This window comes from Colossoma macropomum, unplaced genomic scaffold, assembly GCF_904425465.1.
Source record: "Colossoma macropomum unplaced genomic scaffold, Colossoma_macropomum, whole genome shotgun sequence".
Taxonomy (NCBI): Eukaryota; Metazoa; Chordata; class Actinopteri; order Characiformes; family Serrasalmidae; genus Colossoma; species Colossoma macropomum.
The window spans coordinates 839,315-900,262 of NW_023496043.1; the positions used below are offsets into that span (position 1 = coordinate 839,315).

The window sequence follows — 60,948 nt, forward strand, 5'->3', positions numbered from 1 at the left end:
ATGATGGTATAGGGGAGCATTAGTGCACATGACATGGGTGACATGCACATCTGTGAAGGCACCATTAATGTTGAACAATATACACATTTTGGCAAAATATGCTGCCATCCAGACGACGTCTTTTTTAGGGAAGGCCTTGATTATTTCAGCAATATAATGTCAAACCACATTCTGCATGTATTACAACAGCATGGCTCTGTATTAAAAGAGTCCGGGTGCTTAACTAACCTGCCTGCAGTCCAGACCTGTCACCACTGAAAAACATTTGCCACATTATAAAATGAAAAATACGATGAAGGAGACCCCGAACTGTTGAGCAGCTGAAATCCTATATCAAACAAGAATGGGAAAACATTTCACTTTAAAAACCATAGCAGTTGGTTTCCTCAGTTCCCAAACACTTACAGTGTGTTGTTAAAAGAAGAGGTGATGAAACACAGTGGTAAATATGCCCCCGTCCCAACTTTTTTGGAACGTGTTGTTGTCACCAAATTCAACATGGGCATATATTTTTCATAAAACAACAAAATTTCTCAGTTTCAATATTTGACATGTTGTCTTTGTACTTTTACAATGAAATATAGGGTTTAAATTATATGTACATCATTGAATTTTGTGTTTATTTACATTTTGCACAGCATCACAACTTTTTTGGAAATGGGGTTGTAAATGTATTGGTAGTAAATGGGTTCACAGTAGTTTCCATATACGGACTGTGGGAACTGGGGATGTGAACGGTAAGTTTTGAAACTTTAACAGCTTTTACATACAACTCTCAAAGAAAAGTGAGGCAAATTTGGTTGACCTTGTTACTTGAAGTGAACATGGAAAACAAAGCATGTCCTTCTATGGATGAGGCAGAGCAAATTATTTAAGGGGCCCATAGCTTACATTTTTATGTATTTTATTTTTCCCTTGATGTCAACCTTTAATGCCTGTAAGATTTTATGTACATAATTTCGTGTCATAATTCATTTTTACATGACAAGTTTCTAACCTGTTTTTGTCGCTTTGAATTAAACAACCTCTTTTGGCTACTGTGCCTTTAAGACGGATATATCTCGGTTCTGACTGGCTGCCCTGTATTACACCTCATTCAGTAGTAGTCCGGGCTGTAACACTCCTTATAACTGAAGTGTGAGTGGGGGGCTAAATTGCTGCAAGCTGAATAGACTATATGTAACTATCTTGGTTTTTGTGACATCACAACAATAAGGGTTTCAAAACGGTCTTTTTTGCAGGTTAATTCACATATAGAGACTGTATGGTCTGGGTATGTAACAGTGTTTACACACAACATTTATTTATTTATTTTAAACTGTGGAAAATTCAGTTTTCCATTATATGAGCCCTTTAAAAATGCAGAAGACACGTTTGTTTGGACACTACAAAAGGTTTTTATTCAAATAGCGCTCTTTCTGCGTATTACACATACAAACACATCTCTCACACAGTTCTGACACGCTCTTATTCAGGCTTAGACACACACAGACTTGCTCCTCGACCACAGTCAAGCTTCGTCTGGCAGTTTGGTCAGAATCTCCACGCCATCGGAGGTGATAACAACCGTGTGCTCAAACTGGGCTGACCTGGAAATCACACAAACACCGAGGAGTGACTCATACTTAAACAGATACAGTGATTCATGATTAAGGTGGAGCCAAATACTAACATTTATCTGCTTACAATACCTCTCACCCCAGTCCACCTTAAAAAAGTCAGCCCATCTTAACTGCTGACCAAGCAGTGGTGCAGACTGTTCACACCTGCCAGTGGAGCCATCCGGCTATTAGCAATTAGCTTGAGGGCGCTCTCCACAGGAGCCTGCACCATTTAAGCTAAGCTAAGCAAAGCACTTAGCTCCTATGCCATCCTGCTGGACCGCATCTTCAAAAGAGCCTCACCAGAGCCTCACCAGGTCAACAGCCAATAGAAAAGCGGCTGTCCTGCCTTCTCAGTGATAAACGGCCACTCGAGCTCATTAGCAGCAATAGACGATTAATAGGGGCTGGAGTTCGAGGGCTGATATGAGCACCTGAATGTGTGAGAGAGTCTGTAGTGCAGCAGAACAGAAGGGAACTCGGAACCTTTTGTCGTCCATAGAAACCGCAGTCCAGTTGTCGCTAAGGATACGGAATTCCGAGGTTCCTTCCATTAGAATGGGCTCTGCAATGGATTGGAGTTCAGAGAGGGAGAGAGTAAGTATACAAGAAGGAAACAGCAATTATGGAAAGATAGAAATGACCACTCACTCTCTCTCTCTCTCTCTCTCTCTCTCTGAGATACATATGCAGCTGCATGCAAAAGTATTGGCATCCCAGGTAAAATGATGTTTTGTTGATAAGGTAACACATCCTCTATAGCAGGGGTGTCAAACTCAACCACTAAAAGGGCCACATTAAAAAATCTCAACAAATCCGTGGGCCAGAGGACATCTACGTTTTATTTCATTTTTAATTAACGTTTTGCTATAAACCGAACTGACCACTGTTTATTCAAAATACACAAAAACCTCAACAGTAAAATATATCGTTGTAGACTGTGAAATATTACATGAATACTTGAAATATTCAAAATGTAAATGTCCCCAGGAGCTTTTAAACCTACCTATTTGCTTGAACTAGACACCTGGCATCTTTTCTTTGCTGCAAGTTCATTAAGACTTGGGCTCAGTTCCTGAGCTGCTGAGCTGATGTTAAGTGTTTATATTGGCTGAACTGCTGTTAGTTGTTTGGTGATACGACTGGTGTGGAACTGTGCAGAATTGTGTAGAACTTGGGTGTAACTGCTGTCCCACAGATTGTTGTTGGAGTCGGAGCGCACATTATGTTACAGTGCATGCTGGGGATTGTATGGCAGTGCATTGCGAAACATGCTAGTATTAACAGAAAAGTAAAACACTTTTGCAGGCCGGATAGGACTGTGTTGTGGGCCCGATCTGGCCCGCAGGCCTTGTGTTTGACACATGGGCTCTACAGAGAACACACTTCTGCACATTTTAATGCACAACTACTGTTTTAACATTTTGGAAAATAAAAATAAAACATAAAATGCAGTCTGTGCAAAAGTTACGGCAAATTTATATTTTTCTGTATTTATTTTTCCCAGTATTTAAGTTGCACTAAAAAATTACTACAATAGGATACAGCAGTTAGAAGAGCGCAGTTTTAGCTCCTGATTTCTGACTGCACTCCAGCCATTGTATAGATTTGATAAATTCCGTCAGCAGCACAGAACTGAGCTGAACTAGCTGCGTTGCACTGTTAATGTGCCATCTACATTCACCTTTTCAACAAAACAGAAATAAAATTATCTCCATTTGTTCCACAATCTCCTCTTGTTCTAAGATGTTGTCCTCAAACTCAGCCTTTTTCATTCTCCATAATTTCAACACTGAAAATAGCTAGCACGCTAACCCTGTTAACTGTCCTGCTGGTTTGTGCTGTTGTGAGTGAACAGCTAGACTTCTTCTCCAATGTAAAAGTTAAGCACCACTAGCTAATGTACTGACGTAGCAACTGTTAAAGGCTTTGCTACTAATTCCCAAATGAGGAACAGAAAGGTATAATTTATCCAAAAAACCCTAAAAACATATTGATATCACAGATTTTAATAATTATTTGATAATTATTGTTTTGTTATATTACTAAGGATGCCATGCACGCACCTATGGTGAAGGCCATGCCCTCCTCCATTTGCAAGTCATTGTCATTGGCTGTAAAAAAGACAAAACAATACAGAAAAAATGATCAGAATGTGGACAATAACTTTTCCAATCCAGCTTTTTTTTAGACATTACATATCTACAAATGTTTTGTTTTTTTTTGGTGTTTGTTCAGAAAAAAAACTGACTCTGCCATCATTCAAAAAAGGCCAGACTGATATAAATATTTTATAAACAAAATATGAATACTAATTTAAAGAACTTAAATTTCCAATAACAAATAACACTGGGACGATATAACGTAATATGGTCAAAAATTAAAACTGCGCTTTGCTGAATGATATCATTGTAAGTTATGGACTGTGAACTGTCAAATATGATTGTCAGTCCTCAAACAGCAGAAATCAACAAAGTCTTAAATACTACTAATATAGTAGAGTGGAAAGCCACTAAGGATCAGTGCTTTATCAGCAGGATTTTCACTGATACTGGTAAATCAGGCATCGAGTGATATTACTGGCCAGTGTATTTATCAGTCAGGCTCTAATTATAAACACTTATGGTCATTTCTTAGTTTCCATGACATCCCTGAACAGAGAAAACAGCACTAGTAAAACTGGTTAATAGCTTTGGTCCCACATGATGATAAAATAAGAGTGAATTAACAGTAAAAGCTCATTTCTTACCATGATGCCATATCTCTGGGTGACCGTGGAAATAGGACCCGATGCCATGACCGATGAAGTACGGACACACGCAAAAGCCGCTCGAGTTGGCGATTTCACTGCAATTCACAAACACACGGATTACAGCACTATATTAAAGATTCAAAATGACAACAGAAAGAACAAAAACACGCAAGTACAGGAGCACAGGCTACGGGGAGCGTGCTATGGGTCACTTTATCGATTTATCTGCTTAACCAGGATGACCTCTTGGTTGCTATAGCAGCACAGGTCAGGCTGCCATTGTGTAAAATTACTTTAAAAGGCAGCAATTTGCCCACTAGTGAGAAGTTACCCCCAAACAGAAGCTGAGAGAGAGGAAAGTGGAGCAATTTACTGCACCCGCAATGGCCTTTCAGTCTATCGGTTTCTAATAGAGAGATTGATTCAGTATGACTCAAGAAAATGATGGGGAAATGACCAAAAAAAAAGAGAGAGAGAGAGAGAGAGAGAGAGAGAGAGAGAGACAGGAAGAAAGAGAGAGCAAAAAGAGAAAAGAAAAACAGAGAAGACACAAAACAGAAAGAGAAAAGGAGAGCAAAAAAGAAAGAGAGAGAAAGATAGAGGGGGAGAGAGAGAGGTAAGTAGGGAGAGAGAAGAGAAGGAGGGAGAGAGGGAGAAAAAGAGGGTAAGAGAGAGAAAAGTCAGAAAGAGAAAGAACAAAGAGAGAGCAAGAAAAAGAAACAGAAAGAGCAAAAAAAGAACATGTGTGAGAGATGAAGAAGGCGAGAGAAAGAGAGAGAGAAAAATAAATAGACAGTGAGAGTAAAAAGAGAGAGCGAGAAAGAGGGGAAGAGAGGAAAAAAGAGACAGAGAGAGAGAAAATGAGAGATGGAAACAAAAAAACAGAAAGAGAAAAAGAGAGCAAAAAGAAACTGAGAAAGAAGGAGAGAAAGATAAAGGGGATAGAGAGAGAAGGAGGAAAAGAGAGAGAGAGCGAGAGAGAAAAGTCAGACAGAGAGGGGACAAAGACAGAGAACAAGAAAAAGAAACAGAAAAAGAGCAAAAAGAGAAAGAGAGAGAGAGAGAGACAGAGAGAAATAAAGCCAGTGAGAGTAAAAAGAGAGCGCGAAAGAGAGATAGAGAGGGAAAGAATGAGAGGTAGAGAGAGAAACAAAGGAAAAGAGATAAAAGGCAGAGAGGAGTAAGTGCTCTTTCCTGAGGAGAGGTAATGGGTTCCTGTGTGTGTGTAATGACAGTGTTGGTCTCTGCAGACTCTCTGAACTCTGAACATAGAGAGAGAACAAGAGAAAAAAAAAGACAAGGAGGGAGAGAGAGAGGGTGAGAGAGAGAATGGAGAGAGAAAAAGAGAGGGAATAGAAGAAGGAAGAGAGAGAAGGAGGGAGGGTGAAAGAGAGAGAAAGAGAGTAAGAGAGAGGAAGACAATAACAAAAACAGCTTCCTCACACACAGACGCACATCTGGGGCTGCATGAAAACACATACAATCAAACAGTGTGGAAATCTCAGTGTTAACACACAGAAGGTTTATTAAACAAGACTGAAAAACAGCAACAGATCAAAAAATATCCAAAGAACTAATGACGTTAGAATTCTATTGGTATCAGCAGACAACTGCTTGAAGTGTCCATATCACACACACATCATCTAAACTGCTTATCCTTCTGGGTCATGGTGGGCCACTGGAGCCTATCCCAGCTGTCATTGGGCGGAAGGCAGGATACACCCTGGACAGGTCGCCAGTCCATCGCAGGGCAGACAGACAGACATACACATGCACACACACACTCACACCTAGGGGCAATTTTAGCGTGTCCAATCAGCCTGACTGCATGTCTTTGGACTGTGGGAGGAAACCGGAGAACCTGGAGGAAACCCACGCAGACACGGGGAGAACATGCAAACTCCACACAGAAAGGACCCTGGTCTCCCGGCCGGGAATCGAACCCAGGCCCTTCTTGCTGTGAGGCGACAGCGCTACCCACTGAGCCACTGTTTTTTTGTTACAAGATTACAAGAATCTGTAATCACTGAATAATGTATGGCAGTTACTGAATATGGTGCAGTCCATCCAGTCTATACACAGAAACTAACCTGCATCTGTGATGTCACAAAATCTAACTCATTTATAAATATCCAGCTATTCAGCCTACAGCAGTTTAGCTCCACTCATTCACATTGAAACTATAAGGAGTGTTTCAGCCTTCTCTGCTTTTTGAACTAGGAAGAATACAGAGCAGCCAATCAGAAAAGAGCTCATTTACAAATTGGTCTTAAAGGCATTGTAATGAAAACTGTTTGTTTTATTCTGAAGGGACAAAGAGAGGGTGGAAAATGCTCATGTAAAAATGAATGACAACAGTTTTGGTACATAAAACCAGTCAAATGTTACAAATGTACTTTTGTGCAGGGAGAACAATAAAATACTAGAAAAATTAAGATATAGACCCTTTAAAAAAACAAATGATCTGCAACAGACACATGGTTAGATTTGACAGATCTTTCAAACCAATATTCGGTGTAACTGTCTAAACACTGGCCCTAACTTCAGGTATCGATGGGTGGAAGTCTGGCCTCCGTTCCTCTGGGTGGAAAAGGCTGGCCCTTCATAGTAACTACTAATGTATAGTTACTGAATAATGTATACCATTGCTGAATAATTCATAGTAATTATTGAATAATTCATAATAGCTGCTGAATAATTCATAGTAGCTACGGAATACTGTATAGTAGTTAGTGAATAATTAAAAGTAGCTACAGAATAATTCACAGTTGTTACAGAATAATTCATAGTAGCTACTGAATAATTCATAATAGTTACAAAATAATTTGCACTGGTTAATTCATAATTAATAGTAGTTAATAATAACTAAGAAATCCTTAAACATTCACAGACTTCATCGTTCTAAGGCTTATTATTCAGCAAAAACATGGAAAACAATGCAAAACGATTTAGTGATTATTAATTTAAAAGAATTGGGAAATAACTGGAAGTCGGTACATTAAAAAAACTCTAAAACCTGTGCAATCTTTTCTCTTTTAATAGAGTAATGTTTCAGTGCTGCTGTATCATTTATGTGATATGTAAAACACATGACACAGAAAGCCCTAAATCCACATGCTGATCCATTTTACTATCACCAATGTGGACATGCACACTGCCTGACTACACTGGAGAAAGATTTTAATTAATTAAGGGAAACAAAGACCAAGACTCTGAATATACTGCTGATATGTTATTTTGAAATATATTTACCCATACATGAAGAAATATCCCTAAAAATATAAGTGTTGACAGATACAGAATTGGAAATGATCGCTATTGCCTGTAAATTTTCATATTGGCACATAACTCCATAAAGCCTGCAGTCTGAGTGCTTAATGAGCCTAAATACAAAACTATCCTGAAAAACATCACAATCGACAAACAAGAACTGAAAATATCAATTTTCATACTGACATAACTCCATTAAAGCCATATTATACTGCAGGTTGAGTGCTTTGTGAGACAGTATACAAGGAACTTGGCCAAATAGCCTTATCCTTAAAAATATCAGTACTGACTGACAGAGAATTGGGAATATCAATAATCGGTATGGTCTGTAAATTTTCAGTAGTAGTTGTAAAGTATGTACAGAGCTTTAGAACTTAAATATAAACATATTTTTAATATCAACATAAAACTCAATAAAAGTGGTTTCACTTTAAATTTTTTTTAGGGTATTATTTTTGTCAATACTGTTATACCGGTAGGCAAATAAACATAGATAACATGCTGATTCCCTCACCTCTCATGTAGTGAGTTGCAGCCTGAGGTAAGTTAGTCAAGGTTAATGTCAAAGGAGCAGACAGCAGATTGTAATGAGTTAATGGGTAGAGAGAATGGAAGGAAAAGCCAGTCTCTTGGGGTTAGCATGGAGACTAGCTGGCTTTCCATGTGCACTGCGTACAGCGCTCCTCATTCAGCCAGCTACTTCAGGCAATACCGCGGTCTCAGGCTACAAACTGAGTGGCTCTGCAGCTTCTCAGCTAAAACTGATAATGAAAACAGCTCACAATATTTATATTAATATACAAATTCCAGCAACGTCTAACGGTCCTAGATTAAAACTTGAGTGTAAGAGATGCATACATGAAACAAGTGACTTTCGGACGTAAAGTAACATTCAGCACTGTTTCTGCAAGGCCGAGAGATACACTCTTTACATACACTCGCCTTCATCTCATTAGAGTTCGAAAACATCTGAGACATCTGTCTATATCGTTTCTTTTTTTCTGTTTTTACTATTTCGTCCAATAAAAATATTTTAGATTTACTTCAGTTAATGTTTCTTATTAAAAGAGAAGGAACATCCAGAATAATATGTTATTGTTAATCCACAAAAAAGGTTAACTTAAGCATCCAAATGAGTTTCATTTGAAAAAAAAATATACATAAATACACCATACTGTGACCATCATCATCTTAATTATACAGAGATATTAATCTTTGCCCATACTGCCACTACTACTGCTTAGTGATACAGCATGGAAGGAGCTTTATAGTCTAAATATAGAAAAATAAATCCTTAAAAATATCAGTATCAACAGATGCAGAATTCAAAATATCAATAACTGGTATTGCATGTCAACTTTTATATTGACGTAACTTCTTTAAAGCCATATTGTCGTGCAGCTTGAGTGCTTAGTCAGATAGCATTGAGGGAGTTTAATGGCCTAAATACAGAAAGTCAGTATCGACAGACACAGAATTCGAAATAACAATAATCAGCATTGTCTGTAAACCTTTTGTAGGTATTGGTCCATCTCTAATCAGTAAGGCTGAACTAACTCTATAAAAGCTGTATTGTTCTACAGTCTGAGTGCTTAGTGAGACAGTATGGAAGGAGCTTTATATGTATGTGTACTTCAGCGTGCCCTCTTTTCTCCCTCTTTTCTCCAAAGCCTCCTGTGGCTTTCAGTGCGTCTCTCGGCGGGGAGCTGGACCCTGCTTGGCAGACACTGCATTTCTCCAAGACAGCAGCAGCTAGCCTGTAATTTACATCTCACACACACACACACGCACACGCACACGAACACACGTACACACAGCGAGACGAGCTAACCTGTAATTTACACCCCATTGCAGGGAGAGAACCCCGGTGCACTCTGGGTAATTGCTCGTTCCACGCTAGCCCAGAAATACATTAACTCTATGTAGTGCCGCTCCATGTGCTGCACTAGCAAATGGAGGGTTCACAGCCTGTGCCCTCTTTTCATTCTCTTCTTTTCTCTCTCTCTCTCTTTTGCTCTCTCTCGCTTTCTCCCTCTTTTTTTATGTGGTGACAGTTTTCCCACAGGCAGGTTTTGGAGGTGACATCCTCATATTTCGTGTACGTGTTTGAGTGTGAAATTAATGCTCAGGCTGCTAATATAACAGTATAGAAAGCACAGGTTCAATTCTTTACCAAAAACAAAAGCCCTATGGAGGAGTGCTGGAACATTTGACCAGGGTGGGAGTGGTAGAGTTAATTATAGTTAATTGTACTGCGCGTATTTCTGAGGAAGGGCTTCTCGCTTTTTAACTCAGAACGGAAGAGGAACTGCACATAGTGCCTTTTCATACATATATGTTTCTGTGTTTCTTCCTCTGGTTCTAACTCATGATTTATATCTCAAACAAGTGTACCTGATCGTGTTACCAATAACACATAGTGGCTGTCCTGGTCCACACGCAGCGATGGCCTGGTCTCTGCACTGCCTCGCCACATCCACCAACTTCCTGCCTCGCTCGTCCACCGAACCAATCAAAAATGTCTCCGATGTGTCTCCATGGTAACCCTCCAGGTAAACCTACAGGGCACGAAAGCTCAAGAAACATCCAAACAACTGTAGTGGGCCAACTACTAGTCCACTTCATTTTCTAATTTTTTTTTAACTTAGAATTAAACAGTCTGTTTTTGCTACTGTGACATTAGAGCCCAATCCCATTTCTTATTTTTAACCCCTACCCCTTGTTTTCGAGTGTCAGCTTGCCCCTTGGGACTGAGTTACAAGGGTTAGTGGTTGAAATCTTCCCCTAACAAATGGGACAAGCCTTAAATAAAAAAAGAGCATTACTTCATTATCAGGCTACTAGCGCTGCTCTGTAGGCGACCCTGCCAGTCTGCAGTGACAGCAGAGGAGGGTAAAGTTCAGCAACCTCACTGCTGGGCTTTAGTTACATTTAGGGCATCATATGCCTTCAGAGGGGGGTTAAGACGATTATTTATTATCGCCCACCGCTAATTCTTTGGTGATATGAACCTGAAGTCAGCTATTCGCCAGCTTCTTGTTCGAAAAGGCAGAACAGGAAAATTAGCTAGCTAGCTAGCAACCGAGACATCAGCATACAACTAGCGTTTTATTATGCTTGTTATGACAAAAGGACCATAAAACATTGAAACAACATTAAACTAAGATAATGCAGTGATTTTCGTAATTTTTTTAACAGAGAATATTCTCACATTTGTGTGTTTCTTTAGCCATCTTGCTGGTTTTTCTTCTTTCTCAGAGTGTGCCTCTAAAAAACCCTCAGTTTAGAGGGCCATGTAGCCCTAACACTTCGCCCTACCCATCTATCTCAACAAAAATCGGGACACCCTACCCCTAGGCGTGAACGCACAAAATGGAGGGGTAAGGACAAAGTGGTAGGGGCAAGGCTAGAGATGGGATTGAGCCTAAGACTGATATGTGTCATTCAAAAAGCAGACTCCATTAACTTCAATGATGTGGGTGGAGCTGAACTACTTTAGGCTAAATAGGCCGATAGACGTAAATGAATTTTTAAATGAATTCAATAATGAAAACAATGAAAATATAATCCTTCATGGTTTCCCACAGCCATCTATTACTTATTTATTTGTTTATTTACAGAGTACCTCAGCCATAATGATGATGTCTTACTTTTTCTGGAGGTGAAGCAGCTCATGGAGTTGCGTTATAACTCACACATTCACTCACTCTTGTTTGGAGGGATTAAGAGCTGCCACAAGGGGGCGAGATTACCACTGAGGAATCTTCTGTTTGCATCACTGAAAGGTGGGAAACTGGCAGGAACCCACACAGTAGTGATGTAATCAGTGCTGTCAGTACTATTTTAAGCAGGAATATATTGTGATGATTTTAGACACTGACAAGCTGTAATCTACAAGTAAACAATAAACAACAGTAAAGAATTTTGGATGTCTGTGTGTGTGAGAGAGAGTGTTGGCACGTGTATGCACTCACAGTAACGTCTACGTTAATGATATCACCGTCTTGAAGCTGTCGACTGAAAAGGGAAAGTAAAATTAAACAAAATACAGTGCTCTGCAAAGTATTGAACACGCTTGATAGATATCAACATATTCTGGTTTTGAGTATTCAAAGTTGAGGTTAAATACTTATGCAACTAGCAAATTTTCATTTTCTTTAAAATATCTGGAGATAAAATTTATTATTAGGAGTATAGAAGTTTATAATAAAAATATTGCCTGGAAAAATATGTACCAGTATAAAAAAATATGTTTTGTGCTTATCTAATATCTCATCCAAGGGTATTAATAGGGAGTTTGTCCTCCTTTGCTGCAATAACTGCCTCCACTCTTCAGAGAACGCTTTACAATAGATGTCGGAGCATTGCTGTGAGGATTTGATTGCATTCAGCCACAAGAGCATTAGTGAGGTCAGGTACTGATGTTGGATGATCAGTTCTGAATCACTCCAGCTCATCCTAAAGGTACTGGATGGAGCTCCATCACTCCAGAGAACACAGTTCCACTGCGCCACAGCCGAAGGCTGATGGGTTTTACATCCCTCTAGCTGATGCTCTTCTGCAGCTGCTCCAGAGCATCCTGTTCTTTTGGTCAGTGCTTTTCTATCAAGATCATACAAGCTGTGTGCACCCAACTGAACACCTGGATTAATGAGTGACCTTAAAGTAGCAAAAGTCACTAATTCGAAGGTGTGTCTGGATTCGTTTGCACATAGAATGTATGTAAGTACCACTCTAAGTATGTAAGTAAACCAGAAAATGATAACTTTCAAAGGGGTATAATGTTAGCAAGGCACTTGATATATCTCAAAATCAGATAAACACATAAATGAAAGCTGTGCCAGTGTAGTATGTACCTGTCTGGTATGCCGTGACACACCACGTTGTTTACAGAGGTGCAGACTGATTTGGGGAATCCACCGTAGAGCAGAGGAGAGGGGTAGGCGTTGTGTCTGATCGCCTCCTGGTGCACAATGAAGTCTATTTCGTCTGTCGTCATGCCAACCTGGGATCAAAACAAGTGAAATATTAGCGGACAAACAACACAAACATACAGAGCCGGTGTCCACAGTCTGACCTCTTACTGGACTAATAAGGAGTTATGGAGCTTCTGCTATCAAGCCGAACCCACATTAAATCTATTCTTGAACTTGAAAACAGAGTATGAAGTAACTGCTGAGAGATTACACTGCAGTACCAGATAAAACATAATGTGAGTCGCAAAAACTCTTCTGTTCTCCATCTTATTCTGACAGCATTGGGCTCAAAAGAGCAAATATTTGGGTGAATTTATGGGATGTTGGGTTACCTAAAATTTAGTTTCCTTAGCTGGAGGGATGCTATCAGTCATTCCAAAGCACAATGAATAATGATTCCAGTATGAATCCGCAGTGTGTGTAGTATTTACAGTCTGACTGATGTAACTGTAGCGTGATTTGAGTCCAGTATTAGTCTGAAGTGTATGATGTTTTCCAATCTGACAGCAATATTTGTGATGTGATTTAAATCCAGTATGAATCCTCAGTGTGTGTAGTTTTTACAGCCTGATAATAACAATTGTGGTATTAATGGTCTTCTGTAGCTGACTGACCCCAAAGCCTGTTAATAGACACAGCTGTGTGCTGTGTTGTTATTGTCATTGAGTGTGGTGACTGAGCCGTAAGGCGGAACATTCAGGCTTTCGATTAAGACTATCGGTGATTAAATTGGGTAAATCCCATATGAATCGGCCAGTCAAATCACAGCAACATTAAAGAAGTAATTTGAATCCAGTATGAATCTGCAGTCCGTAATTTCTACAGTCTGACAGTTATGACTGTGGTGTGATAATGAATCCAGTATGAATCTGCAGTGTGTGTAGTTATTACAGTGTGACTGTAGTAACTGTAGTGTGATCTGAACCCAGTATGAATTTTTAGTCTGTAGTTTATAAGGTCTGACAATAATAACTTACGACTGTGGTGTGATCATGAATCCAGTATGAATTTGCAGTGCGTGTAGTTTTCACAGTTTCATAACAATAATCATGGAATGATGCTCTTTGGCAGCTGATTTAACCCAAAATCTGCTATTAGGCATGGCCGAGTGCTGTGTTGTTACTGTCATTGAGTGTGGTGACAGGAGCATAAGGCTGAACATCCAGGCTATGACCTTTTAATCTAGATTACTGGTGATAAATTTGGTTGAATCCTGTATGAATCGGCCAGTCAAATCACTTACAAATATTACAGAACCCTCCCTGTTAAAATGAATCTAGCTCAAACAGGCCTTAGCATATATAAATATATTTTTTACTAAAATTAGTCAAATGAGCACACCCTGGGCTCACCCAGCTCCAAAGTCAGGAAAACCATATTCTGGAATGGTTAGAAATGTCGTAGAACATTCTGGATGTTTGTGGTGTAATGTTATGGAATGTTCTGGAAGCAGTCAAATGTACCTTGAGGCTGTTTCCAGCGAGCAGGAGAATGTGTCTGGCGAGCTGGCAGGCTCTCCTCAAACCCTGAATCTGCTCTTCATCTTTAATCTCAATGTAATCAGGCCACTCAGGCACTGTGCTCGACGAGACATAGTCCGGCTTCTGGATGTGCTGAGAAACAGAGAGATACATAATAATAATATTAATAATAATAATAATTATAATAATAATAATAATATCCCTACTACTGATAATAATACTGCATTTTCACTGCTATAATAAAACTTTTAATCTCTGGAAGCTTTACAGAAAAAGGGAAAATGTTCTTTACTTTAAAATATATTCATGTTGCAACTACTAATTTTCAGTACAAATTCTATTAGTACTACTAATAATTACTAATTATTAATGTTGGACCATTTACATTGGCCAGTTTCTAATTCTAGTAACTGTCATTTGATTTATAATCCATCCTGTTCGGAGACGTGAATGGCAGAGACCGCAGCACGCTCCACAGGAACACATCAGACGCCACGGCCACTCATTTCAAAGTCTTATCAAACAGTCTGCATCAGACTTCAAGCTAGACAGTAAAGAGACGACTAAGCCAAGTTCATGTTTTGTCACTGGATTTGTAGTTCCTCTCATGTAGACACGATATTTAAAATTCATATTCATGTGTGTGAGTGTATGCGCATGTGTGGCATAAGACTTTACCGGCAAGTCATCATGGTTAAAAATGAAAAAAATCAAAGTTCCTTTAAAAATGTCTTTCTCTCATGGTCTTGATAATGTTTTCAGATTAGGAGTACTGCTCTAAGTTAATAGCTGCAGGCAGAGAAAAGTTCTGGTTCTAGACTAGCACTAACGTTAAACTGCTAACCTGTGACAGAAGCGCTAATCCAGAATTAATATCACACCATTGTGCTGGCATAACAGTTTGCCAAAGTCAAAGTCTAGACTTAACATAAAATCCTACAACTACTACATCTACTACATCTGTATTCAATGAAAGACTAGAAGTAAACAAAACCCTTGACTAACCATGCTAACATGGCTAACAATGAATGGAAATTTAATTCCATCTGCATAATGCTATCTGTTAGCTGTTTTCAATGTTAGCTAGAATTTTAAACTCATATTTCATATTATAACTTAATGTTAGAAGTCTACAGTTATTGTCATTTTGTTATAAGTTGAATTTACATTACATAATAATCTCTGTTACTGCTTATTTAATAAAATAGTAATAATGATTTACCTCAAAATGTCATTGTTTACATTCTACATCAACAGGTTTAAGTCTGCACTTGTGACTTTTTCTGAAGTGTATTTCTTTCTGATTAATTTTGAATCACAATATCTACTCTACTCACAAATGTGATATGGGTTGAAAGTTAGATCTGCACTTCACACAAAGTTCTTTGCTTGTTTGAAAAAATAATTGCTATGAAATGCCAAATTAGAAAATCTGTTGTTACCTTTGGTACAGCATAAGGAGGGCGCACCACAGCCGGCCTAACTACACTGTGTGAACTCGTCCACTTCCTCCAGAAGAAGCATCGGTGTGGCTGGCACTGGGCTCCAGATGGGCACTGCCGGCGTCCAGGCAATCGTGCTGCTCTCTGCAACAGCCCCGAGCCTGCTGACCACAAACCCAACCAAAAAACAACCATGACAAAAATGTTTCATGGAAATTTAATGGCTCATATTCTGTATTTGTCTTGTATTGTGGTTTTATGTACCAAAACAATAGCATTTTTATGATCATTTTCCAATCTGTCTTTATCCCTTAGAAATAGACAGGCTGCAAGTTACTGCCTTTCAACTGATATATGCAAATTACATTTTTCTGAAGTTCACAGTGAAATCCTCAGGACATCTGAAATAATAAACTTCAGCCGCTCCTTTTAGATGTGTGGATCCTCTGGAAGGCTGTAATGATCCATTTCCTTCCCGACAGACATGAACAGCACAGCGTTTAATCATTTTCACCACATCTTCTACTCTAATACCTCTGATACAGACTGTCTGCAGTAACAACACTCTACATCACTTTGCTGAATGTGTGGTCATATGTAAATGTGTGACATCACAACCATAAATAAAAGAGTGTAAACACACATAAAACTTCAAGGCATACACCTTTACAGGCCATGCAGTCCATATATGGAAATTAAGCTGTAAACAAAGCATGTTTTGAATTGGTTTTGTGATGTCACAACCACTTCATTTACATACATCTGCCTATACAGCAGTGTAGCCCAGCCCATTCACTCTGAAGTTATACGGAGTGTTTCAGTACAACCTATTTTTTTTACCAAGGCACAGTACAGGGCAGCCAATCAAAACAGAGCTTATTTACATATATCAGTCTTAATGGCACAGTACCAAAAATAGCCAGTTTAATTTTAAGGGACAAAGACAGGTTAGAGAATGAATTACGACTGTTTTGCACATAAAACCACACAAGCAGGAAAAAATAAAATACAAGAAAATGTAGAATATGGGCCCTTTAATAAAAGCATGATTCAGCCATAGAACAACCAAAATACCGAAACGGCACATCCCAGCCAGACTGCATAGGCTACTGTGAAAACAAGAAGTGATGCATAGAACGCGGACCACAAAGTTAGAATATATTCGGAGCAGAACTCGGAGGCCACAGACCCAGAATAGATCTCCCGTTCTACACAAGAGAGAGAGAGGCTGGGTGGGGAGAAAAGCCACGGACTGTGGCCTTCTCTGATGAAGAGACCAGTGGCAAAGGAAGTGTGGTGGTGAAGGAGGGGGTGGGGGAGAGGAAAGAGACAGAGAAAGAAGAGAGGGAGAGAGAGAGAGAGAGAGAGCGAGAGAGAGGAAAAAAGAAAAAGAAAAGAAAGGGGCTCATGGGTGGATAAAGGCACAGCAATGTGGGTGGTGCAATCAAAAGAAAGGATATGGCTGAGGATGTGGAGTGAAGCGAGCCTCCTCTGAAGTGTGTGTGTGGTGCTCAGGGTTCATTTCAACAGGGTGATAATTCACAATCCCTTTGCAGCCGACAACAACTAGCCTAAACGGAGGTCTAAAGGCGAGAGACGCACTGCCACCAACACACTCATGTTCACAGTTGTTTAGAAAAAGAGCTAATAAGCCCAATGAGCCAGGGTTAACAGGAGGAGAACGTTCTAATACAGCATAGATGGAGGGACCACTCTAGAGCTGCGTGAAGGAGGGGACAACACACTTAAACAGTGTGAACGTGGAGAACATTCAGAACAGCATGAATAGGGAAAAGCACTGTAGAACATTGTGCATGGGGAGGACATTCTAGAAAAGTATGAAAAAGAAAGAACAATCTAGAAAAGCACAAAGAGGAAAGAACAATCTAGAATAGCATGAAAAGGAAAGAACAATCTAGAATAGCATGAAGAGGAAAGAACAATCTAGAATAGTATGAAAAGGAAAGAACAATCTAGAATAGCATGAAGAGGAAAGAACAATCTAGAATAGCATGAAAAGGAAAGAACAATCTAGAATAGCATGAAAAGGAAAGAACAATCTAGAATAGTATGAAGAGGAAAGAACAATCTAGAATAGTATGAAGAGGAAAGAACAATCTAGAATAGCATGAAAGGAAAGAACAATCTAGAATAGCATAAATGAATGAATATTCTATGACAGTATGAATAGAGGGAGAGCATTCTAGAACAGCATGAAGGGGTGAACATTCTAGAACAGCATGAATAGAAGTGTGAATGGGAAGAACATTGTACAACAGCATGAATAAGAGAGACCATTCAAATACAGTATGAACAGGGGGACATTCTAAAAGAGTGTTAATGGGGTGAATATTCTAGAACAGGGTGAATGGGGAGAAAATTCTAGAACAGCATGAACAGAGGAGCACAATGTAGAACAGTGTACACTGGGAGAAAATTCTAGAACAACATGAATGGAGAGAACATTGCAGAGCAGTGTGAATGGATACTGTGTTAGAATGTTCTCGCTCCCATTCATACTGTTCTAGAATATTATCTCACCATTCACGCTGTTCTAGAATGTTCTCTTACCTATTCATACTGTCCTAGAATACTCTCTTCTCTATTCATAATGTTCTAGAACATTCTTTCCCTCTGTTCATACTGTTCTAGAATGTCCTCTCCCTATATTCATAATGTTCTAGAATGTTCTCCACGTTCATGTTGTTATAGAACGGTCCCTCCTTTTATTCATTCTGTTCTAGAATGTTCATTTATTCATGCTGTTCTAGATTGTTCAGTATGAATAGGAAAGAGAACATTATAGAACAGTATGAAAAAGGGGAGAGAACCTTCTAAAACACTGTGAATGGGGGTCTGTTTTGACCCAGTTCAGGGTCAGGCCATGACACAAAATGAGAGTGGGCTCTCTCCACAGTCCTGCTGCCAGACCAAACAACGGTCACTCTTCCAACAGTAAACCAGCTCAGGGTTATTTACGTTTTCTTGAAAGTCTCAATGGCAGGATTTTAACCGCTGCGAGGAAAAGTTGCTTTGGGGACGATCATACGCCTAAAATAATAAACAAAAACAACTAACGACTACAGATCTAGAACAGTGTCAATAAGGGGAAACATTCTAGAACACTATGAATAGGTGAGAACATCTGATAGGTTATTTGTCATGTCATGCAGTGTACTGTAGTGCAGCACTACATCCCTCAGCCTCATCGGTCTCAATATCCAGAAAGCATCGTGCAAATACGTCACACAACCATTACGAATCCCCCCTACTGCGATAAAGACGTGCGCTGACAGAGGCTACTAAAACAGGCATCGTATTAATCTAGCAGTAACATCAGCTTTTTAGGCTTTCTTCTGCATTAGGCAGCTAATAAAAAAAACATTTCAAACAGCCCATCCTCATGTATCCCCCCACCAAAGCACTTGTAGTTCCTCCCACCTTCAAGATCCTTCATCAAAAGGGGCTTTTCTAGTCTTTAAACCAGAAAATCTCACTCAGGATCTTGCAGCACCACTGTAGGAGGCAAGTAGGCATGTTTACAACAGATGTAGTGATGGTTAAACTTTTCATACTGGCGGGACTGCTACATGTGCAGCACTATCAGAAATAACCATAGAGAAAGAGTGACCCTATACTGGGAAGTTGTGCCTTTTAAAGGGGCTGCATTCTATATTTTTCTTGAGGTTTTTTTTTTCCCTTGAGGTTGACTTTATTATATTTCTGCGGCTTTAGGTACCAAAAACAGTAATTTTCACATGAACACTTTCCAAACTCTCTTTATCCTTCAGAATAAAAACATCTGTTCAATCACTGTGCTTTTAAGATGCATGCAAGTATGTAAATGACCCCTGCTCTGATAGGCTGTCCTCATTCAAAAAGTAGTGGAAAAACTAGGCCGAAAAATGTAAATGGGCAGGGTTGAACCACAGTAGGCATGTTACAGATATCAGTAGGCCGTGGTCAGAGATCTGTAAAATGAGTTTTAGTAAAAACAAAGAATTCTATCTTTCCATCGTGGGCTTTTTTTAGCATATCTTCCATATATGGACAGTATAGACTAGAGAGTGAATAGCATAGAAACTGTGCATTCTACATTAAAGGTTTTAACTTTAAAGAAAGCAAATGTTTTTTCATGATATGGACCTTTTAAAACACAATTACAAGAGCAAAACCCCTGGAATAACATGTTAAGGATACAATAAATCACTGGTAAACGAATGCCACAATTAAACTAACAAAACAGTCAATGATCCTGACAACATTGTGTGCATCCATACACAAAATGGACGGCAAGTAAAAAATGCCCTTTAAAAATAGTTTCCCACCCTTGTATGCAGTGGCAGTGAAGTATATACACTCACTGACCACTTTATTAGGTACATCTACCTAGTATTTACACTCATTGACCATTTTTTCACCTCCACATACCACAGAGGTCCACTTTATAGTTCTACAGTTACAGACTGTAGTCCATCTGTTTCTCCACGTAATTTGATATCCCATCTTTACCCTGTTCAGCAATGGTCAGGACCCCCATAGGACCACCACAGAGCAGGTATTATTTGGGTAGTGGATCATTCTCAGCACTGCAGTGACACTGATGGTGGTGGTGTGTTAGTGTGTGTTGTGCTGGCAGGAGTGGATCAGACACTGCAGCGCTGCTGGAGTTTTTAAACACCTCATTGTCACTGCTGGACTGAGAATAGTCCACAAATCAAAACATCCAGCCAGCAGAGCCATTTGGGCAGAGCCCTGTTGCCACTGATGAAGGACTAGAGGATGACCAACACAAACTGTGCAACAACAGATGAGCTACTGTCTCTAACTTTACATCTACAAGGTACTAACAAGGTATAATAGAGTGGACAGTGAGTGGACACAGTGTTTAAAAATCCAGCAGCACTGCTGTGTCTGATCCACTCAGACCAGCACAACACATACTAACACACCACCACCACGTCAGTGTTACTGCAGTGCTGAGAATGATCCACCACCCAAATAGTACCTGCTCTGTGAGGGTCCATGGGGGTCCTGACCACTGAAGAACAGGGTAAAAGGGGGCTAACAAAGTATGCAGAGAAACAGATGGACTACAGTCTGTAACTGTAGAACTACAAAGTGCACCTATATAGTAAGTGGAACTGATAAAATGGACAATGAGCGTAGAAACAAGGAGGTGCCCAGTGAGTTTATATCATGGTATCATGACATCAGACAAGAAGTTAGCATTAATAAAGTTATTAAAGTTACAGTTATAAGATATTATTTCTTCCTGAACACTTCTACTCTACAATAAAAGAATGTCTGACTAAGCTGACATAGCTTGCTTTGCCCTTTACTGTACCCACACAGAAAGCACATTTCCAGAAAGGAAGATATATATATATAGAGAGAGCGAGATAGAGAGAGAGAGAGATAGATATAGATATATCTTCCTTTCTGGAAATGTGCTTTCTTATATTTTAATATAAACAACATTATCTGGTCTTTAATGGGCCAAACTGGCATTTCAAAATTGTTCAATTTTAAAACACTTGCCCATTTAAATAACATGAATCAAATAAAGTGATACATGGAAAGTAAGAAGCAACTGGCTGTTTGGAACAGTGAATCATGCATAATTATACCACAACATTTTGGTACAGGTGTAGTAGCAGCATTCAAACACAGTGCGAGTGTGCTTACCTGCCTCATGTTATTTACCTCATAAAGCTGCCAAAATAAAATAATAAATCGGCCAAGTGCTGATTTCATGATCTGAGCACAAATATCTACCGGTTCCATCTTTGCTGCTTCCAACTGTGCATCACTAGATTATATCCACCTGGATTAGCATTACAGAGGTATCTAACATTTATTTCTATCCAGGTACAATTGCAGTATAATTATTATTAATTATTTTTAAAATGCAAAAAATTTAGCGCAGTAGTCCAGCATCACCTGAACTTTCTGTTCATCCGGAATCCAATAAATACATCAACAGACATTAGAAATATCAGTTAAATCCATCCAAACCTGTGAAAGACACTGATACTCGATACGATCCCAATCATCTCTAATATTTAATTGTACCGTTGCTGTCACTGAAAAACCTTGCATCTCAATTTTTATTGTTTTTTACTTAACTGGATTAGTTAAAAACTCCAGTTACTCTTTGCATTGTGTTCAAATTTCATGATCAATGGATCAAAAGAAATGATCAAAAATTATTTGCTCCATTAACTTCCATTATAGGTCAAGAAGGATTTTGTTTCTTCTGTAAAATTACCATTTTGGAGATATGAGATTTTGTTCCGACAGCAGTGATTTACATATTTCAACTGTTCTTTTAAAACAATCTGAAGCATCCAGTAAATGCCTTTCTTAACTGTCAGGTCCTGGACACCAGGCAAAGAGCCAAATATAGAATAAAAAACTTAAAACAATCCACATGGCAAGACTGACACTACTTTAGTGGCTATTTTACTGATGGTACACCATGGATCTGCCCACGTGCCAGATACTCTGGGGTCCCATCCCCACAAACCAACTGATAACAATAATGCTGAGCAGGTCTTAGGATGGTTTCGCTGAAGTTTAGGTGGTTCTGAAGGTCCAGAGGTCATCAGCAAAGATATACAGAAATATGTATGACTAGAGAAAGTGCTAGTGAAACATGGAGCAATCTTTTGGTGACCCTGGGCAGTCACTCAGGTCACTCATACGGTAGGTCCGGCCATGGGCCTGCCAAATATATTGCTAAAACTGATAAGCACTATCACGGTGTGGTATAACTGTACCAGAACATGGCTTCAATTCTCGTATCCAGGAAAACTTTACAAGCCATTCTTCTTGAGCAGTATCAAAGCCTAGTAGTTCATCTGACCAAAATAAAAACATGTTAAACTTTGAATATTAACAAAGAAAAAAAGGAATTATTTCATGAGACCTGCAGTTTTCTTATTTATTTTTCCATTTCTATTTTGATTATTGTATTATTGCATACTGATGCACAATTTCATATCATACAGGCCTTTTTTTCTTCTTTTCTTGTTCTACCTGTATTCCTCTACCTACTTCACAATCTGTACTCTCTATGCTTTGTTTTATGTTATGAAAAATGCCCAATAAAAACACTTACTCAAGGATTTACTAGCTGACTGACTGAGCCACTGACCATCAAAACACATAGTTCAGCCAAAAGCTAATACTAACGATATTAAAGCAACAGGGCAGCAGTTACCATGACGCAAATATGACCAAGCTAACCGATGCCGACTACTTTCCATTCGCTGTTAGCCACGTTAGCATTTGGTCCAGCTATTCCTTTAACAGCTGTGGCGTCAGAAAACCACAACAATGTCAAACTGCAGCAGTTCCCTGAACTTACTATCGGGCTCTTACAGGAATCCTGCAGAACCTCCAGCACGGTCACCGCACATCTCTTACTTCTGAGCTGATTTGCGAGCAGTTTAAAAACACACATCACCGCCAAGTCAGAGGAAACGCGTTTCCGGTACATGACACGTTTTAATGCTGGTGGGGGGAAAAATCGGGGTCTTAGTAAGTTGCGCTGCAGGTTAAATAAAACTAAAACTCTTCTTACCAGAGACAAACACGCCCCTTACGGCACAGGGCGCTGCCATGTTTTCTGCACAGCGACAGTCACGTGACCCACGCATGGCAAACGGTGCCTTCTCAACATACAGTAGTGTAGACTTCAGTGTGTGTGTGTGGTTCATAATGTACAGCAGTGTAGACTTCAGTGTGTGTGTGTGGTTCATAATGTACAGCAGTGTAGACTTTAGTGTGTGTGTGTGTGTGTGTGGTTCATAATCTACAGCAGTGTAGACTTCAGTGTGTGTGTGTGGTTCATAATGTACAGTAGTGTAGACTTCAGTGTGTGTGTGTGGTTCATAATGTACAGCAGTGTAGACTTCAGTGTGTGTGTGTGGTTCATAATCTACAGCAGTGTAGACTTTAGTGTGTGTGTGTGTGTGTGTGGTTCATAATCTACAGCAGTGTAGACTTCAGTGTGTGTGTGGTTCATAATGTACAGCAGTGTAGACTTCAGTGTGTGTGTGTGGTTCATAATGTACAGTAGTGTAGACTTCAGTGTGTGTGTGTGGTTCATAATGTACAGTAGTGTAGACTTCAGTGTGTGTGTGTGGTTCATAATGTACAGTAGTGTAGACTTCAGTGTGTGTGTGTGGTTCATAATGTACAGCAGTGTAGACTTTAGTGTGTGTGTGTGTGTGTGGTTCATAATCTACAGCAGTGTAGACTTTAGTGTGTGTGTGTGTGTGGTTCATAATCTACAGCAGTGTAGACTTCAGTGTGTGTGTGTGTGTGGTTCATAATCTACAGCAGTGTAGACTTTAGTGTGTGTGTGTGTGTGTGGTTCATAATGTACAGCAGTGTAGACTTCAGTGTGTGTGTGTGTGTGGTTCATAATCTACAGCAGTGTAGACTTTAGTGTGTGTGTGTGTGTGTGGTTCATAATCTACAGCAGTGTAGACTTTAGTGTGTGTGTGTGGTTCATAATGTACAGCAGTGTAGACTTCAGTGTGTGTGTGTGTGTGTGGTTCATAATGTACAGCAGTGTAGACTTCAGCGTGTGTGTGTGTGTGTGGTTCATAATGTACAGCAGTGTAGACTTCAGCGTGTGTGTGTGGTTCATAATGTACAGCAGTGTAGACTTTAGTGTGTGTGTGTGTGGTTCATAATGTACAGCAGTGTAGACTTTAGTGTGTGTGTGTGGTTCATAATCTACAGCAGTGTAGACTTTAGTGTGTGTGCTTCATAATGTACACCAGTCTAGAGCTTTTAAAAGATTATAAATTTGTTATTTAAACATCTTAATGTTTTTATTTATTTATTTATTTGTGTTTACATTAGTTTCCACTCAAAATCTAAATCTGCAACATTTGACTGAGTTTAAATTATAATGTACATACTTAAAAAGATGGTTCTTCAAGAGTTCTTTAATAAAGCAGTTGCTTTGTGCAATAGAACTGATCTACACCACACACTTCCTTTTTCATTCAAGTCTATGTTTTGTCAAACCTAGAATTCAGACTTTAGTCATGGCTCTTTATTCACACATTGATGTTAATTCTCGTATGAGCAATTATTCATAGAAGCTTCTTACCTCACTGAAAATCTGATCGTCTCATCTTTTTCGTGTACAATGACGATAAACAACAAAGACTTTTTTTTTGCTTATCTTTACCAGTGGTGCCTTTAGTCCCTGTAGGTGATAAATCTGCACTCTCAGCTTTATCATCAGGTTCCAAAACAAGCCGGCAAAGACAGGTCTTAACTACTACTGTGCTTTTTTTTCCTCAGCATCGTTCTCAGTTTAACTCTTTAAACTCTTAGCTTATTTTTAGAATTATTATTTTAAAAAATCATCAAATCAAAATGAATCATGGTGCAGTTTGTGATTTCATCATGATTTGAGCCATTTAATAAAAATCATAAACAAATCATTGTGAGGTCAGAAATGTATACTCCTATATTTATTCATTTATTAATCTTTAGACTTATTATTCAGTAACTACAGTGATTTATTCTGTATCTACTAAAATTATTCAGTATCTACTATGACTATTCACTATCTACCTATAAATTATAATAACTACAGTAACTCATTCAATATCCACTATAAATTATTTATTATTAATTATAATTAAGTATTATATTTATATTATTATATAATTAGTTGTCATTTCATAACTACTATGAAACTAATGTGAAAGTTACTTGGAGAGTGAGGAATTGAAGTGTGGGCCCACATACAGAGTTTAAGGGGTTAAAGGAACACTCCATCTTCGCGTGCTGCTGTGACGGACAAATAGTTAAACCTAGTTTGATCTCACATCCTTCACATCAATCAGCCTCTACTCGTTTAGGTTCAGTATTCCTTTAAACAGCTGTGCCGTCCTCAAGCTGTATTTCCAAAAGTCCTAATCCAGTATAAAGGGCACTTTGTACCAAATTTCTAATCCACCACTTTGGATGTATTTACATGTCTGATGGTCCTCAGGCTGGTCTTTATTGTGCAGTGAAGGGGCAGGATGGGTGGAGAGCTAGCAGGCTAATGCTGCACCTGCTGACCACTGGAGACCCCCAGACCACTCCGTCCTGCTTATGCAGAGTCTAGACCACTTCAGGCTAAGAGAGCAGAGAGATCTAGATAAAGAACCAATGAAAACTATGTAACATTATCATTTAGCTTCTTGTTTCTACACTCATTGTCCATTTTATCAGCCCCACTAACCATATAGCTGCACTTTGTATCGCTACAATTACAGACTGTAGTCCATCTGTTTCTCTCTATACTTTGTTAACCCCCTTTTACTCTGTTCTTCAAAGGTCAGGACCCCCACGTGACCACCACAAAGCAGGCATTATTTGGGTGATGGATCATTCTTAGCACTGCAGTGACCAGTGACACTGACGTGGTGGTGGTGTGTTAGTGTGTGTTGCGCTGGTACGAGTGGATCAGACACAGCAGTGCTGCTGGAGTTTGATTCCAACATGGATCTTAGCACTTTATAATTTCATAGCTTTAAAATAATAATAATAATTAGTAGGAAACAGAAAAAAATAATAATTTCTAGATGTGTCCAGAACAGTGAACAGAGCTGAAGATGAGTTGAAAATGACTCAGAAAGCTGTAGAACTCAGAGATGAAGGATTTTTGTGGGTCTTGAGGCAAATAACCTGTGAACAGATAATTACAGTATATGTACTTGGATCGTGAGAAGCAGAAAATACAAGCAACTTCTAAGACTGAACTTTAGAAGTGTGAAAAATATCGCTGCAGATTTCTCTGAAAAACTGAAAGTGAGTCTCCTGAAAAGAAGCTGTAATAAAGGTAAAGAGTGGACGCAATAAATACTGAAATATTTTATATTATATTTGGTTGATGAGTTTTCAGTGTAATTTTCTGTTAAATACAGATTTTCTGTTGTTTTTTTTTCCTCGAGCACAATGTATGTATACCTGCGTAATAAGGTAAAAGTCTGTATCGTAGCACATTGAAGCATTCCTTGGCCAAAGTAAGTGTTGTGGTTGTGTGAGCAGAATCGTGAAATCATAGCTGATAATTGTGGAGCTCAGCCGATCAGCAGGAATCCCTCAGCCTGTAGAATAAAACAGCCACAGCAGAGTAAACAGGCCTGAAATAGAGCTGCTGGGTGAGTCACGAGGGCAGTGTGTAGTTGTTTGGCTGCAGCGTGGGTGCACTTAGGTGAAGATGATGATGATGAGAAACTCTTCTGGGTGAGTAAACAGGTCAGACCAGAGACACACCAGGGTGTAATGTGTGACCTGTCTGTCTGGGACATCACACACACACACACACATACACACACAAAGTGACACACACACACACACACACACAGTGACACACACGTACACTGTGACACGGTGGTTTTGTTTTGACTTCAGACTATTGCTAAGAGTGGAATTTAGGCATGTCATCAAAACATGATGAAATTATTCTACCATCTAGTGGTAGACTACTGTATATACTCTCTCTCTCTGTGTGTGCGTGCGTGCGTGTGTGTGTGTGTGTGTGTGTGCGTGTGTGTGTGCGTGTGCGTGTGATGTTCCGAATAAGTCAAACTATAAATGTGTATATGTAGCAGTTACGTTGTAGAGGACCCCATGTTAATGGAGATTTAGAATGCATCTAACTTTTTTATGTATGCATACTATTTTTGGAAGTTAAAAAATAAAGTATGCACATTATTTTAAGTACTACTTTTGCTATACTTTTTAATACTACTTTTTAAAGTACACATTCTAGTTATTAAGTATACACACTGTATGCATGCTGTTTTTAAGTATCGCATTTAACTTTTTAATATGGTTGCTAATTTTAAACACACTATTTGTGTACTACAGTAAATCAGCAGGTCTAATGGGACACTGCCAATGTTCTGTAGAGACAAATGACTGCAGGGATCGGTCAGTTCACTCATCATATCACCACTTACATCACAGAGATGTGATTAAAAAGTAAAGTATGCATACTGCATTTTAAGTATACACACAATATCCATACTGTTTGTTTTAAACATGCACAGTACTTTTTGAATATACATAGTATGCATACTAGTTAGAAACCATGCGTACTATTTTTAAGTAGTATGCATACTTTAAAGATACTGCTTTTTAAAGTACGCATTCAACAAGTATGTATATTATTTTTAAAGTGTGCATAATACTTTTTGAAGTAAACATCGTACTTTTTAAAGTATGCATGCATACTTTTCTAAGCATACACAATTTACATACTATTTTTGTGCATACTATGCTTAAAGTGTGCATACTAATTTTTAAGAATGCATACTACTTAAAAATGCATGAGTATTCATACAATTTTTCAATGTGCACAGTATGCATCCTAATTTTTAAGTAAGCATACTACAATTTCAGAGTATGCATACTATTTCTAAGTCTGCACACATTATACATTACACATTAATTAAAATTATATTTAAACTTTAAAATAGTAAGCATACTCAATAAAGTAAATAGCTGTACTACTACATTTCTGCATATGCATACTATGTTTTTTTGAATACTATTTTTAAAGTGTGGATTCTACTATTAATGGACTCATACTGTGCTTTTATATGAGAATGTATTCTTTTTTTAAAGTATGTATAATAATTTGTAAGTCTGGACAAATTACAAATAAATATGCACATTACACACAATAATCACACTGTGCACACTACTCTTTTAAATATGCATACATAAAATCTGTTCATCTAATGGTACTTTTAAAAATCTATCATTACTTATTTTATACATCAAATTTTATGAGTTAAAAGAAGTAAGGAAAGTTTAGGCCCTTTAAATGGATGTCATGAAGACAGCATTACAGAATTGACTTTTCCATGTTAAGACAGACAAAGTAACAAGTGAAGCAGAGTAGATAGGAAAAACACATCGAAACCACATCAAACTACTCAGTATAACTAACTTTGTTTACATCCTAACCATGTAATTATACAGAAATTTGGAAAAATCAGTGGAATTTCCCTTAAGTAACTCTCCTGCAGTGTCTCCCTCTACTGGCCAAACCTATGAAGCGCAAACTAGTCCCAGCTGCAGTGGTCAGCAGTGAGGCAGTCGTTTCAGCTCACACATTTAAGAAAGAATCGCGTGTCTGACAGAACAAAAAAGAATAATAATATATGTAGTTGTGCCACTTGAACAATTGATTGGAGAAGGTTAAGTAAATATGTAGTAGATTCGGCGGTAAAACCAGAGAATGTGTAAAGAGGAGAACTGCCACTTTGTAACGTCTTCTGGGTTTGTCAGACGCTAGAGGGCGCTCCAGAGTGAGCAAAATTATAGTTTGTGAACGGTGTTTTTATCTAGAGAAACGTATTCACTTCCTGAACACAGAACACCTTAAAACATTTTAACACTGCTGGGATGGACTTTCACTCAGAGAATTAGCTAATAATCTCAACCAATCAGCACGCTGTAGCAGTAAAACTAACCAATCAGCACTCAGTGGCAGTAAAACTAACCAATAAGCACTCTGTGGCAGTAAAACTAACCAATCAGCACTCAGTAGCAGTAAAACTAACCAATAAGCACTCAACGCAGTAAAACTAACCGATCAGCACTCTGTAGCAGTAAAACTAACCAATCAGCAGTAGCAGTACTGTTAACCAATTAGCATTCAGTACCAGTAAAGCTACCCAATCAGCTCTCAGTAGCAGTAATGCCAACCAATCAGCAGTAATGCTACCCATTCAGCATTCAGTAGCAGTAATGCCAACCAATCAGCACTCAGTAGCAGTAATACTAACCAATCAGCACTTAGTAGCAGTAATGCTACCCATTCAGCATTCAGTAGCAGTAATGCCAACCAATTAGCAGTAATGCTACCCATTCAGCATTCAGTAGCAGTAATGCCAACCAATCAGCACTCAGTAGCAGTAATGTCAACCAATCAGCACTCAGTAGCAGTAATACTAACCAATCAGCACTCAGTAGCAGTAATGCCAACCATTCAGCAGTAATGCTACCCATTCAGCATTCAGTAGCAGTAATGCCAACCAATCAGCACTTGTTAGCAGAAATGCAAAACAGTCAGCATTCAGTAACAGTGATGCCAACCACTGAAAACTCAGTGACAGCAATGCTAACCAGTCAGCACTTAGTAGCAGTAATACTAACCAATCAGCACTCAGTAGCAGTAATGCCAACCAACCAGCACTCAGTAGCAGCATTGCTAGCCAATGGCCAAACCCCCTGTGCTGTAGAAAAAAGACAGACACGGGTCAGTTTCCTTTGTTTTTAGTGAAATTCACCCTCATCCTTTTCAGAATGGAAGTAAAGCCTTTGAAAAGTGGTGAGAAACTATTTTAACTTGTCGTTTTTAGCCGTTTAGCTCCATTCACCCCCATTCATCGAGGACTCCCTCGCGGGCGCCCCCTGGCGGTGCGCTGTGACCATGCCGGCTCGGGTAAACCGTGGCCGGTTATTGTAGCAGCCCGGACGTGTTTTGTAGTTGCCCCGGATGGTCACACGTGGGGCTTCGTCGCTGTGTGTTGTGCCGAATGGTGTGTGAAGCCCGTGGTCGGAGCGAAGCCCCCCTGAGCCATGTTAAAGTCCAAAACGTTTGTTAAGAAGACCCGAGCGGGCGGAGTGCTGAAGATAGTGCGGGAGCACTACCTGCGGGACGACATCTGGTGCGGCAGTGAGGTCTGTGCGGAGTGTAAGGACGGAGCTCCCGTTCTGCAGCAGGACGCGCGGATAGAGAGCGACCTGTGCTCGTATCCCCATTACCTGATCCCGGACACCAATGTAGTCCTGCACCAGGTAACCTGCCTTAATCGGCCTTCTAGTCGTGGGTTGTTTTAGCTCATTTCATGGCGCCCATTATCCACAGTTGTTTTTGTTGTTGTTGGCTACTTATTCGCCACCTTTCTTCTCCGAATTGACCCGTTCCACCTTAAATGGTGCAGCAGTTACAGACACGAAATACAGAGCAATATGTGTGTTTAGCGTGACTGAAGCGTGGAAAGGCTCATAGGAGGCCCTTTAAGGTGAATCACAACCTCCACCGTGTTTCAATTGCTGCAGAATTTGCTTGTTAAATGTAAACAAAGTCATTCAGAGTGGTTTGATGTGAAACGGTCAGTTTTAGAGAAACTTACTGAGTCAGATTTCTTTATAATGGTAGTGATAAAACCAGGAGTCACAATGTCTACAGTATAACCGGTTTCATATACCATACAAACCACCAGTGAACCTACACGTGTTAGTTTTATTAGTAATGTTCATTAATGTAAAATGTCAGTGTCTTAAAAAAACAATAAAACATTCAATGGAGTCTGTTTTGCCTTACTAGTGTAAAATAGTAAAACAATGTCTGAAGTCACTAGACATCATATCCATTTTGTGTAATGACTTTCAGTGAGAGTTTTTAGAGGCATTAGACTCAGACTTCAGACGTCTGGTTCCTATCACCACCACTGTGAACAGTTCTGACTCTGCAGACGTCCCTAGACTGGTGTATTAACATCAAACCACTCTGGCTTTACTTACATATTAACTGAACTGATTGTGTTTTTCAGTCATGTTCCTCTTTTTAAAAGGTTTTTATTTTAGTGTAAACCTCTGGCTGTTACTGTTACCAACCAGTGAGAAAATGACTGAAGGGCCGCAGTCCACTTGGGTGGTCATTGTTTTTAACACGAGCCCCTGAGGCCTTAAATTATATATTAAAGTGAAAGTACTCACTGCAAATGTGTCTGTACCTAGAGGCAGAAGTGACTCAGATTTAAGTCACAGTGGTTTCTACCTTTGTCACAGTAACAATGTATAACAATGTGATATCACGATATTTACCCAAAAAACTAAATTCTACAAAAATTCTACATAATTTTTTAAACTGATTATTAAAAATAATTAATATTAACATAATAATGTAATACATTTAATGCAATACATGTTTACGTAAGTACAATACAACAATAACAGCAATAATAATAATATTAATAGTTTCTAAAATTGTATTTTACTGTTTGCCGTATCTGACGAGGGCAGTTCGCTCTTGCACATTTGCTAAATTTTTTAATTTACCAAGATTATTTTGCCCAGAATTGAGTGAATACTACATAAACCAACTAGCCTGGCAGTTACATCCTAATGTCTGTGTCTCATCCAAGCTGGGTGGCACACAAGTTCAGTGTAGGTGAGATGCTGAATAGTTATCAGTTGTTATCTTTGGTCCTCATATGACTGCAAAGGAAGTGCAGGGATGATGCGTTTGCATTGTCAAGGCGTCTAATTTTGAGACATCCATTCAAGCCTTTGCTGTTCAATCCCAACAGATCGATATTCTCGAGGACCCCTTGATCAAGAATGTGATCATCCTTCAGACTGTTTTGCAAGAAGTCAGACACAGAAGCGCCCCGGTTTACAAACGGATCAAAGACGCCATTCATGAAAAGGAGAAGCATTTTTATACTTTTACCAACGAACATCACAGGTAGGTCCATGCAGCAGTTCACACTGGTTACAAGAGGTGACTTACTGAATGATGGTTCGATTCAAAGGACTTTTCCTAAGTTTCCTAAAAATAATTACACAGTTTTCCCAGGGGGAACAGGGATCGGCAACATGCGGCTCTTTTACTGTCCTGTTGCGGCTCCACAGCAGATTAGATTTTTAGGTTTAATAAAAAAATCATTCTTTGCAGTAAAATACAGCTCTGCTGATCGTTCAATGCAGTTTTAACAATAAATGGTCTTAAACGCTGGAGTTAATGTATAACTGCTAATTCACCCTTTAACCTTGAAGATTGGTGCGCAGACTGCGTGTCACCATAGCAACACAGAAAACAGTCTCGCTTAGCTCGAAGAGGCAAACGAAAAGGCAAAGAGAAAGATTTTAGATGAACATCGATAATTTGAAGATGAATGGACTTATTTGTGTTCATAATCACTCCAGCTGGTTTCCTGATATGTTTAATGTGCAACAAAAAACTGTCAAACACTAAAAAGTCATAAAGCTGAAGTCGCTTCTCATTTACCAGCTTCTCATTTGAGTTAAATGGTGCAGCGGTTACGTTCTGGCAACTCAGGCACCATTTAAGGTGGAACGGGAAAATTCGAACAAGAAGCTGGTGAATGAGAAGCGACTTCAGCTTCGTAAAAAGACGAACATTGAGAGACATTTTACAAGAAACTGTTCTACTTTTGTGGGAAAGTTTCCTACTGGAGATGCGAGAAAAGCATCTGTAGCTGAGCTAAACTTCTGCGTTCTTGTTTGTATTATATTTTTAGCCTATACTAGTACATCAGCATGTACTGAGGCATATTTACAGCCAACATGGTCAAATGGACATAAAATGTTGTGGCTCCCAAGGTGGTTAGATTTTTATTGAAAGGACAAAATGGCTCTTCTTAAAATTTGGGTTGTCGACCCCTGACCTAGAGAGAGAATAGAATATTAAGCTTTCATTACTTGATAGCTGCATTAGCTCTGTAGCTCCAGCAGATTATTTTACCTCTAATGAGTATGACATGTAGTCTAACTATAACCTTTACCGAACCTGATTCACCCACAATGAGCAGTAAGCTAATGGTAACAGAATCTCACAGGTCACATGTTTTGGTGTAATACCATGTTAATTGTGTGATCCAGGGAGACATTTATCGAGCGGGAGCAGGGAGAGAGCGCCAACGACCGCAATGATCGAGCCATCCGCGTTGCAGCTAAATGGTACACAGAGCACCTGAGCAAAGCTCCGAGTGTGGGGGAGCTGAAAGTGGTGCTGCTGACCAACGATCGTGCCAACAAGGACAAGGCAGAGCAAAACGGCCTGCTGGCTTATAGATGTGAGTGTAGTCCATTTGAATTGTATTATGTTTTCTCTTTAGAGAGATAGATATTAACAACTTATTAGTTTAGTCCTTGTTTAGTTACGCCACTGACCTCAGTTCAGGCTGCTGTTTAAGAGTTAACTTATATCTACAGCTTTAAGTGCTTGTGACAAATTAAAGATGCTTCTGCTTCTGTGAACATCAAGATATGCAGAAAAATAGAAGTGATGTTTAACCTATACTACTTGAAAAATAAGCTTCAGCTTCCCTTATTAATATTTTTGTTACTGTAAATGTACTTTTCTCCGTGCAGGTGAGGAGTACATTAAAAGCCTCACTGGAAATCCCGAGCTTGTGGACAGACTGGCATTGACGTCTGATGATCAGGTGCGTACAGCAAAATGACATGAGAAAAGCCACAGATGTGTTTCGTTTCACTTGAACACACTGCATTTTCTCCTTTTTGAGTGTCTCTGTTTTGCTGACTGTCTTTGTGCAGAATGAGATCACAGGCAGTAAGCTCCTCTTCCCGGAGCACCTCCCGTTGTCCAGGATTCAGGCGGGCATTAAGAGCGGCACTTTCCTGCAGGGAACATTCCGGGCCAGTAGAGATAACTACCTGGAGGCTACCGTCTTTGTCCAAAAGGATGGAGACGACAGCACAGAGGTATCAAACTAAGTGTGCTTCTTTGTTGCGTAAGAACAGGGAGCACATTTCACAAAGTGAGGTTTTCATCATCCACATGGTTACAGGGCCTGTATCACAGCAAACTACACGTATTCAATCAGCTTTGACCCAGCCTATTTGAATTATTCATGGTTGTGATGTCACAACCATAAACATGTGACACACCTTGAGCATAGCCTACTTATTCAAGTGATGCAGTGTGTTGTTACAGCAAAGGATGTGAGGGGAAAACAACTAAGCGTCATGTGAGTATAGACTTCTGAAGGATCCACACATCTGGAAAAGGTGGCCAATCAGAACAGCAGTCGTTTATCGGTCCTAAAAGCATAGTAACAAAAATAGCTCATACATTTTGATAAATGAATTTAAAGAGAAGTTGGATAATTAAATAAAATTAGAAAAACCTTTTCAAAAGGGATGAGGGATGAGGGCCCATGTGTGTCAGCCTGTCAGGCATATTTCAGAATCAGAGTGTTTCATTTTTTTTTCATATTGAAAACATATTTTATGTTTTTATTCCTTTATTCATAGCTATCTAACAGTTGCTAAATAATAAACAGTGCTGCTAACTAGGATAGAGGTGCTGGTTAGCATTAGCTTAGCTCTCACCACAGAACATGTTCCATTCTGGCTATCTAATCTGCCTACACAAGTTTAGATGATAATGATTCGAATCTGAGGAAGTGAAGAGGAACTGAAGGAACAGAAAGGCGAAATGAGGTTGTTTTCGCACTTGTCCCGACTATGGGAGTCCACACTCAGGACTGATTCTGGGCTTGTGCGGGAGAGGGGCTCATTATCGTTAGTTTGCTTTCACACAAGAATTCCACCCAAACCGTGGATCGATTGCGCAATTCCATGCGTCATTTTTCTGCGTGCCTGTTTGCACAGTGGTGGGCACCAGCTTCCGTTTTCTGCTTCTTATTAATTTCCTTGGATACAAACAATCAAGCAGTGAAGGGCAGCACTTTTTTCCTCCACTGACCACAACAATCCTTTCTCCGCCATCACAAAACTTAGAAAGGGAAGTGATGCAATAATTTGAAGCAGACACGTTACAAAATGAACCAATCACGCAGCCCCACATGTGGCGCCAGGAGCAGATAGCTTCCACACGCACAGCGGGCAGCACCCGAGCTCACTGGAAGCAAGTCGCAGACCACTGATTTCAGGAGGACCAGAGATCGGTTCTCTAGACCGTTTCCAGGCCTGAAAGCAGTTTTCACACTTGACCAAACGTATCGAACACACAGAGCAAACAGACCTGGGTCCCAAAAAAAGCTCCAGTATAAAAACGGCCTTAAACTTTGTTGGTGTTTTGATCTGTAGCCTGAACTTAATGTTAGCTCAGCAAGCCGGCTACAGACCCAAGCAGTGCCACACTGCAGTACAGGTTTGATTCTGACTAAATGTACCTCTGCTGAAACTTGCTTGATTTAAAGGCTAATCTCTGACAGAGCAGAAGCTGAGTGACTGCTGGTGGAGTGACAGAAAGCCAAAATCAAACCTGTTCTGTGGTGTTTGGGACTGTAGCATTTTGGCTAAGCTAGCGAGAGCTTAGTTATCAGGCCGCACAGGCTTGGTTCCAGCTAACTGACGCTGAAATGACACCTGTTTAGAGGATATCTGAGAGTGTAAAGTTGAGTAACTGGTGTTGGGGTGAAACCTGAAATTGAGGGTGTTGTGTGGTGTGTGTGTAACTCTTAGCTGTCACTGAGCTGCTGTCATGCTTAGTTTTTCCTTTTTTTCCTTTTCTGGCTCTGACTTTCCCCTCTTTCTATCAGCACTACCTATTGGTGAGCTCACACCACCAATCAGTGAGTGAGCCCTGTAAAATGTAAATAGGTATTTATTGGGCCTTTCAGACGTAGTAGAAATTTGACACATCACCTTCTTACCGTTATACTGCCCAACTCTACCTCTGATCTGATGTTTCTACACTGTAAATGATTGATACACGATGCTTTTGTACTATCTAAAGTAAAATTTTGCTCAGCATTGTTTCATTCAAAGTATCTGTTTTCGCTGAATAAAACCGGTTAAATTGCTCACCATGTGAAAGAACTGTTTTTAGGTTGAACTGCAAGCAATTTTCACAGCGTAATACAATGTTCTCGTCACTGACTCGGTGTGCTTGCAGGTTCTACTGCAGGGCCTCCAGAACCTGAACCGGGCTGTGCATCAGGATGTAGTTGCCGTGGAGCTTTTCCCCAAAGAGCAGTGGGTCGCCCCTTCCTCCGTGGTGCTGCAGGACGATCGGCCGAATGATGAAGAGACAGAGGAAGAGGATGCGGAGAAGAAGGTGATTTATGGATGTTGCTTTAGATCAGTGCAGACTTGGTAGCAACTAACATGAACTCCGACTGGAACATTGTAGCTGATTACACAGCAAAAGAAACTGCGGTATTGAAATCCTCTTGACTGATGCTCGTACTGCGATAAAGTGCCAGTATTAGTATCTGTGCAGCCCTACGTTTTATGAATAATCCTTTGCTGTGTGAAAGATGTACGATGACACTGAACACGCTTTCACATGCACATGCTTCTCTACTGTTCTCAGAGCAGTTTTAAGGGTTAAGATTGAATTGTCACTCATGGTCTCTCTCTTGGCTGTTCTGGGGTCAGCTGGAGAGCCCTGTGCTGGATACCAGTATGCTGAAGCCCACAGGCAGAGTGGTGGGGATTATCAAGAGGAACTGGCGGCCATTCTGCGGGATGCTCAGCCAGTCACAGATCAAAGAGGTAAAATATGGAGCTCATTTACACTTTTAAATCATTTTATGGAAGATTGACTGTTATGACTTTTATGATTCACCATAAATGACAAAACTTGGTCAAAAACGAGGAATAAAACACTTTTTCAATAATAGTCATTTCTGCTGGTGTCCCTAAGGTCTTCCAGTAGTATGTCCATGCTTAGCTAACATTGATTTACATTCACTTTTTTTTTGCGGCATAAACATGAACATTGAAGGACTGTAAAACGCGGTCTGTCTTTTATTTGAAGCTTCTAACAGATATACTAACATGTATGTTGTATATATTAGTTTTCAGTATAGAGCCTTGGCATGTATCTGTTGTTGTTGTTGAAAACATTGGTTAGGCTGCCACTCTTATTTGCAGTCAGTGACATATCCAGGTCTTCTCGAAGGCCTAGAGTGATGTTTCCTTCCACACATATTGGTCCTGCTAATTGTAAACCAAAACGTGATCAATTCTTCTACCAGCTCCTAATTACATGAATGGTTAATCTGATACACAAGGCCTTCTGTCCAGCTTTTGAAGGCCAAACCAACTGGAGAGCCTGCCTCGCTGTACCTAAATAGGTTCCCCAGGGGTGAAAAAAATCCTGACTGGATAATTGTCCGTTGGCCATTTTAGGGATTTAACCCTTTTGTTTCTGACCAAAACTTAACAATGACATAAAAGCATTACAGTGCTTACACAACGTGATATTTTCGATAAATAAAAATTATTTTAAAAACATGCATTTTTTTAAAAAGTATTATTTCACACAAATCTCTAGACCTTCTCTGAAGGCCTTGGAGGCCCTGAAGGATCTTCTTTGAGGTCTGTATACAAAAATATCTGGGACAATCAAAAATCTATATAATGTAATTGTAATTAAGGCTAAATTTATGCTTCACCAACACTCACAGCACTGATTAACTAAACATCACTAACACACAGCTTTGTTCCTTTAGTATGCATAAATATATCAGGCTGTTTGCTCTTCGAAAGGCCCTGTAATGAAAAATATGGTGTACTTATCAGTTTCGTTCTCCATTCTTATCCCCAGGCCACCAGGCATCTCTTCACTCCAGCAGACAGACGCATCCCACGGATCCGGATAGAGACACGTCAGGCCTCCTCGCTGGTGGGCCAGAGGATCATCGTAGCCATTGACGGCTGGCCAAGGAATTCCAGATATCCCAATGTAGGTTTATACAGACCGACTGCCACAGTGAACTTTTGTCAGCTTTTATTATGTGGCTTTTTTGTTTAGAAGCTTAACAAGTATTTTTATGGGGCTGTTGTGCGTGTTGTAGTGTGTTTAAGGAGTATGTCACCAAAATGTAAGTTGTGGCTGACTGTGAATGAAAGATAAGGGTGAACACTAATTAGCATTGTCTCTCTTACACGCTAACTGGGCCTTGTATATTTTATTTATCAGCAATATGAGCATGTGTGGACAGAGGATTCCTTTAAACATTAACAAACGTTCTGTGTAACTGTGTTCACTTCTTTTTCTGTGGTGTTTTGCAGGGACACTTTGTGAGGAACCTGGGTGGAGCTGGTGATAAAGACACAGAGACGGAGGTTCTGCTTCTAGAACATGACGTTCCACACCAGCCTTTCTCTCAGGCTGTGCTCAGCTTTCTGCCCAAAATGCCCTGGGGCATTACTGAAGAGGTAAACCCAGTTTGGGTGCCGACAGCAGTTAGAGAACATGGCTGCGGACCAGAGCTTCATGTATTTAGTCACTGCTGATATCGGTACTGCTTTCAAACCAGACATTGATCGTGTTATTTCAGAGGGGTCAAATGTCAGATGTTTCTGTATGGACTTCAGCAATTACGTAAACAATAAAATGTATGTTGTATTTGATATAAAAGGTTATAATTGCATGTTTAAAATGTTCATGATCTGATTTGATACTTCTCAGGATTTGAAAGTGAGGGCAGATCTGAGACACCTGTGTGTGTGCAGTGTAGACCCTCCTGGCTGCACAGACATCGACGATGCATTACACTGTCGGGAACTGGAAAACGGAAACCTGGAGGTTTGTGTGATTGAATGAAAGAGATTATTTTTCTAAGTTCTTTTTCCCCCTGTTAAAGTTACATTACATTACAGAATTATTTAAATTAGGTACTTTATAAATTTAATAAATGTACATAAAATTTTCACTTTGCATCGACGGGGTTGAGTCTGCAGTTCAGATCTCTGCTATTTGTTTTGATGTAAAAAAAAAAAAAAATCAGGGATTACATTTACATGATTTTTTTTTCCATCTATTGGAATTATTTCTTTTGACTACATATCTAAATGATTTTCTAGGCAGATAAAAAAAGGTTTTTGACTCAGTTACTTGCCGTGTTTAGTCTCCTAGCAGGTATATTCATATTAAACGCTTCCTTAATTTTGAAATGATGCATGCTTAGGAGGAGTCTCTTAACTGTTTACTTGGTCTGATTAGTAAAACTTCATCTCCATCCTCTTTACACTGGGAGAACAATAGCAGTAAGAAAGAAAATAATTTTTTCTTCTAATTTTCTGGTAAAATCAGAAAAGCGAGATCCTGTAGGCTGATCAAAGTGGCAGTTAAATGAAAGCTCTAGTAATAAAGCATTGTCATATTCACAGTGTCATAAGCTTCCAGTTTTCTGTGATCGTGTGACCATGTGTGACCATGTGTGACGCAAATGTTTGGGTTAGTAGAAAATACAACCCACTAGAACGTCACTTGTCCAGATGCGAGAGTTATATTACTGTGAAGATGTGTAAAAGTTTCATCATAGACGTGCCCTAATAAAGTAATTCAATCCAAATCGAACTAACAAAAGGAAAAATGTAAAAGATCATTTTTCTTTTCCACAAAATACGACACGTACGACAATAACTTTTAGCAAAATCAAATAATGAGAAAATCCTATATGCTACTCATAAACAGAGTGAGAAAGAAATCATATGACCCAATCAGCAATAACCGTAACTTCTAAGGGTGAAGAAAACTGGCGTCACTACCCAGTAAAGCTACATTTCATAATACTGAATGAAGGCTAGTATGAGCACATACGAGGTCATGCCAACTCTGCTAGCCATATAGGCAACTTTGGGCAAAGTATATTTTAAATACTGACCGTAGATGATCATGTCCACTCTGCCTCCTGCCTCAGGTTGGAGTCCATATAGCAGACGTCAGTCATTTTATACGTCCAGGAAATGCATTAGACCAGGAGGCGGCCAGTCGAGGCACCACAGTCTACCTGTGTGGAAAGGTAAACAGCCCATAATTACTGCTACATAGTACGAATGTACCCAAATAAAGTTTTGTGACTTTTATATTATTTTTTATTTGATAATGCTCTTTCTTTTCCTCAGAGGATTGACATGGTTCCTGAGCTTCTGAGCTCCAACCTTTGTTCTCTGCGCTCCAATGTGGAAAGGTGTTTTTATATATATGCTTATTTTGATTCTTCTCTTTCTTCCTTTTACTGCTTCACAGTGGTGGCTAATTTCAGCATGTTTCTCCTCACAGGTTAGCGTTCTCCTGTATTTGGGAGATGAACCACAAGGCTGAAATCCTCAATACTCGCTTTACAAAAAGCATCATCAATTCCAAGGTATGAAACTATGTAATATTGGGTTGGTTTTATGGGATCACATTCCACTTCACTGTACACTGGATGTTCATGTTCAAGTATCCAGACCCCCCTTTTAATTAGTGAATGCAGTTACTTTCCTGTGCACTCATTGCTGATACAGGTGTTGCTGTATTGACACTCTTACCATGTAATACAATTGAGCATGTTTTTTCTTTGCCAGTTTGCAACAGTTTAACATATTTAAAATTTAAAAAAGGAAGTTTATTTTGATGAAAATAAACCAAGTTTTGTGCAAAAGAGTTTCAACATGAGCTTTTAACATTTTGGAAAAGAAAACTGTGAGATTTTTTGGGGGTAAAGCCTGCTTTTCATTTCAAAAAACAAGTAGCTGTTTTATGCTAACAAAAGCTTTGTGAGTATGTTTCCTTATTGGACAGTAACAGTGAACATCAAACATTACATGGAAAATGTTAAAAGAAGGAATGTGTTTCCAAACTTTTGACAGGCAGTGTAGAGTCACTAGTTTAGAACAGAAACTGCTTTTATTCAGTTAATGTGATCTTGATGAGTTAAAAGCAATGCTGTCGTCACAGGCCTCTCTGACGTATGCTGAAGCTCAGATGAAAATCGATGATGCCAGCATGAACGATGACATCACCAAGAGCCTGCGGGGGCTGAACAGGCTCGCCAAGATATTAAAGGGACAGCGAATTGCAAAAGGGTAACAACAACTGGTTTAACAGGATGTTTAAAAGGGGTCCTTAAAAAATCTTAATTTGTCTGAATTTACAAAACAGTGTTACAGTCTTCAGTGTTATCTTGTCTCGTTTGCTGCCCATGCTGGCTAATAAGTCAGTGACTTAGAAAGTAGCGTTATGTTGAAAGTAACGTACAAACAGATCTTTTATACAACAAATTACTTTTTTTTATTATTATTTTTTTTTAATTATTATTTTTATTTAGAACAAGATGAAAGGTTCACTGGCTATTTTTGCCAGAAACAAAATCTTTAGTTAATATAACCTCTCAAGTCTCCTGACTATGTTACCATAGACACACAGAATTATGGGAAATGTAGGCTAGCGAAGGATATATCTACACTAAATTCAAAAATCAGCCAAAGTGAGGAACCTAAAAGGAAGCATTCGGACAAGATTGGATGTCTTCCTGCTTAGGAATACTGAGTATGCAGCATTTACTATGTTTTAAGCACAGCCAGTATCTCACAGTTTGCTATTACAGATAAAGGTGGGCAATATAGCAAAAATATAATATCACGATACTTCAAGATGTTTTCATGATATGTCACAATATTTATTTTTTCTGACATCTGAGGAGCTGGAACTTACAAAGTAGGGCTACATTTTAAAAATACTATAAAAACTATAAACACAATGATTTTTATTCCATATTTCACACTCTGTGCTGCACTCAATCCAATAAAGCAGGACTAATTGTGCTCTCTTTGTAATCAGACATGCAGTTGGGAAGTGTTTTTAAGTACTGACGACGTTCACGATATGTTCAGAGAGCATTCTGGCATATTGTGATGTAATTTTTCACGATAATGATAATTATTGACGTATTGCCCAGACCTACTAACAGTAAATTGTAGTGTAAATATTTGAATTTTATACTGTTGAGATTATTAAAATGTGTATTGTGGGCAAGGCTGTTTGTGGTTCAGCATTTTTGGCTTCCTCTTTTTTTATCCACAATATCGTAAAGTCCATATTATGGGTCAGTGTCACACTATTAATCACTTTTGTACTAGTATGCCTTCCACTAATACAGCCCACATCTGTAGTGCAGCTGCCAGTTCCCTAATTCTTTTTTTTATATCTAAACCATTTTGTATGGTGAATTTTTCTTTCTTTTTCAGGGCCTTAACTCTCTCCTCTCCTGAAGTTCGTTTCCACATGGACAGCGAGACTCACGACCCCATAGACCTCCAGACCAAGGAGCTGAAGTGAGTGGTTTTCTTTTAAACCACTGTTGTGAAAAGCTTTTGTGTTATTTTGTATTGCTTAGCTAAGAAATATCATTTATTTACAATTAATTTATTGTTATCTCAATATTGACCTTTGCAATACTGCCTTTGACCAGGCTTGCAGTGTATATAAATGAGCCCTCAAACAGATCACTGATCGCTGCGAGCATCGTGACCAATCCCAGTTCCAAATGCTGGTTCCGTTTCATACATATGGTTTTAGCATACCGAAAGGCGCATTGCGATTGCAATGTGCAGCAACACAAGCGCAATATGACATCGAGTCCATGTCATGCAACCCTAGTTCTGTATTACTTTTGATGTTAACAGACACTTCCTTAAATTCCTCCCTTCTCTGCTCTTCTAGGGACACTAACTCCATGGTGGAAGAGTTCATGTTGCTAGCAAACATCTCAGTGGCCCAGAAGATCTATGAGGAGTTCCCTGAGTGCGCTCTGCTCAGAAAACATCCCGCCCCTCCACCATCCAACTATGACATCCTCATCAAGGCTGCAAAGTCAAGGGCACGTATGATGTTTATATTCATTAAGATATAAAAAAGCAGTGTATTTGGTGTCTCCTTAGACTTTCAGATGATAATTGGCTCATTACTGATTCAGAAGAAGTGAACACAGAACATAATGAATAAAGACCGAATTATACTTCTGTATTTGCTGAACTCTGTAGGTGTCGTATACATGTTCATGTATGTGTCTGTCTGCTTGGGCACTAGAGGACAGAATGAACAGGGATGCATGTTTTAAAGATGGCTCATAGTATTGTTTGTAACATCACACCTAACCCTGACCCATTGCACCAGTCGATCCTCACACTGTCCCATTTCGATTTTGCGCTAGTTCTGGTTCGGGTTGAGTGGTGTTTTGGTTGGATAGACAATGGATAATTGTTGGAGAGGCAAATCAGCCTCAGAAAGGTCCAGTTTTCCTGAAGTGTGGGTCAGGCATGCCCTCTCTAGTTTACCTGCATCTTCATTGGCCTTAATGCCTTTTAGTTCGAAAGCTGAAGGGGTTTTCTTGCTCTTTTTGTACTGTAGAACTAACACCATTTTATTATAGGTTGGATATAGTACAGATCATAGTACAGGCATAATAGCTCTGTATTCCTGTGAACGTATTTAGGTTAACGTACTATTTTGTCATCTGGATTTATTAATTGCAGCTTAGCACAATATCTAATTAACATCCAACTTCTGACACTGATACCTCAACCAATGTATATTATTTGTACTTTGAGGCACATTCATCTATTTTATTTTATCCTCTTCTCTTCTTCCTCAGGAGCTGGAAATACGCATAGATTCTGCCAAGGCGCTGGCGGACTCACTGAATGAAGCCGTTCTGGAGGACTTCCCCTATTTTAACACACTTCTGCGCATCCTAGCCACCCGCTGCATGATGCAGGCCGTCTATTTCTGCTCAGGAATGGACAGTGACTTCCACCACTATGGCCTGGCCTCACCCATCTACACGCACTTCACCTCGCCCATTAGGAGGTGAGGGTGACCCAAAATGAAATTCATGCTCTCTTACTAGAGGAAATGGCCAAGCTATTGGGCACAGTTACTCCATCTAAAGAGTTCAGTCCACTGTGCGTGATCATAGATATATGGCTATGTTAAGACTGCAGGTACAAGTAGGCTAAATATGATTTTATTGTTTGGTCATTCCCACTGTCTTTTTAATATATCTGACGTTAGTCTTAACAGATCACACTCCTGAAAAATAGTGAATTTCAGTGTTTTATTATGGAAGCTGGTCAAACGGAGAAAGGAAGCTCGGTGTCTGTCATTTATCTGCCATGAAGAGGAATGCGAGCCAAGGGGCACAAACAGCCTAAACACACTTTGAAGATCTGTGTGAAGCTCATTTGACTCCTTTGTCATGTTGTATATTAAACTATTGCAGCCAAACAAAATACCCACCCCACAGGGGGTTTGTGGTCTAAACTGACCACTGACGAGGGACTAGAGGGACAGCAGAACTGATAAAGTCAAAAACACTGAAAAGACTGTGTAAGAGTCAGTAGGTTTGAATAAAATAGATATTAATACATGGCGTATTTAAGTGTGTGTGTTGTTATGCAGTGGATATTGTATTATTTTGTTATGCGGTATTAAAAAGGTATTAAAATACATTTGAAATTGATTTAAAAAATTTGCAGCAACCTATAGTAACGTGTTTTGGTGGCGTTGCTGTAAACAGTCCTTTTCCATGCATGAAATTATAATGAAGATTGATTTGGATAAACTACAGAACAGGTACAAATACATAATCACAAATTTCATCATTTTCATTGCAAAGTTAGACCCGTTTCCGAGTACCTGTGCTGAATTTGATTACTCTTCTTGTCAAGGTACCAAGCGTACTGAACCAGGATATATAGGTAGAGCTGTACTGTTGTGTGACTGAAAACAGACACAGGTGCTCAACCAGGGTACTGATAGTTCTAAGTTCATATCAGTAACTGTATTATATACCGCACTGCCTGATAGAAAAGCTCCTCGTGTGCCTAGTTTGGTACAGTCTGCCACCAGTACTTACAATACTAATATTCAATTTCAGTTGTCAATTAAATTTATATTGCCAATTTTTTTGTAGGTACTCTGATATCATTGTGCATCGGCTTCTGGCGGTGGCCATCAACGCAGACAGCACCTACCCGGACCTGATGGACAAACACAAGCAGTCGGGTCTGTGCAACAACCTCAACTACAGACACAAAATGGCACAGTACGCCCAGAGAGCCTCAGTGGCCTTCCACACACAGGTACAGCACAGCTCACTAATTCACATGATGAAGAGAGTATGCAGCTGCTGTTGTAGTAGTTTTCACCACTTTTACACAAAAGACTTGAAGACATTAGTTGTGGTTTAATGCCTCAGAAATCCCTGGATTGTTACATCCTTGGCTTATCATTCAGTAACTATATGGAATGTATTGCAAGCTTGCTGGGTTATTCTTAAGTTAGGAGTGTGCAATGGAGAACTGGACCCTCCTGTGGCTCCTTTAAGATAGAGGTTAAAACCAGGGGTGTCGGCTGGCCTGGGCTCCCATATTTTTTAAGCAGCCCCTTTAACCAAAGCTTTTAACACTAACATCTCACACATCTGCACATCAGTCTCATAAGCCATGATTTCATTCAGGGGCACATTCACCCACTCCACAAATGCAGTGAGAGAGACAGCACGAAGCAGAATGAGAGCATGATGTACTGTGTGTGTGTGTGTATATAGATATATAGATAGATATAGATAGATATAGATATAAAGATATATATATATAGATATATAGATATAGATAGATATAGATATAGATATAGATATATATATATATATATGAGAGATTTTGTTGGCTCGTCTAACTGCACCTCTAACAGTGTTTATCAGAACACTACATGACCCAGACAGAATGCTTTGTTTTAGCATTTCTTTTATATTTAAAATATTGTTTATTGTTTTTAGGAAAGAAGAGTTTTGCTGAAAGATTATTCAGCTTCTAAAATATATAAAAACCTCAGATAAAATGTTCTTCTATTAGGACATTAGAGAGGAGATGTGTAGAAGAAACTTATGTGGAGAGAGTGCAAATGTGCAAAGGACTTTGAAATGGCAGTATTGAGGGAACATCTCCCGTTTTTCACTTTGTTACAGCGTTTTCTTCTTTTGTTTGCTTTTCTTTTATGATTTTGTTAATAAGATCCGTCAACATTTGCTGAATCCTAGCATGTTTTGTTGATGTGTAAATCCTTATGAAAGTAACAACTGCACATCTTTCAGGTTAATCAAAAAAATTCTGGGGGACGATATACTAAACAATTCTACAGTGAACTGGGCTGAGCCCCAGATCTCTACATGCCCAGTCAGTGCCCCTGATTAAAACTCAAGCTGTTTAATGTCTTTGCCTTTCAGCTTTTCTTCAAGAACAAAGGCATTCTAAACGAAGAAGGCTTCATTCTCTTTGTGAGGAAGAATGCCATCATCATCCTCATCCCCAAGTTTGGCCTGGAGGGCACAGTGTTCTTCGAGAACAAAGACAAGCCTGGACCGCGCCTCAACTTTGACTCAGAGGTTGTCACTGAACTTCAGTCTAGACATTTAAACATTTAAAACAATGATCCACACAATATTTTTAGTAGAGAGATGGACAGACCTCATACTCGTCTTTGTCTGAGGGGCAAAGGGCTTTTTATCACATTTGCTAATTCTTAAAATCATCTAAAATCTGTTAGTTTTATCTAATACCGCATGTAGTGGTCTGCCAAGAGTAATTGCTAGGCGTTTTTAGGCATATTAATTGGTCATAGTGATTTTAATTAGTCTACTTTGCCAATGTTAGCACTAACTACTGGTTGAGACGATTAACAAGGCTAAATCCAGATCTAAAGGTGTCTTTGAGAGCCTCAGCGTAGCTCTCAAGGACACCGTATGTAAAAGAATGTTATACCATTTGGTGGCCAGTCCAATTAGGGTTTGGAGTCCATAGTTTGATTGTGATCATTAACTGAATATTTGTTGCTTTTATAAAAATTAACCTTAATCATTTTTTTTTGACCAGCTTGTCCAGGCTAAAAGACCCACATTTAGGTCCTACTCAACACACGGAGAGAATGTTAAAAAGACAGTTCTTCTAGGGTTCTTTAATAAAGAAAATGGTTCTATATAAAACCGTGAACAATCAAAGAACGATTTGCATGATTAAAGGGTTCTTTGCATCCTGTAAAGGTTCTTCAGATTGATGGAGAATGTGCTGTAGACGGTTCTATACGGAACCTTTTTGAAAAGCGTTCTTCCATTGTTACAAGCTTGACAGTTTCAAAAGGATTCTATATAGAACCATCTACATCACATTCTCGATCTATCTAAAGAACTAGTTCATAATGCAAAGAACCCTTTAAATCATGCGAAGGGTTATTTGAGTGTTCCTGGTTCTATATAGAACCATTTTCTTTACTAAAGAATTCTGGAAGAACCAATCAATAGAGATGTAAATGTAATAGGCTATAAAATTGATATTAGACCGTCTGCAACTGACCAGCAAAATCATTTTTTCTTCATTCTCTGTGCTTCTCCAGGGCCCCACCCTGACCGTAGAGGATCAGCACACCTTCCATATTTTTGACAGAGTCAAAGTGACCATCAGTCTGGACGCCTCAAACATCCAGCACCAGAAGATCAGGATGGCCCTGGTGGAGCCAGTGGTACGTTCATCTCTCTTTTGCTCATGCTGTCTCTGCCTGTTGTGAAGGAAAGGTCCTCTGTGTCATGTTGTCTCATGAAAAAGACGACACTTTAATAGTGTGATATTTTCTTGTATATGGAGTTATTCACTTCAGGTCTTGGTAATAGGACATTTTCAGGGCTTTAACCCTTTTTAATGGACTTTACATAAGTAAAATCTAACTGTCAAAACATTTTGGAGGATGGATTGGGGTCGGTTCACTCAGGGGCTGAGTCCAGCTGCAGGGCTGCTAATTGATGACGCAGCAGCAGTGTTTGTGTATGCTTATGAATGCTAATGGTGGCTCTCTTCTTTCAGATCCCAGGTGTCAGTGTGGCCTTACCAGAGCCAGAACCAGAGGCAAAGAAACCCAAACTGGATCGCTGAGTCCCTCAACTGCCCTACAACACCGTCTTCTTAGTTTCTTTACATTTTAATGTTAATTTTTTTAAAAGAATGTAAATGTTCTTTTGCTCTGACTCGTCCAGTACTGAAGTATCAGTGGTTACAGCAGAGTATTCAACAGAGACAGTGGCTATTTCAATATCGGGTGTGTTCATAAGGTTAATGTATTAGTTTCATGGAAATGTCAGACCTGCATTTAGTTGGTTTTCTGGATGCACACGATGTCTGGTCATGAACTGCTTTGTTCTGCTAATGGCACCAAATGCAAGGCTTTGTATGTCTGCAAAACTGTATGATGTGTCTACAGAAGATGTTACCTAAAGATCTTCACATTGAATCTAGAGATCTGTTCATTTAACATAATTTAACAATCTACTCATCATTTTTTACATAAGGACAGAAGGGCTGTAATAAAAGGACTGTTTTTAAGCAAACTCTGTCGTTTATTCACCAATTTAGATTCTGCTGCTTATAAGAATACAGTTTATGAACCTAAATTAATTATTAATAATAATTTAGAAATTCAAATGGCTGCCTAACCTCTTTGATATGTGCTGTGGGCAGTTCACTGCAGAATACTCAAAAATTGAGGTTTAAAGAATTGAGTACACTCTCAGAAAAAAACATACAAAACTGTCACTGGGGCAGTACCCCTTGTGTCACTGGGCTGGTATCCTCAAGGGTACACCTGAGTACCTTTAGTCAGGGAACGTAATTGTACCAAAATCCACTGAAATTGTATTTTGTAAGTTGACTCCACAGACCCTGACAAAAAGTTTTAAAAGATTAGGTTGTGAAAAGGTACAAATATGTACTTTTTACCTGGGGAAAAAACCTGTGACCAACATGTGTTAGTTTTATGTCAATAACTATAAAATAGTGAAATCTTTGGGTTCTACTGTGCCTTAAAGGATTTAGACTAAAATCCTAAAACTATGTCCTCAGGCAGCAAATTTGTAACCATTTCAAGTAATAACTTTCTGTGAGGGAGTCAGCAGCACGTTTATGTAATAATGATCACATGAAACCACTCTGAATGACTGAATGATATATAAGCTTACAAAAACATTCTGACCTGCTTTTGCTACAGATCCACGGGTAAAATTAAGTAGAAATGCTTTGCTTAAAATTAAATTTCATGTCAAAATCCTTTATTGCAATTTAGCATAAACATACAGGTTTAATACTGTACACAGCAATATTAAACATGCTAATTATTACACAGACATGCATTTTAGTGGTTCTGATTGAGAATTCATAAATAACTAAGAGTATAAATCCATGTACAAAAATTGCAAGAAAAGGGGAAAAAAAAATCAATACCAGAAAAAGAAAAAAATCACATTTTGATCATTAAGAATATTCTTTAAAAAATCTTAAATAGAAGTTAGCATATGTCACAATTTTTAACTCAAGTTTTCTCCGTTTATAATATAATTCCATATTGACTTTGAGGCAAGAATGGCGTTGCTTTGTTACCGTGATGTTGTAAAGACTCAAGGCACGTGCTAGCAGTGCTAACTTCACAATCTAACTTTTCACCACAACAGCATAAGATCTGTATATAAAAACACAGTACAATGTAAACATTTGTGTTCTTCTGAGCTTTGGGAGGTTAGAGAGGGAAAACAAGAAGTCCCTGATCCGTCCATCGTGATCAGTGGTGTGGCATTACCAGCTGAAAGACAAGTGTTGTTTTGGTCAGTTTTGTCCTTTCTGGCTTTGTTACACAGATTATTTCCATTTCTGAATTAATGCACTTATTAATTATGTATTTACATGATTACAAATGGTGCTAGTTTAACCAATTCATTAAAATAGGGAAGAACACAAAACTAAATAACCAAATATACTTCAAAGAAACGTAATTCTGAATGAATTTGAACGGTGAAACTGTGTGTTTGTGTGTGCATTACCTTTGATTTAGTGTGTTTAGTGTAACCGAGCCCATCCTCGGCCGTGTGTGTGTCCTGCAGCTCCTTGCTCTGGCTGTCTGAACTGATGGCGTCCATTAGACTGGTAGTGCACGTTGAGTACGTGTTATAACCGCTGTCCACCTGGACACAGAACACGAGGGACGGATCAAACTCAGGACAATGAAGCAATTTTGGGATTTAAAAGACATTACGGGTTGGTCTCTCAGACTAAGATTAGGCCTAAACCTGGACCAAAAAAAAAGATCCTCAATGGTGAATCATCACTGGCATAGACTTTAATCCATGTATGGGGAAACTCATCAAATCAGCACAGAGAAATCTTTTCAGAGCATGTTGAGGATATTTTCAGTAGTTGAACACTGATAAACTAAACATTTCACTACTAAGAAAGCATATTTAGTCCTGTTTAACTGGATTTAGTGCAGTGCAGTATGTGAAATACTTCATTTTTTGATGACACTTTAAAAAAATGTGGTCTGCTTGGGCATTTTCTTAAATAAATAAATAAATATTGTGATGAGTGATGTAGTGTCTTGTGAAAATGTGTCAGTACAGTGAAACTATATTTTTGCCATTTTGCAAACCCCTTTACAGAACAACCGGTTGAACAGCCCAGGTAAATTTACCCATGAATAGCTAAAATCATTGATAGGATAGGTAAAGACTGAGTCTAGCCTTAGTCTAAACTAATTTTTGGTGTACACCGTTATGTGCCAAGTGTTCAGAAACAATGCTAATATAGACATTAGCTCAGCACTAACAAACAGTATAAAAAGTAAAAAACAACAATTTTGAAAGAGATACTGGTAAAACCAAACAGGAAAGCATTTACATTAAATAACAGCTCAACCAGTTAATGTATAAGTGGCTAATGATACATGAAAACCATGCATCTCCTCATTAATCCAGGCCCACAAGCTCATTCGTTATTAGCCTGCTTGGTCAGAATTTCTCTTAAGTGAATGGGAGTAAATCCCAGACCCTCAAAAGCAGCTGGCAGGACAGTAGCCAATCAAGCTTTATGACCGTTTTGTGTCAGCTGTGGCCAGAAACCACCTCAGCCCACCCCGGTGTCAGCACTTGTTAGCAATTCATTTGTTTGGTCAGGAAATGTGGCCTAAGCTTCTTTATAGCCGCTCACAGTCTAATTAGATCATTCAACCAAGTCTACAAGCCACTTTGATAAAATGTGATGAACCTAGAAAGTCAAGGTTTTCAGTGGTGAATCACCAACATTACAGTTTAATCCAAGACATTTCATAAAAGAATACTTTGGCCAAACATGCTAATGTGGCTAGCAGCAAATGAAAGCTAGTAGCCACCAGTCAGTGTGAGGTCATTTGCATAACTCCAACTGCTGACACTTCCTTTTGTTTTCTACTGGCTTTTTTGTCAAAACTATCCTTTTAATCCACTTCAGCAAACCGACTGTTCCTGTTGAGGCCTGACCTTGTTGGATAACAAGGAAAAAGTGCTGATGTTCATTAATTCAACTGATACCAACCTGCATGCTAACATCATATGGTGTAATGCTCCCTTCGGCCAGCAGAGACACAAACATGCGTGTGCTCTCCACATTGGACACGCTGCCCGTCCGAGAGCTGGTCAGCCGCACTGGCGACGCCGTGTCCTCCTCCGGAGTCCAATGACAGGCTTCCTCAACTTCTTCGTCTTCAGCCTCTTCTCGTCCTTTTCCCAACCGTCCATCGCTAAGGTCATTCGCTGCAGGCTCCCCTTGCTCCATCTGCTCTGAGTCAGGCAGGGAGGCTTGGCTTTCACAGTGTCCAGGCTCAAGGCCTTTGCGCTGGGGCCCAGGGGAGCAGGCATCCAGGTCCATGGTGGGTAAAGGTTCACTAGGGTGGATGTTCTCCTTGTCTTGGAGGTCCGGGTGAATAGGGGAGATGTGGGCAGGTGAGGCCCAGACACAGCCTCTGTTCCTTGGATGAGGGTGAAGAGGGGAGCAGCTACGGATAGGAGAGCAGCCCTCCACATAAGGGCTCTCACCACAGCGGTTTACAGCCATGCTTCGGCTACCTGAAGGTAGACCATCAGGGGACAGGAAGGACAGCTTCTTTCTCTCACCTGGGAGGAAAAAAAAGGGAAAAAAAAAGTATAGAATTTTGACTTTTCATCAGGATGAAATCTTCCTTTCCCTCGGTGTCAGACAGTGTGTGCAAAGAAATATCGCCCAGCTAGATCGATGATGTTGGGGTGCCTCAAGGCTTCATCCTAGGACCTTTACTATATATTAATAATCTGCCAAGTGCTTTAAATAGGTCTGATATGCAAATGTATGCAGATACCATGATTTATGTACATTGCAAAATCTAAGAACAGAGTGCACTTAAGTCAAACTTTCTTCTATATGTGTAATCATTTTAGCTCTATTATAGTTCCTGGCATGATTGTACCAGGTATTCAGTTTTCATGATTACTTCAGGTTTGTTGGAGGCTGGGATAGAACAGAAATATGGATCATGACGATGTTTCAAGGATTGACTGGACTGGACTGGACTGATTTTGAACTGATCATAAACACTAATCAAGCTTACCAGAGTAGCTGATCTATTAAAAACTAAAACTACTGCCATAAAAGAACAGAATATCACTTCACAAACTTTAGTTCCAGGCAGTATAGGACAACATCTGTGTCTGACCTGAAAGAGGGGTGACAGAATGCCGAAGGACGATGGGGGACAGAGTGGGCGACTGAAACACTGGAGAAGACCGTTCTGGAAACATTGGACTGGCCACGCTGCCCAGACTGTAAGCCCGACACCGGTCCTGGATAGGGCTGGATGAGAACTGGCCCTGCAAAAGTCAGAAATAAAACAATGTACTGACCAAAGGTGCATACACTGACCAAAGCAGTTCTATAGAAAAATATCAAATTTACAATTTTCTTTTTACTCCAAATGTAGTTGATCAGCCAAGACATGTTTGGTGTGTGAAGTCTGCTTTTTTCGTTTTTTGCACTGGAGCTATGAAGCCAAAGTATGCTGATCATCAACTAACTGAGTATACTGTTTTCTTGCATTGTGTCCAGCACTCACCGAGGAAGGTGTGGCAGCTGTGTTTCCACACTTCAGTGGTGAGACGATGACCGATGACATTATATCTCCATTGCCATTGTGGGCCTCCCTGTCCGGGCTGGAGGGTGTGGATGACTCCGAGCCGCTGCCGTGTCCGTCCAGAAACAGCTTCCGCCTCAGAGAAGACGAGCTGAGGCTCTCCTGCACCTGCTCTGAAACCTCCTCTGTCCTGTAGTAATCACCTAGAAGGTTTAGAAATGACAGACATGAAATAATGACAATGACAAATCCTTAGATTTCCATAATGGTAGATGGAAAAAAAACATAACTTTAATATATGTAATAAACATTAATTTATTAATCACGTTGGATCAGACACTATGGCATTTTCACATAATGCACAGGGCAGCTGGTGTAAACGAAAAAGTGGAGTTAAGTCATTTTAATTTGACAGCAACAAAAAGCATACTGCTTGTCAAATGCTTAAAAAAATGGCTTTTCACCAAGAGGAACATCTATTTGGTCAAAAACTCTGCAGCTTTCACAAAATTATGGATAATAAAAGACAAATTATTATTTTATAATAACGCAATACCACAATGCAATTCATAATGGGAGAAAAAAAAATGAAATCCAGTTTTTACCTAATACTTTTTGAAGATTAAAGTCCACAGGTAAAGACAGGATTGTCTGACAAGTTGCTGCACACAAGTCACAAAAGCAGATGTCAGTCAAAGACACACAAAACATTTGGTATTTCCATAAAACATGATGTCATTCACTATGAAACAAATATGCAACACAAACCATTGATTTTCTTTGCAGATTGAGGCTCCTCGGGGATAAGCGGAGATAAAGACCCTGGGATGAGACGGACAGAATTGTCTTGTCATTTTTATAGATATGTAGTAGAGACAGAGCTTATTCCATCTTACTTTGCAGCATGACTTACTTTTCTCATAGTGTGGCTGCACTGCCTGTTTGCTCGCTGGTGGCCCCCATGGGGAAGGAACAATAGCACCTTTAGTGAAAAACTGTGGGACAAAATAGAATTTGAATCAATCTTACACCACATTTCACGTGAAATAATGCCGACAGATAGACACAGTAGATGCAAGACTCATAGAAAACAGGAATACAACGATGTCTGACCTGTTCAATAGCATTTTGACGCTTTTCCTCAATTTCAGAGTCCGTCCTTGGTGAAAGAAAACAACATTGTGATAAAGCTGAGAACAGTTAGAGCAGCACTAATCACAGGTTTCAGTGATAATCCACGCACAGCACGGCTTACCTGGTCTGGCTAAGATATAAAGCCTGACGGTGGATGTCCTCGGGGTCTATGTGCACCGGGAGAAGGTTTGCCATTTCATCGATGGACCATTTGAACTTGGCTGGTGTCTGAGGGACAAATTGTGCTTTGTTAGGCTTCTTTTGATATTGAACACACTGGTCCCGATTAGGGAAAGGCAATGGTATTCATCGTTATTATGATAAATTGCTCCATGTTACATCTCAATAAGCTTTTCTGAGCAAATCCTGGTAGCTGTGGGCAGCATGACCATATTTAAGCATTAGTGTGATTAATTTTTTATCATGATAAACAATACACTTTTCTGAGTGACATATCAGCAATGCATTAAGAACGCTGAACTGCATATTTCTTTAAAAAGAGACTGAACTGGATGAACTGGTTCAACTGGATTTAATGCAGTGCAATATATGAAATATTGACTAAAAAGCTCAGCTGATGGCCCGATGGTGAGTGGTGAGTTATGATTGTGTCAGCATATTGTGATATTGGCCTATTGTGGAATGATTTTTAAATATTGTGATATGATATTTTTGCCACATCGCCCACCCCTACGCTGCGGACATCATCAGTAATACACCCCACTGCATATTATATTACATTAAGAACAGAATTAGTACAGTTTAATTGGATTTAGTTCAATCTAGTATGTGAAACACTGAACAAAAGACATTTATAGTTCTTGATAGTATGTTTTAAATGTGGTTTAAATATGGTTGGTTCTTTTTTTTCCCTCAGATCCAACTAATCCAACCCCAGCAAACTAAATATTGTGCCGCATATTATGTATCAAGAAAATGACTTTGATGATTCATGGTAAGATCATATTAAAGATATTGCCCACACCCAACATTGATACAACCCTTCAAGTTGACCAGGTGAGCTCAGCAACAATTCAAGCACCTTTTAGGCTCTACAAAACATCACCAGGGGTCTGTACAAGAAGGAGAATCTCTTTCTAGGATTGTTTTCAACAAAGTCACCCCAAAAAACACTCCTGTTACTTACAGCTGACGAAGCCTTGGAGCACTTGAAGACAGATGGACTGGGGACGAGGGGTTCATGCAGATGGTGGTAGTCAGTAGGACTCTCGAATGGATTGCGAATGGCTGGCCTTCCTGGGGTTTCAGGCGTTATCTGGAGCTCAACTACATCTCCCATCCTCTGAGGTTAATGTTGCCCACCTACCGCTGCTGCCTGGAACAAAGCAGAGACTTATATGAGTCGAGGAATAATAAGATAAACAGGGTTACAGACAACAGGTCACCTCAGCACATTCATCACCGATCAACGACGATTAACAGGCCATTCACAACCTAAAACTACGCATAATACAACAAAAAAGTCATGTGGAAACGACTAAAAACACAGCTAATCCGAGGTTTTTAACTCAGTACTCACACACACACAACAACGGCCTCGCTTGTGGTTCCTAGGTGGTTCAAACGTTTGATTTAATTTTCCCCCAACACACGCCAGCCAATCACGATCAAGAGAATCGCCGCTCGGCCAATCGGATGGACGCCCGGTATATGACGTCGTATCCTCTCCTCGAAGGTTCCCAAACGAGTGGCTGTTCGATTCATCAAGTTTCGGAGTCGACTCCGGTCGATTTTCATCTGGCAACAAAATAAAGAGTACAATATTAATATATCTTTGCAAAGAAAGCGAGTTAATGGTAGCTAAGTTAAAGAACTCCATTGATTTTTTTTAAATTCTCATAATTACACGGTTGAGATGTAAACAAAGTCATTCAGGATGGTTTGGTGTGAAATGCTCCGTTCTAGTGAAACTCGCCGAGTCAGGATTGTTCAATCACAGAAGGGTATGACATGAAATGATTAGATATATGCTGCCTGATATCTGTGGCATTGTTTTGTGATAGTTTTGTGATGAAGTTTAGGCTTAAATTGTATTTTAATCCATTTGTTTTAATACCTTCATGGCGGAGGGATGACATGCAGGGCATTGTTAGGCAAATTAGTCCCACGTGTAGGTTCACTGGTGCTTTTAGATAGTAAATAATAGAGTTATATTTGTGTTGTAGACATTGTGACCTCTGTTTCGTATCACTACCACTGTAAATAAATAAGTCATTGTCTCTACTGTGAACCGTTTCACATCAAACCACTCTGAATGAGCCTGTTTTCATCTCAAAGACCGAATTATTCAGAAATTTTGAAAAATTGGTGGACGTCCCCTTTAACTTAGCTGGCTAATGGGGCACCGAACAGTATCTGATTCTCGTTTAGGTGGTGAGGTGTTTTGGCAATGGCCGTGTTTGATTGTACCTTAAGCCAGTTTTTCGACACTAATATTACGTTGTGCTTTGTTTTCCACTTTATCTAATGTACAATTCAGCCGGACCATCGATGTTTGTGTGGCTGAAGGACGTATTTTTCAAACTAATGACTGACTTGCAGTGCCTCGAGTCCAAAGCTTTGGAGTCGACTCTTGATTCCTGAATGTCTGGACTCGAGGAGTCGGTTCTTTTTTTCAGATCGACTCCCAGCCAAATCCAAAACTTTACCGCTAAAGCTGCGATGAATGAGAACATCAAACCTGCTGTCAGCCTGTTTTCACCTTTTAGACGGTCTGGAAATATATGTAGCTAGACGGAGGTATTGTGCAAGGCTGTATTTCAGCGACGTTAGCGAGTAAAACGAGTGAGCGGGACCCCGAAGTAAGATTTACGGTGGAAGCTCCGTCTGTTGTCGTTGGATAGCTAACGCCAGCTAGCAGGCTAACCATGGCCAGCGCTGCGAGCACAAACATGAACGCCGTGCGGGAAACGATGGATGGTAAGAAAAGATTAACCGGGGTGGTGGAATTCAGTAGGTTAGTCAGCGATGTGTTGGTCTGTGCCCCCAACTTTAGATGTGTACCAGTGAAAAGCTGTGAAGAAAGATAGCTTAGCTTAGCTATCCAGCTAGCTAACCTACCCGGGCTGGAACAGGCTGCAGCGATAGCATAGCTAGCTAGGTGGCTAACGTTTGCTGGCTAACTGGAATTAAGTTTAATTTTATTATTATAGTGCGAGAACAACGACAAGAACAACGACAGTGCTCTTTCCACCTTTCCGTGTATTTAACTTGGAGGATTAATGTTACTCTGACATGCATGAGAGTAATCACACTAGTAACACAGAGGTGGGCGATGTGGCAGAAATGCAAGTGAATATCACGATACTTTTCAGATCTTTTGACGATATACCGCATGTTATGATATGTATTTGTCCTGATCTCTGATAAATTGGAGAACCACGTTTAGAAAATACGTTCAAAGATTGTGTGTAATGATTTATATGTAATGTGTTACACACTGTGCTGTGCTGAATCAAATCAAACAGGACTAATTATGCTCTCTTTTTAACCAAGCATGTAGTTGGGAAGTGCTTTAGGTACTGATGATGTCCGTTGTGTACTCAGAAAAGCATACTGTGATGTATCGTGGTGTAATTTATCATGATGATGATAAATATTGTCATATTGCCCAGCCTGAGGGTGTAACAAAACACATCTTCTAGGAAAGGCACAGTAACACTTTTTCTTTCCTAATTTCAGTGTGAACACCTTGAATACCGGCCAGTGCCAGTCGACTGTTGGTTTTTCAGAAACGACTAAGCTTTCAGATGAGCTATTTTTAATCGTGTGCTCAACTTAAAATGAACTTAAATTTGAGTTTGACCCCCATTTTGAGTGAGTGCTGTTTCAGGATAGATCTGTTACAGGATTTAATCACATTTGTGCTTTTTATTTCCTCCGATATCCCGTCCAGTATTTTCTCATGAGCCGATACTGATACCCACTGATGCAGATAAGCCATGTCTGATATTTTCGTGTTCTGTACATTTTTGGATTCTGATGTTAAGATTCTCTCAGATTTTTGCTGTTTTGGGAGTTAATAATGTCTTGATTCTGCAGACCTCTTCTTTAGATGCTACACAGATACAAAATCAGCCTTAAAAAAATCCCAAACCCTAAAATTTATATATGATTTCAGGAAAAATCCCTGTCATTTAGCATTGATATGTGTATAGTGTAAACCCTGACTCCTTTTGCCCATTTTACTCTTGACTGGATGCACCCAGATGCTTGTTTTGATTATTGACTGTGACATCCCCCTTTTTTTTTGCATATTGTATTAACATTTTTATACCCTTACTAGCCTAAATACCTCCTGGGTTCTAGTAACCCTGGAAAGCTTTTGCAAAGCAATGATTCTAGTTAAATAAATGGCGTAATATCTCTAATAAAATGCTGGATTGTTTAGTCGTCTTGCTTAATTCAGTTGTGCAATAAACAAAACCGAGGAGAAACAAAAAAAATGTCTGTTGTGTGCTGGTTGTCCAGTGGAGATGAGTTTGTTACCTCCTGTTTTAAACCACTAAACAACTTAAGAATTGTTGTGTTAATTGTGATATGGGTTGGTGTAGCCGCTGCTTTATAAGTAAATGAAGGCCAGTCAGTTGACAGTTGGGCATGTATTTTTAAAATAAGCTACAGCCTTCGGTTTCTAGTGTTTTTTTTTAACTCAGTACACAAACCTGCCATTTATAGGGTGAGGGGTCTTCCCTGCACTCTCATTTACCCCTGTTTGTTTGTTTATCAGTTCTGCTGGAGATTTCAAGGCTTCTGAACACCGGGCTGGACATGGAGTCGTTGTCCATATGTGTCCGTCTGTGTGAACAGGGCATCAACCCTGAAGCCCTGTCATCGGTCATAAAGGAGTTACGTAGAGCCTCGGACTCACTTAAGGTATGTCAACACTTAATTAAGACAAGGCACCCTGTGTTCATACATGGTGTCCAAAAGTTTGTAGACGCCTGCTTATCCAGCATTTATCTGAAGTCAAGAGTATTAATAGTTCCACATTGCTGCAGTAACAGCAACTAATCTTCTGAGAAGGCTTTACACTAGATGTTGCAACATTGCTGTGATGTTTTGATTGCATTCAGCCGCAAGAGCATAAGTGAGGTCAGGTACTGATGATGCATGATTAGTTCTGAATCACTCCAACTCGGGAGTGGAGCTGCATCACTCCAGAAAACAGGTCCACTGCTCCACAGCCCATATACTGGGGGGCTTTATACCCCTCTAGCTGACGCTTGGCATTGAGCGTGGTGATTTTAGGCTCATGCGCGGCTCCTCCAGAGCGTCCTAATGTATTGGTCAGTGCATTTTATGGAGCTTATACAAGCTGCATAACCCCTGTGTCAGCACTGCAGCTTAAAGTAGCTAAATTCTGAAAAGCTGAATTAGAAGGAGTGTCTGGGGACGTTTGAATAAAAAAACTGAGCTCACATCAGAACTTGGACATTTTATACCAGTCCCATATGCCACTGTTTCAGAAAGAGTGGCTACATATAATTGCACGATGCTCAGCTTTTACATTTACGAATTTGGCAGAGATTCTTATCTAGAGAAACTTACAGTTTTAATCATGTCACAGAGGTACGCAGATGTAGCATTAGGAATCTTGCAAATAGACTCTTATTTGTGGAGCATGGTCTGCTGCGTGGATGGCAGCAACTACAGCATCCATAAAAGAGCAAGCATTGATGCTAATTCTACACACAAACTATGTACTGAACTAACGTTACCACTTTACCGGTGTTTGTTTTCTGTGTTTTTTTTGTTTTTTTTTTGTTTGTTTCAGGTCGCTGAAAACAGTACAAGTCAAGGGTAACTAGTCTCAGCTTCTCCATCTGTAGTACAGCCACATTCAGCCTCTTCATCTTTACTTGAAGACTTGACGTTTGAAATGAATTTCTTCCAGAGACTGGTGTGTTTTAAATAACGAACTTGATTGACTGGGTTTGATCCGTTTTCACGTGCCTCAATTTCTACATGAAGCACTGTTGAGCAGGGATGACTTTCCTTGCGTTGAGGTTTTGACCATCAAGCCAAATAACAGTTCCCACCTATTTGTTTTTCCTCTCTTTGTAAAACCTTCAGCTTTGTCCAGTTTCTGATGAGTACTGTATGATGGCTTTTTTCATGTGCATTTAATGACCCATCTTTAGGGGTGTCTGTGCTCCATTTGTTCACAGAGTGTATTTGTATATATCCAGTATTTTATTTGTTTACATGATGTGTTTGTAAAATAAATGTTTGGTTTTTTTCCCCCAAAAAGAAAAGTTTGATGTTGTGTTTGTTGACTAAGCTCTGGCTCAGTTGTTTAGAACAGGCAGGTGTTTGTGTTTGCATTTTTAGCCTCTAGGTGGTGACATGCCGCAGCAATTGTTTCTCAGGACCTGCTGGGTTGCACTGTATGATATGCCTACGACGTGTGCATCAATATGATGGGTGTTTCTGATAAAACCAGTAAGATCAGGTACGAAATGGATGTTTCTAATAAATGAGCAACTCAGTGTATACAGTACTTTGCAAAAGTCAGAGACCACCCTTCATTTATTTAATTCATATGATGGGCGAAATACAAAGTTGTTTGTTTTTCAGGAGCTTTTGCACAAGGAAGGGGAAGGCAAATGAAAAGTAAAAGGAAGACATGTATTATTCTCTAAATTATTATTGCCAACACAGTGTTAGACTTTTTAAATTGGTCTTGAAAAATACACTGGCCTTCAAAAAAAAGTAAGAAAGTATTGAACAGAAATTCTGTTGCTGCTCTCTGTCAGCCG

At 39.5% G+C, this 60,948-nt stretch overlaps 4 protein-coding genes across 9 annotated transcripts; 2 read left to right on the plus strand and 2 right to left on the minus strand.

The window, feature by feature from the left end:
• Positions 1-1,268: 1,268 nt before the first annotated feature.
• Positions 1,269-23,186, minus strand: metap1d (methionyl aminopeptidase type 1D (mitochondrial)). 6 transcript variants are annotated; one of them, XM_036564887.1, is made up of 11 exons: positions 23,111-23,158; positions 15,888-15,993; positions 15,523-15,683; positions 14,063-14,212; positions 12,480-12,628; positions 11,598-11,640; positions 10,018-10,181; positions 4,351-4,448; positions 3,668-3,715; positions 2,088-2,166; positions 1,269-1,589 (listed from the first exon to the last, which is right to left on the minus strand). In XM_036564887.1, the coding sequence occupies exons 5-11, from the start codon at positions 12,620-12,622 to the stop codon at positions 1,511-1,513; spliced, it is 654 nt and encodes a 217-aa protein (XP_036420780.1). In that variant the 5' UTR covers positions 12,623-12,628; positions 14,063-14,212; positions 15,523-15,683; positions 15,888-15,993; positions 23,111-23,158; the 3' UTR covers positions 1,269-1,510. The 6 variants fall into 6 exon arrangements, with proteins under 6 accessions (XP_036420780.1, XP_036420778.1, XP_036420779.1 ...); XM_036564885.1 differs by having other exon boundaries at positions 15,523-15,686; XM_036564886.1 differs by lacking the exon at positions 23,111-23,158 and adding an exon at positions 22,895-23,053 and having other exon boundaries at positions 15,523-15,686.
• Positions 23,187-30,057: 6,871 nt separating this feature from the next.
• dis3 (DIS3 exosome endoribonuclease and 3'-5' exoribonuclease) lies at positions 30,058-48,474 on the plus strand. The gene is made up of 21 exons (XM_036564888.1): positions 30,058-30,363; positions 31,881-32,038; positions 33,196-33,389; positions 33,688-33,761; positions 33,874-34,041; positions 36,203-36,364; positions 36,688-36,804; positions 37,862-37,999; positions 38,329-38,475; positions 38,729-38,845; positions 39,963-40,064; positions 40,168-40,232; positions 40,325-40,409; positions 40,985-41,112; positions 42,274-42,360; positions 42,749-42,905; positions 43,680-43,894; positions 45,000-45,168; positions 46,311-46,469; positions 47,474-47,599; positions 47,938-48,474. The coding sequence occupies exons 1-21, from the start codon at positions 30,145-30,147 to the stop codon at positions 48,004-48,006; spliced, it is 2,856 nt and encodes a 951-aa protein (XP_036420781.1). The 5' UTR covers positions 30,058-30,144; the 3' UTR covers positions 48,007-48,474.
• An 865-nt stretch (positions 48,475-49,339) lies between these two features.
• bora (bora aurora kinase A activator) lies at positions 49,340-55,764 on the minus strand. Its single transcript, XM_036564880.1, has 12 exons — positions 55,707-55,764; positions 55,314-55,502; positions 54,288-54,394; positions 54,146-54,191; positions 53,946-54,027; positions 53,801-53,854; positions 53,638-53,694; positions 53,015-53,235; positions 52,619-52,772; positions 51,466-52,043; positions 49,941-50,081; positions 49,340-49,702 (listed from the first exon to the last, which is right to left on the minus strand). Exons 2-12 carry the CDS (start codon positions 55,464-55,466, stop codon positions 49,682-49,684), a joined length of 1,614 nt encoding a protein of 537 aa, XP_036420773.1. The 5' UTR covers positions 55,467-55,502; positions 55,707-55,764; the 3' UTR covers positions 49,340-49,681.
• A 1,034-nt stretch (positions 55,765-56,798) lies between these two features.
• On the plus strand, positions 56,799-60,433 carry mzt1 (mitotic spindle organizing protein 1). Its single transcript, XM_036564874.1, has 3 exons — positions 56,799-57,106; positions 58,917-59,062; positions 59,964-60,433. Exons 1-3 carry the CDS (start codon positions 57,055-57,057, stop codon positions 59,991-59,993), a joined length of 228 nt encoding a protein of 75 aa, XP_036420767.1. The 5' UTR covers positions 56,799-57,054; the 3' UTR covers positions 59,994-60,433.
• Positions 60,434-60,948: the final 515 nt, after the last annotated feature.

Coding starts and splice junctions, on each gene's coding strand:
- mzt1 (XM_036564874.1), top strand. CDS start 57,055: ATGGCCAGCGCTGCGAGCACAAACATGAACGCCGTGCGGGAAACGATG. Junction 57,107..58,916: donor CGTGCGGGAAACGATGGATG/GTAAGAAAAGAT, acceptor TTTGTTTATCAG/TTCTGCTGGAGATTTCAAGG. Junction 59,063..59,963: donor GAGCCTCGGACTCACTTAAG/GTATGTCAACAC, acceptor TGTTTGTTTCAG/GTCGCTGAAAACAGTACAAG.
- dis3 (XM_036564888.1), top strand. CDS start 30,145: ATGTTAAAGTCCAAAACGTTTGTTAAGAAGACCCGAGCGGGCGGAGTG. Junction 38,000..38,328: donor GGAATTCCAGATATCCCAAT/GTAGGTTTATAC, acceptor GGTGTTTTGCAG/GGACACTTTGTGAGGAACCT. Junction 38,476..38,728: donor CCTGGGGCATTACTGAAGAG/GTAAACCCAGTT, acceptor GATACTTCTCAG/GATTTGAAAGTGAGGGCAGA.
- bora (XM_036564880.1), bottom strand. CDS start 55,466: ATGGGAGATGTAGTTGAGCTCCAGATAACGCCTGAAACCCCAGGAAGG. Junction 53,236..53,637: donor TAATCTTCAAAAAGTATTAG/GTAAAAACTGGA, acceptor TAAACCTTCTAG/GTGATTACTACAGGACAGAG. Junction 50,082..51,465: donor CATATGATGTTAGCATGCAG/GTTGGTATCAGT, acceptor TTCTGTGTCCAG/GTGGACAGCGGTTATAACAC.
- metap1d (XM_036564882.1), bottom strand. CDS start 23,186: ATGCGTGGGTCACGTGACTGTCGCTGTGCAGAAAACATGGCAGCGCCC. Junction 4,449..10,017: donor GTTATTGGTAACACGATCAG/GTACACTTGTTT, acceptor TGTGAATTGCAG/TGAAATCGCCAACTCGAGCG. Junction 3,716..4,350: donor CCCAGAGATATGGCATCATG/GTAAGAAATGAG, acceptor TCTTTTTTACAG/CCAATGACAATGACTTGCAA.